The following is a 72,089-nucleotide window of genomic DNA, read 5'->3' as shown; positions in this document are numbered from 1 at the left end:
ACAACCCCAAACAGCTGGAGTCTCCCGGGACCTGGCCTCCCCCCTCTCCCCCCCACCACAGTGACTCAGCACGCTCTGGGATCTCAGAGCGCACACGCAACACAGTCCTGCTAGTGCCTCACTGCTGCCCCCTGCAATCTGGAGAGGAAGCTTGGTAACACACCCAGCCCCTCCCCCAAAGAAAGACTCCAGTTTTTTCTGTTTTTCTTTGCTATTTTGTCTTTGATTATTAGACAGAATGAGCAAGAAGCTGAAGAGGACTTTAACCCTTGACAACTTCTATACAGATAGAGAGCAGACTCTAAATCCTGAGGAGACTAAAAACAGACAGTCTCCAGGTGAATCCCCAAAGGAGATCATCTGTTCCTCAGCACAGATGAACCTCATAGAAGTAATTAAAAAGGCTCTCACAAGGGAGCTAGAAGAAAAATGGGAAAAGGAGAGGGAGGCTTGGCAAAAGAGCCTGGAGAAGTCAGTTAAAGAGAGAGTGGATAAAGAAGTAAAATCCTTGAAAAATAGGATTGGTGAACTGGAAACAGAAAATAGCTCTCTAAAAAACAAAATTGGTGAAATGGAAAAAAATTCCACAGAACAAAAGAATTCAATTGGACAATTAGAAAAAGATCTTAAAAAAGTGAGTGAAGAAAACACTTCACTGAAAATCAGAATTGAACAAGTGGAATTGAATGACTCAAGGAGACAAGAAGAATCAGTCAAGCAAATCCAAGAAAATCAAACAATGGAAAAGAATGTGAAATACCTTCTGGGGAAGACTACAGACCTGGAAAACAGATCCAGGAGAGACAATCTGAGAATCATTGGACTTCCAGAAAAGAATGATGAAAAAAAGAGCCTGGACACTATTTTCCAGGAAATTATCAAAGAGAACTGCCCAGAAGTCATAGGAACAGAGGAAAAAATAAACATTGAAAGGATTCATCGATCACCCACTGAAAGGGATCCTAAAATCAAAACACCAAGGAATATAGTGGCCAAATGTCAGAACCCTCAGAAGAAGGAAGAAATATTGCAAGCGGCTAGAAAAACCCAATTCAAGTATCAAGGAGCCACAATAAGGATCACCCAGGATCTGGCAGCATCCACATTAAAAGATCGAAGGGCCTGGAATATGATATTCCGAAAGGCTAAGGAACTTGGTATGCAACCAAAAATAACTTACCCAGCAAGAATGAGCATCTTTTTCCAGGGAAGAAGATGGACATTCAACGAAGTAAGCGAATTTCATCTATTTCTGATGAAAAAGCCAGAACTTAATAAAAAGTTTGATCTACAAATATAGAACTCAAGAGAAATCTAAAAAGGTAAAGATTAATCTTGGGAACTATATTTTGACTATATAGATGTATAAAGAGTACATGTATACCTTGTTCTAGAAATTGATGTGGAAAGGACATTGTACCAGAAAAAGGGTAAAGTGGGGATAGTACATCTCATGAAGAGGCATAGGAAACCCATTATATCTGAGAGAAAGAAGGGAGGGGGATGAATATAGTGGGTATCTTACTGCCTTCAGAATTGGATTTAAGTGAAAAATCTTAAGACATATTCAATCTATGGTGAAACTTCTCCCACCTCATTGAAAAGTGAGAAGGGAAAAGTGAAAAGGAAAGGAATAAGCTAAGTGGAAGGGAATACGGGAAATGGGAGGGAAAGGGGTAATATAGGGGGAGGAACTCTAAGGCGGGGGGAGGGATACTAAAAAGGGAGGGCTGTGAGAAGCAAGTGGTGCTCACAAGCTTAATACTGGGAAGGGGGGGAAGGGGAAAGAAGGGAGAAAAGCATAAACCGGGGTTAACAAGATGGCAAGTAATACAGAATTGGTCATTCTAACCATAAATGTGAACGGGGTAAACTCCCCCATAAAGAGGAAGCGTTTAGCAGAATGGATTAAAAGCCAGAATCCTACAATATGTTGTTTACAGGAAACACACCTGAAGCGGGGAGATACATGCAGGTTAAAGGTAAAAGGTTGGAGCAAAATCTACTATGCTTCAGGTGAAGTCAAAAAAGCAGGGGTAGCCATCCTGATCTCAGATCAAGCTAAAGCAAAAATTGATCTAATTAAAAGAGATAAGGAAGGGCACTATATCTTGCTAAAGGGCAGCATGGATAATGAAGCACTATCTATATTAAACATATATGCACCAAGTGGGGTAGCATCTAAATTCTTAAAAGAGAAACTAAGAGAGCTGCAAGAAGAAATAGACAGTAAAACTATAATAGTGGGAGATCTTAACCTTGCACTCTCAGAATTAGATAAATCAAACCACAAAATAAATAAGAAAGAAGTCAAAGAGGTAAACAGAATACTAGAAAAGTTAGATATGATAGATCTCTGGAGAAAATGTAATGGAGACAGAAAGGAATACACTTTCTTTTCAGCAGTTCATGGAACCTATACAAAAATTGACCATATATTAGGACATAAAAACCTCAAACTCAAATGTAGTAAGGCAGAAATAGTAAATGCATCCTTTTCAGACCACGATGCAATAAAAATTACATTCAACAAAAAACCAGGGGGAAATAGACCAAAAAATAATTGGAAACTAAATAATCTCATGCTAAAGAATGATTGGGTAAAACAGCAAATCATAGACATAATTAATAACTTCACACAAGAAAATGATAATAATGAGACATCATACCAAAATGTATGGGATGCAGCCAAAGCAGTAATAAGGGGAAATTTCATATCTCTAGAGGCCTATTTGTATAAAATAGAGAAAGAGAAGATCAATGAATTGGGTTTGCAACTAAAAATGCTAGAAAAGGAACAAATTAAAAACCCCCATTCAAATACTAAACTTGAAATTCTAAAAATAAAAGGAGAGATCAACAAAATTGAAAGTAAAAAAAAAAAAAACTATTGAAATGATTAATAAAACTAAGAGTTGGTTCTATGAAAAAACCAACAAAATAGACAAACCCTTAGTAAATCTGATTTAAAAAAGGAAAGAGGAAAATCAAATTGTTAGTCTTAAAAATGAAAAGGGAGAACTCACCAGTAACGAAGAGGAAATTAGAGCAATAATTAGGAGTTACTTTGCTCAACTTTATGCCAATAAATTTGACAACTTAAATGAAATAGAAAAATACCTCCAAAAATATAGCTTGCCCAAACTAACAGAGGAAGAAGTAAATATCCTAAACAGTCCCATCTCAGAAAAAGAAATAGAACAAACTATCAATCAACTCCCTAAGAAAAAATCCCCAGGACCAGATGGATTTACATGTGAATTCTACCAAACATTTAAAGAACAATTAACTCCAATGCTAAATAAACTATTTGAAAAAATAGGGATCGAAGGAGTCCTACCAAACTCCTTTTATGACACAGACATGGTACTGATACCTAAACCAGGTAGGCTGAAAACAGAGAAAGAAAATTATAGACCAATCTCCCTAATGAATATTGATGCTAAAATCTTAAATAAAATATTAGCAAAAAGATTACAGAAAATCATCCCCAGGATAATACACTATGACCAAGTAGGATTTATAGCAGGAATGCAGGGCTGGTTCAATATTAGGAAAACTATTAGCATAATTGACTATATCAATAACCAAACAAACAAAAACCATATGATCATCTCAATAGATGCAGAAAAAGCATTTGATAAAATCCAACATCCATTCCTAATAAAAACACTTGAGAGCATAGGAATAAATGGACTTTTCCTTAAAATAGTCAGGAGCATATATTTAAAACCATCAGTAAGCATCATATGCAATGGAGAAAAACTGGAACCTTTCCCAGTAAGATCTGGAGTGAAGCAAGGTTGCCCTCTATCACCATTATTATTTAATATCGTATTAGAAACACTAGCCTCGGCAATAAGAGTCGAGAAAGATATTAAAGGAATTAGAGTAGGCAATGAAGAAACCAAACTATCACTCTTTGCAGATGATATGATGGTATACCTAGAGAACCCCAGAGATTCTACTAAAAAGCTATTAGAAATAATTCATAATTTTAGCAAAGTAGCTGGCTACAAAAGAAATCCCCATAAATCCTCAGCCTTTTTATACATCTCCAACAAAACTCAACAGCAAGAGATACAAAGAGAAATTCCATTCAGAATAACTGTTGATACCATAAAATATTTGGGAATCTATCTACCAAAGGAAAGTCAGGAATTATATGAGCAAAATTATAAAAAAGTCTCCACACAAATAAATTCAGACTTAAATAATTGGAAAAATATTAAGTGCTCTTGGATCGGCCGAGCGAACATAATAAAGATGACAATACTCCCTAAATTAATCTATTTATTTAGTGCTATACCAATCAGACTTCCAAGAAAATATTTTAATGATCTAGAAAAAATAACAACAAAATTCATATGGAACAATAAAAAGTCGAGAATCTCAAGGGAATTAATGGAAAAAAAAATCAAATGAAGGTGGCCTAGCTGTACCTGATCTAAAATTATATTATAAAGCAGCAGTCACCAAAACCATTTGGTATTGGCTAAGAAATAGATTAGTGGATCAGTGGAAAAGGTTAGGTTCACAAGACAGAATAGTCAACTATAGCAATCTAGTGTTTGACAAACCCAAAGCCCCTAACTTCTGGGAAAAGAATTCATTATTTGATAAAAACTGTTGGGATAATTGGAAATTAGTATGGCAGAAATTAGGCATGGACCCACACCTAACACCATATACCAAGATAAGATCAAAATGGGTCCATAACCTAGGCATAAAGAACGAGATTATAAATAAATTAGAGGAACATAGAATAGTTTATCTCTCAGACTTGTGGAGGAGAAAAAATTTGTGACCAAAGATGAACTAGAGACCATTACTGATCACAAAATAGAAAATTTTGATTACATCAAATTAAAAAGCCTTTGTACAAACAAAACTAATGCAAACAAGATTAGAAGGGAAGCAACAAACTGGGAAAACATCTTCACAGGTAAAGGTTCTGATAAAGGCCTCATTTCTAAAATATATAGAGAACTGACTCAAATTTATAAGAAATCAAGTCATTCTCCAATTGATAAATGGTCAAAGGATATGAACAGACAATTTTCAGAGGATGAAATTGAAACTATTACCACTCATATGAAAGAGTGTTCCAAATCATTATTGATCAGAGAAATGCAAATTAAGACAACTCTGAGATACCACTACACACCTGTCAGATTGGCTAAGATGACAGGAAAAAATAATGATGAATGTTGGAGGGGATGCGGGAAAACTGGGACACTAATGCATTGTTGGTGGAGTTGTGAACGAATCCAACCATTCTAGAGAGCAATCTGGAATTATGCCCAAAAAGTTATCAAACTGTGCATACCCTTTGTTCCAGCAGTGTTTCTATTGGGCTTATATCCCAAAGAAATACTAAAGAAGGGAAAGGGTCCTGTATGTGCCAAAATGTTTGTAGCAGGCCTGTTTGTAGTGGCTAGAAACTGGAAAATGAATAGATGCCCATCAATTGGAGAATGGCTGGGTAAATTGTGGTATATGAATGTTATGGAATATTATTGTTCTGTAAGAAATGACCAGCAGGATGAATACAGAGAGGACTGGCGAGACTTACATGAACTGATGCTAAGTGAAATGAGCAGAACCAGGAGATCATTATACACTTCGACAATGATATTGTATGAGGACATATTTTGATGGAAGTGGATTTCTTTGACAAAGAGATCTAACTAAGTTTCAATTGATAAATGACGGACAAAAGCAGCTACACCCAAAGAACGAACACTGGGAAACAAATGTGAACTATCTGCATTTTAGTTTTTCTTCCTGGGTTATTTATACCTTCTGAATCCAATTCTCCCTATGCAACAAGAGAACTGTTCGGTTCTGCAAACATATATTGTATCTAGGATATACTGCAACATATCCAACATATAAAGGAGTGCTTGCCATCTAGGGGAGGGGGTGGAGGGAGGTAGGGGGGGAAAAATCGGAAAAGAAACCAGTGCAAGGAATAATGTTGTCATTACAAAGTAATCATTAAATAAAAAAAAAAATAAAATAAAAAAAGAAAATTTTTATTCACATTAAAAAAAATATCTTAAAAGTGAGATAGAAGAAAAATTGGAAAAAGAAAGGAAAACTTTATAAGAAATATTGGAAAAGGAAAAACAGAAATTATATGAAGAGAACTCCTTAAAATTAATTTTGATGAAAATGTAAAAAAATATATATATATATCTTACAAAATAGATATCAAAAGAAACCAGATCACTGAAAAATAGAATTTATAAAATGAAAAAAGCAATGAGCAAAACACCTCACTTAAAAGTTTCTTTGGCCAAATGCAAAAGGAGATTAAAAAGCTAACTGAAGAAAATAATACAATAAAAATTAGAATTGAATAAAAGGAAGTAAATGACTCAATGAGACTTCAATAATCAGTCAAATAAAACCAAAAAAAAAAAAAAAAGTAGAAGAAAATATAAAATACCTGTTTGGAAAAAACAACTGACTGGAAATTAGGTTTGGGAGAAACAATGTAAGAATACTTGAATTTCAAGAACCCCACAATAAAAAAAAAAATAGTCTAGATATCATTTTTCATGAAATCAGTAAGGAAAACTGTCCTGATTTTTTAGAACCAGAGGGTAAAATAATAAAATCGATGAATTGGAATTTCAAATTAAAAAGCTAGAAAAAGAAAAAGAAAAAAAAAAGAAAAACTCCCAACTAAATATCAAATTTGAAATACTGAAAATAAAATGGGAGATATATAAAACTGAAAGTAAGAAAACTACTGAATTAATAAACAAAAATAAATGTTGATTTTATGAGGAAAAAAAACAACAAAATAGATAAAGCTTTAGTTAATTTGTTTAGATAAAGGAAAGAAGAAAATTAAATTGTTAGTCACAAAAATGAAAAAGGAGAATTTTCACCAATAAAGAGGAAATTAACAGAAAAATTGGGAATTATTTTGCCCAATTTTATGCCAATAAATTTGACAACCTAAATGAAATGGATGACTACCTCTAAAAATATAGGTTTTCCCAGATTAAGAGAAGAGGAAATAAATTACTTAATAGTCTCATTTTAGAAAAAGAAATATAACATAGATATTAATCAATTCCCTTAGAAAAAATCTCCAGAGCCAGATGGATTTATATGTGAATTCTAACAAACATGAAAAGAACAATAAGTTCTAATAGTAGGCAAATGATTTTAAATAAACAAGGAAATAAGGAGTCCTACCAAATTCCTTTTATGACACAAATATGGTACTAATACCCAAACCAGGAGAGTGAGAACAGAGAAAGAAAATTATAGAAATATTTACCTAATGAATATTGGTGCAAAATTCTTAAATAAAATATTAGCAAAGAGATTACAGCAAATCATCCCCAGGATAATACACCATGACCAACTAGGATGGTATATCTAGGTATAATTAAGATGGTATAATTATGGTATATGAATGTTATGGAATATTGTTGTTTTGATTGAAATGATCAGAAAGATGCTTTAAGAGAAGCCTGGACATACTTACATGAACTTATGCTAAGTGAAGTAGAACCCAAAGAACATTGAACACAGCACTAACAAGATTATGTGAAGATTGATTCTGATGGATGTGGCTCTTTTCAGTAGTGAGGTGATTCAAGCCAGTTCTAGTGGTCTTTTAATAAAGAAAGTTATCTGCATCCAGAGAGATCACTGTGAGAACTGACATAATATTTTCACTTTTTTGTTGTTGTTTGCTTCCATTTTATTTCCTTTCTCTTTTATCCCCTTTTAATCTGATCTTTCTTTTGCAGTGTAATAATTATGGAAATTGTATAGAAGAATTACACATTTAACATATATTGAATTACTTGACAAGTGGGGAGGTGGGGGGAGGGAGGAAGAAAAAATTGGGGACATTAGTTCTGCAAGAGTGAATGTGAATTATCTCAGCATGTGTTATGAAATAAGCTTTATATATAAAAAACAAACAAGAGTATAAAATAAATAGAAAATCAGAAATTAGTATGACAAAAACTAGACATCAATCCACATCTAACACCCTTTATCAAAATAACATCAAAATTGGTTCATGATTTAGACAAAGAGTGACATTGTAAATTAGAAGAACAAAGAATCTGTGAAGAAGGAAGGAATGTGTGGCCAAGATGGCCTAGAATACATCATGGTTAATTTTGATGATATTAAGTTATTTTTTTTCCTACAAACAAACCACTGCATAAAAGGTTAGAAGGTAAGCAGTAATTTTTTAGCATCTAAGACTCCTGATAAAAGCCTCATTTCTAAACTATATAGATGAATACAAGCCATTCTCCAATTGATAAATGGTCAAAATATATGAATAGACAATGTTCACATGAACAAATTAAAATCATGTCTAGTCATAAGAACAAAATGCTCTAACTCACTGTTGGTCACAGAAATGCAAATTAAGACAACTCTGAGATACCACTACAAATCTCTCATATTGACTAAGATGACAGGAAAAGAAAATGATTAATATTGTAGGAAATGTGGGAAAACTGGGACACTAATACATTGTTGGGGCAGTTGTGAATTGATCTAACCATTCTGGAGCACAATGTAGAACTAATATCAAAAGGGTTATCAAACTGTGCATACCTTTAGTTCTGATGATGTCTCTACTGGGCCTATATCCCAGAGTTCATAAAAAAGAGAAGAGGATCCATATGTGCAAAATATTTATAACAACCCTTTTTGTAGTGGCTGGAAACTGGAATGGATGCCCATTAGTTTGAGAATGGCTCAATAAGTTAAGATATATGAATGTTACAGAATATTATTGTTCTAGAAGAATCAATCAGAACATGGTTTCAGAATCACCTGTAAAGACTTATATGAAATGCTGTTAAATGAAGTGAATAGAACCAAGAGAACATTGTACACAGCAACAACAAGATTATGTAATGATCATATGTAATGGAAGTGACTCTTCAATAGTGAGGTAATTTAAGTCATTTCCAATGATTTTGTGATGGAAACAATGATCTGTACTCAGAGAGAGGACTGAGTGTGGATCACAATATAGTATTTTCACTTTTTTTTTTCATCAAAATCTTTCTACTATCAACAGATATTTTGAATGGAATTTCTCTTTGTATCTCTTGCTGCTTTACTTTGTTGGTAATATATAAAAAGGCTGATGATTTATGTTGATTTATTTTGTATCCTGCAACTTTACTAAAGTCATGACTTGTTTCTAGTGGGTTCTTAGTTGATTCTCTAGGGTTTTCTAAGAATACCATCATATCATTAGTCCCAAAAAATGTTAATTTCTTCATTACCTATCCTAATTCCTTTTTTTCATCTCTTATAGTCAAAGCTAACATTTCTAATTCAATATTGATTAGTAATGGTGATAGTGGGCAACCTTGTTTAACCCCTGTTCTTATTGGGAAGAGTTCTAATTTGTCCCCATTACATATGATACTTGTTGATGCTGTTAAATAGATGGTACTGATCTTTTTAAAGTCCATTTATTCCTATACTCTCTAGTGTTTTTAATAGGAATGGGTGCTGAATTTTATCAAATGCTTTTTTCTGCATTTATTAAGATAATTATATGTTTTTAGTCAGTTTGGTTAGTGATAATGCTAACAATTATGCTAATAGTTTTCCTAATATTTAACCAGTCCTTCATTCCTGGTGTAAATCCTATTTCATCATAGTGTATTATCCTGTGGATGACTTTCTGTAATCTCTGCTAATAGTTTATTTAAAATTTTTACATCAATATTCATTAGGGAAATTAGTCAATAATTTATTTCTCTATTTTCACACTATCTGGTTTAACTATCAGTATCATATCTGTGTCATAAAAGGAACTTAGTAGGATTCCTTCATTCCCTCTCATTTCAAATAGTTTATATAATATTGGAATTAATTGTTCTTTAAATGTTTGGTGGAATTCACATTTAAAAGCATCTGACCAAGGAGGTTGTTTATTCAGGAGTTTATTAATAGTTTTTTTTTTCTATTTCTTTTTTAAAAATGGGACCATTTAAATAATTTCTTTCCTTTTCTATTAACCTGGACAATTTATATTCTTGTTGAAATATTTCCAGTTCATGTAGATTATCAAGTTTTTTGACATATAGTTAGGCAAAATAGCTCAATTATTGCTCTAATTTCCTCTTCATTGATAGAAATTTCTCCCTTTAGTTGTTAATGAATCCAACCATTCTGGAGAGAAATCTGGAATCATGCCCAAAAAGTTATCAAACTGTGCATACCCTTTGATCAGCAGTGCTACTTCTGGGCTTATATCCCAAAGGAATGCCAAAGAAGGGAAAGGGATCTGTATGTGCCAAAATGTTTGTGGCAGCCCTGTTTGTAGTGGCTAGAAACTGGAAAAATAATGGATGCCCATCAATTGGAGAATGGCTGGGTAAATTGTGGCATATGAATGTTATGGAATATTATTGTTCTGTAAGAAATGACAAGCAGGATGAATACAGAGAGGCTTGGAGAGACTTACATGAACTGATGCTAAGTGAAATGAGCAGAACCAGGAGATCATTGTGTACTTCAACAACGATACTGTATGAGGATGTATTCTGATGGAAGTGGATTTCTTTGACAAAGAGACCTAACTCAGTTTCAATTGATCAATGATGGACAGAGGCAGCTACACCCAAAGAAAGAACACTGGGAAATGAATGTAAACTATTTTCATTTTTGTTTTTCTTCCCGGCTTATTTTTATCTTCTGAATCCAATTCTCCCTGTGCAACAAGAGAACTGTTCGGTTCTGCCTACAAATATTGTATCTAGGATATACTGCAACATATTTAACTTATATAAGACTGTTTGCCATCTAGGGGAGGGGTGGAGGAAGAGAGGGGAAAAATCGGAACAGAAGTGAGTGCAAGGGATAATGTTGTAAAAAATTACCCTGGCATGGGTTCTGTCAATAAAAAGTTATTATAAAATAAAAAAAAAAAAAAGAAAAAATTCTCCCTTTTCATTTTGGAGACAAACAATTTGATTTTCTTCTTTCCTTTTCCTACTCAAATTAACTAAAATTTTATCTATTTGGCTGTTTTTTTTTCCCATAAAACCAACTCCTAGTTTTATTTATTAATTCAATAATTTTCTTACCTTCAATTCTATTAATTTCCCCTTTTATTTTCAGAATTTCAAATTGGTATTTAATTGAGGGTTTTTATTTGTTTTATTTTTAGTTTTTTTTAGTTTTGTTTTTGTTTTTGTTTTTATTTTTTGCAAATCTAATTCACTGATCTTCTCATTCTCTTTTTTATGCAATTAAGCATCTAAGAATATAAAATATCCCCTAATAATTGCTTTGGTTGCATCCCACAAATTTTGGTATGTTGTCTCATTATTGTCATTCTCTTAGATGAAATTTTTTTATTGTGTCTATGATTTGTTGTTTCACCCATTCATTTTTTATGATTAGATTATTTGTTTTTCAATTATTTTTTGGATTTTGCCCTGGCAATTTATTGCATGTGAATTATATTGTATTGTGATATGAAAAAAAATATATATGTGTTATTTCTGCCTCTCTGCAATTAACTTTAAGGTTTTTATGCCCTAATATATGGTTAGTTCTATAGGTTCCATGAACAGCCAAGAAAAAAGTATACTTCTTTCTGTCTCCATTCAATTCTTCCAAGATCTATCATACCTAATTTTTCTAAAGTTATGTTTGCCTTCTTAACTTTTTTCTTATTTATTTTTATGGTTTGATTTATCTAGTTCTGAGAGAGCAAGGTGGAGATCCCCCACTAACATAATTTTGTGTTTCTTCTTGCAGCTCTCAACTTCTCTAAGAATTTGGATACTATCCCACTTGGTGCATATATATTTAGTATTGATATTGCTTCATTATCTGTGGGACCCTTTAGCAAGATATAGTTTCCTTCCTTATCTCTTTTAGTTAGAACTATTTTTCCTTTTGTGAATCTAAGATCAGAATCAATACCCTGGCTTTTTTTAAACTTCATCTGAAACACAATAAATTCTGCTCTAGCCTTTATCTATTTATCTCTAGCCTCTTTATCTATCACTCTATTTTAAATGTGTTTATTGTAAACAGCATAGTGTGGGATTCTGGCTTTTAATCCAATCTACTATCCATTTTCATTTTATGAGAGAGTTCATCCCACTGGCCTTCATAGTTAAAATAGGTAATTCTGTATTTCCTGCAATCTTATGTACCTCATGTTATTCTTGTCTGTTTCCTTTATACCTTTCCTCCACCCCGGTATTTCGCTTCTGACTACTACCACCTTCAAACAGCCTTTCTCTTTTAGAGCCCCTCTACCTTTCTTACACATTCTCCCTTCTACTTCTGTTTTTCCTTCTTTTAATTAATTAGCCTTCTCCTTTCTTTTCCTCTTTCACCTTCCACTTCCCTATAAGGTGAGACAAATATCTTTATGAAATCCAGTATGTCTGATATCCTCTTCTTGAGCCAAATCTAATGAGAGTAAGATTCACGTAAAGTTCATCTCCTTCCCTTTCCCCCTCAGTTATAATTGGTCTCCTTTGCCTCTTCATTAGATATAATTTCTCTCATTTCACCTACAATTGCTTTTTTTTCTTTTACTAGTACAATCCCCTTTCTACTTTTAGTTTCTAGTTATCTTAATTTCTATTTATGTATTTTGAATTATCATAATAACACCTAGTTTCTAGTTATCATAATAACATCAAATTATACTCATACTCCCTAGGTATACTCATAACAGAAATATAGTTGTCAAGAGGTCTTTCTTCTTTGCACTTTTATGCGTCTCTCAATTTATATAATTGAATACCAAAAATTTTGTTTAGCTCTGGTCTTCTCATCAAAAATCAATGAAATTCATCTACATCACAGAATGTCCATCTTATTCCCTGAAAAAATAATTTTCAACTTATCAGGATAGTTTATTCTTGGCTGTAATCCAAGTTCTTTTGCTTTTAGGAATATCAGATTCTAGGCCCTTCAATTCTTTGTGGTAGAAATGCTAAGTCCTGGTTAATCTTGATTTTGGTCCTTGGTCCTTTGGTCCTTGGTATTTTAATTGTTTCGTTCTGGTTGCTTGTAATATTTTTTCTTTGAAAAATGATAATTCTGAAATTTAGCTAGTATATTCCTTAGAGTTTTCACTTTGACATCTCTTTTAGGAGATGTTTTGTGAATTCTTTCAATGGCTACTTTACCTTCTGAAGGTTCTAGGATATCAAGGCACTGTTCCTTGATCATTTCCTGATAGATGTTATCTAGGCTCTTTTTTTTTTTTATCATGGCAATAATCCTTAGATTGTCTCTCTTAGATCTATTTTTCAGGTCAGTTTCTTTTTTCCCCCCTAGGAGGCATTTCATATTTTCTTCTATTTTTTTTCATTTTTTGTTTTTGTGTTTCTTCTTTTACTGATTTTGAAGCCCTATTGAGTCATTCACTTCCATTTGTTCAATTATAATTTTTAGTGTAATGTTTTCTTCAGTTACCTTTTTTATTTTGTATTTGTATTTGTATTTGGCCAATTGAAAATGTTTTGTTCATTGCATTTTTTCCATTTCACAAATTCTGTTTTCCAAAGAATTGGTATCTTTTTCATATCTATTTTGTAAGATATTATATGCTTTTTCCATTTTGTCAAATCTATTTGTAGGGAGTTATGTTTTTTCCCATTTCATCATATTTATTTTTAAGAAGTTTTCTTTGATAATTTCTGTTTTTCTTTTATCATATCCTATTGTAGAGATCTTATCTCCTTTCCCCATTTTACTTCTAGCTCTTTTTTAAAATCCTTTTTGAAATCATCCAAGAAAACCTTGTGAAATAGGGACAAGGTCATATCTTCCTTTGGGGCTTCATCTGGAGTTGATTTGCCTTTAGTAACCTCAGGGTTTGAGGTCTGTTCTTTCTCTTCAAAAAAGTTGTCTACGGTCAGAATTATTTTTTGCTTTTTTGCTCATTTTAAGGGTTGAGATCTGCTGTTAAGGCATAGAGGTGACAGCCACTTTAGTTTGCCTTGGGGCCAGTGTTTCTGATTGACTTCCAGTGATGGATTATCACAGTCAGGTGATATGTTTCCCTGGAGCTCTGTGGCTTACAATTTGCCTTTTGTATTTGCTTTGGGGTGTTTTACACTTAATCTGCTAAACTACCTGCTTGCAACTAGGACAGAGTAGCCTGAGAGCCTTATAGAAGATTCTCTGGTGCTTGGATGCCAAACTGGTCTGTCTCCCTGCTCCAGCTCCTTGCTGTGGGCTCCATGTTCTGTGGTCTGGGGCCTGACAGACTGTGCCCCTCCTTGCCCAAATGAAACAGACCTGTTCTGAATTTCTTCCAAAGTATTTTCTGTAAATATGTTGTGCCTCAAATATTTGTGCTTCCTGTCACTCCAAAACCAGTTCAGAGACTTAATATGCTTTTGGTTTGAGAGAAGATTAAAGGAGGTCACAGAAAGCCACATCTGCTCTCTTCCATCTTGCAAATTTTCTTGATAGCATTACACTCAGTGAATAAATCTGGTATACATGTTTGTTATATTAAATTGAGAACACATCACAAGACTTTAAGCTGTGTAGTGACTCAGTATTAATCTATGAATAACACTGAAAACATTACTTTTCTTTAAAAATTATATTCCTGGATTGTTCTCTGTGTTCCATAATTCTGTGAAGCATAGAAATACCAATCTATGTTTCATTTGGATCTCTGTGAATTTTTTTTTTCATTATTACCCCTTAATTAAAGTTAATCTAAGGATGGAATAACAAAGTCTGATACCTTCCCAAATATATTGCTACATGGGATAGAAGCAAAAAACATGACTTTGGAATATGAGGATCTGTATTCAAATCATAAATCAATCAGTCATCAACTATGTAATTTTGAATACATATCTTCATCCCTCTAAGCTATGATTTTCTTGTCTATAAAATGAGGATAAATATACTATTTTTCTCTGAAATGGGGGGTTGGGATTGTAGTTGAACACTTTGAATTCTAAAACTACATAATTCTAGAGCAAGAGGCAATGTAGAGATCATTGAGAAATCATTCATAACTAGTAGCTCCTCATTTTACATCAACACACAAAGAATCTCCTGCAATAATATCAGAAGTTGATTTCCCATCAAATCTGATTGCTCAAGTTTATGTATACAAATGCCTATGAATCATGTTTGTTGAAGGGAGCTTCTGCAAAATAAATAAGATGGTGTAAAAATTAGAAAATTAAATTCAAACCTGGATTGGTTGCAAGAATTTTGTTTTTAATGCTTGTCAGCTATACATATGGAATAAGTGGTTGGGAACAGTCAATGATGCAAATTATTTGAGACATCTGGATGCATTCTACAGAGAAAATGTCTGTGCTTATGCATGCATCTTTAGCAATGAGAAATTGAAGAATACTGTGAGGCTTTACTCTGAAAATATGGAGAAAGTCACAAACTATAGATGATTACTAGGTTTAGCAGTTATTCCTGGTCCAGATACATAGTCTAGCCTTAAGCAATGCTTTGGGCTAGTGTATTTTTCATGTGAACATTTCATCCATGACTGATGTGCAGATCAGAAGCCTGTAAGAAAGCTGCCAATGGAAAATGAAAGTGAGGAATGTGGAAATGTAAAAAAGGGTTCATACCAAGAATATTGAAAAACAGTTTAAGGATGAAGGTAAAGAAAATGACTACAAAGTGATTCCTGATGCAGTGCCCGAATAGAATGTAAACATAAAGACTGTCTTCCAAAAGCAGTCTTATTGTTCATTACCTGTCAACTATTAAGAATTTGAAATAATTTCAACTAAAAAAGGATTTTCAGGGAAAAATATATATATATATATATATATATATATACACAGATTTATATAGAGATGTATGTATGTGTGTGTGTGTATAGATATAAATATATATATATAATATATGTGTGTGTATATATATATAGATAGATAGATAGATAGATAGATATAGATATAGATATAGCTTTATATATAACTGGACTGTAGTTAGTTGTCCATAACTTGTTTACAAAAAGTATATGAAAAGCATTACTAAAATATGCATTACAGAATGGAGAAAATAGCACATTTGTCAGTGAGAAGATAACAAAATGGATAACATAAATATTGGTGTAAAATGTCATCATGATAGGTATGTTCTCTAAGAAGTATATATACAGGGAAACTATAAAGTATGGAATAGATTTCTGGAGGGCCTCAGTGTCAGCCAGGGTAAGGTTAAATGAAAGTCCTTAATCTTTGGGGGAGAAGTGAAGGAGGCAGGCAAGCTGCCACATGGCTTGCCAAAGATGTATCCTGGATTCTGGAGTCCAGAGTCCCCAGCCTCTCTCCTCCTCGTCCTGCTGCCAAGTGACTCTCACGTCTCTCCCTCTGCCCTCCAATCCTTGCCTACCATTATCTTTCCATGTTATTCTAGCCAATCTGACAGGTGTGTAGTAGTATCTCAGAGTTGTCTTAATTTACAATTCTCTGACTAATAATGACTTGAAACATATTTTCATATGGCTAGAAATAGTTTCAATTTCTTCATCTGAGAATTGTCTGTTCATATACTTTGACCATTTATCAATTGGAGAATGGCTTGATTTCTTATAAGTTAGAGGCAATTCTCTATATATTTCAGAAATGAGACAATTATCAGAAACATTGACTGTAAAAATATTTTCCTAGTTTATTGCTTCCCTTCAATCTTGTCTGCATTAGTTTTGTTTGTACAAAATCTTTTCAATTTGATGTAATCAAAATTTTCTATTTTATAATCAGTAATGATCTCTAGTTATTCTTTGGTCATAAAATCCTTCCTTTTTCATAGGTCTGAAAGGTAACCTATCCTATGTTCTTCTAATTTATTTATAATCTCATTCTTCTTTATGCCTAGGTCATGAACCAATTTTGACCTTATCTTGGTGTATGATGTTAAGTGTGGGTCAATGCCTGCTTTCTGCCATACTAATTTTCAATGTTCCCAGCAGTTTTTAACAAACAGTGAATTCTTATCCCAAAAGCTGGGGTCTTTGGGTTTGTCAAACACTAGATTATTAAGGTTATTGATTGTTTTGTGCTTTGAACCTAACCTATTCCACTGATCAATTAGTCTTTTTCTTAGCCAATACCAAATGGCTTAGGTAACTGCTGCCTTATAATATAATTTTAGATCTGGTATAGCTAGGCCACCTTCATTTGATTTTTTTTTTTCATTAGTTCCCTTGAAATTCTGGACCTTTTGTTTATACATATGAAATTTGTTGTTATTTTTTATTGGTCATTAAAATAGATTTTTAGGGGTCTGATTAGTATAACCCTAAATAAATAGATTAGTTTAAGTAGTATTGTCATCTTTATTATATTTCCTTGCCCTATCCAAGAGCATTTAATATTTTTTCAATTGGATAGATGTGACTTTGTTTGTGAGGAAAGTGTTTTGTAATTTTGCTCATATAGTTTCGGATTTTCCCTTGGAAGATAGATTCCTAAATATTTTATACTACCAATACTTATTTTAAATGTAATTTCTCTTTGTAATTCTAACTGTTGGATTTTGTTAGTGATATATAAAATTGCTGATGACTTATGTGGGTTTATTTTGTATCCTGCAACTTTGCTAAAGGTGTGGATTATTTCATATATGTATGTATGTATATATATTCTGGACCTTTTGTTTATACATATGAAATTTGTTTTTATTTTTTTACATATATTACATAATTATTCTATAAATAAATATATATATATGTATATGTGTATATATATATGTGTGTGTATATATATATATATATATAGAATAGCTTTTTATAGAATCTCTGGGTTCTCTAAGTATACCATCGTATCATCAGCAAAGAGTGATAATTTGGTTTCTTCATTACCTACTCTAATTCCTTTAATTTCTTTCTCAATTCTTATTGCCAAAGCTAGGATTTCAAATACAATATTTGAATAGTAATGGTGATAATGGGCAAAGTTGTTTCACTCCTGATCTTATTGTGAATGGTTGCAGTTTGTCCCCATTACATATGATGCTTACTGATGGTTTTAAATAGATGCTACTGATTATTTTAAGGAAAATTCCAATTATTCCTATACTCTCAAGTGTTTTTAATAGGAATAGATGTTGGATTTTATCAAATGCTTTTCCTGCTTCTATTGAGATGATCATATGGTCTTTGTTAATTTGGTTATTAATATGATCAATTATACTAATAGTTTTCCTAATATTGAACCAGCCCTGCATTCCTAGGATTTATACTAGGTGTATTATCCTGGGGATGATTTTCTGTACTCCTTTTGCTAATATGTCATTTAAGATTTTAGCATCAATATTCATTAGGGAGATTTTGGTCTATAATTTTCTTTCTCTGTTTTCAACCTAGCTAGTTTAGATATCAGTACCATGTCTGTGTCATAAAAGGAATTTGGTAGGACTCCTTCATTCCCTATTTTTTCAAATAGGTTATATAGCATTGGGGCTAATTGTTCTTTAAATGTTTGGTAGAATTCACATATAAATCCATCTGGTTTTGAGAATTTTTTCTTAGGGAGTTGATTAATAGCTTATTGTATTTCTTTTTCTGAAATGGAACTATTCAAGCAATTTACTTCCTCCTCTGTTAATCTGGGAAGCCTCTATTTTTGGAGGTAGTCATCCATTTCACTTAAGTTATCAAATTTATTGGCATAAAGTTGGGCAAAGTAATTCCTTATTATTTCTCTAATTTTCTCTTCATTGGTGGAAAGTTCTCCCTTTTCATTTTTAAGACTCCTAATTTGATTTTCATCTCTCCTTTTTCTAATAAGATTTACCAAAGGCTTATCTATTTTATTGATTTTTTCATAAAACCAAATCTTAGTTTTTTTATTAGTTCTATAGTTTTTTTTTTTTTTTTTTTACTTTCAATATTATTAATTTTTCCTTTTAATTTTAGAATTTCAAGTTTAGTAATTGATTGGGGGTTTTTAATTTGGTCTTTTTCTAGCTTTTTTAGTTGCAAGCCCAATTCATTGGTCTTCTCGTTCTCTATTTTCTTCAAGTAAGCCCCTAAGGATATAAAATTTCCTCTTATTACCATGTTGGCTGCATCCCACAAATTTTTGTTATGATATGTCATTGTTGTCATTATCTTGAATGAAATTATTAAATGTGTCTATAATTTGCTGTTTCACCCAATCATTCTTTAAGATGAGATTATTTAGTTTCCAATTACTTTTTGCACTATTTACCCCTAACTTTTTGTTGAATGTAGTTTCTATTGCATCATGATCTGAAAAAGAAAGAATTTACTATTTCTGCCTTCTTGCATTTCATTTTGAGGTATTTATGCCCTAACATATGGTCAGTTTTTGTACAGGTTCCATGAACTGCTGAGAAGAAAGTATATTCCTTTTTGTCTCCATTCAGTTTTCTCCAAAGATCTATCATACCTATTTTTTCTAATATTCTATTTACCTCTTTAATTTCTTTCTTATTTGTTTTGTGGTTTGATTTATCTAATTCTGAGAGTGCAAGGTTGAGATTTCCCACTATTACAGTTTTGCTGTCTATTTCTTCTTGCAACTCTCTTAACTTCTCCTTTAGAAAGTTAGATGCTATACCACTTGGTGCTTATGTTTAGTATTGATATTGCTTCATTATCTATGCTACCCTTTAGCAAGATATAGTTTCTTTCCTTATCTCTTTTAATTAGATCAATTTTTTGCTTTTGCTTAATCTGGGATAAGGATGGCTACCCCTGCTTTTTTGACTTCACCTGAAGCATAAGAGATTCTGCTCCAGCATTTTACATTTGCTCTGTATCTTCCTGCTTTAAATGTGTTTCGTGTAAACAGCATATTGTAAGGTTCTGATTTCTGCTATCCACTTCCACTTTATAGGAGAGTTCATCCCATTCACACTTACTGTTAAAATTACTAATTCTGTATTTCCTGCCATCTTATTATCCCCAGATTATTTTTTTCTTTTACTTGCCCCCCCAACCCTCTTTCCATTTTAAATGTATGTGCCCCACTTTATACACCACTCACCCTCTTTAGGATCCCTCCCTCCCCCGTTTGAATCCCTTCCTCTTTCTTGTATCTTTCCCTTGTTATGCTTTTCCTTTTTCCTTTTCCTCTCCCCCTTTTTAATGAGGTGAGGGAAGATTTTCTGTAAAACAATTATGTCAATTATTTTCTCTTTGAGCCAACTCTGTTGAGAGTAAGATTCACATAATGTTCCTCTCTCTCTCTAAATTCTCTCAGATATAAGTTTCCTTTGCCTCTTTGTGGTATGTAGTTTCCATCTTTTTATTCCCCCTTTTCCCCTTTTCCATTTCTACTTCCCTTTTTTATATTATATCAGTAAAAATGTAGTCTTTTTGTATATCCACAACAGAAATACAATTCTCAAAAGATCCTTTTATCTTTTCTCCTTCTCTTGAGTCCTATGGCTGGAGACCAAATTTTTTTGTTTAGTTGTGTTTTGTTTTGTTTTGTTTTTTTCCTTAGAAACAAATGAAATCCATCTGTTTCATTAAGTGTCCATTTTCTTCCCTGGAAGAAAATGCTCAGCTTGGCAAGGTAGTTTATTCTTGGCTGCATTCCAAGTTCTTTTGCTTTTTGGAATACCAGATTCCAGGCCCTTCGATCCTTTAATGTGGAGGCAGCCAGATATTGAATGATCCTTATTGTGGCACCTCGGTATTTGAATTGTTTTTTGTTTGTTTGTTTGTTTGTTTGTTTTTTCCTGGCTGCTTGTAATAATTTTTCCTTAAATTGATAGTTCTGAAATTTGGCCACAATATTCCTTGGAGTTTTTATTTTAGAGTCTTTTTCAAAAGGTGTTTCATGAATTCTTTCAATGCCTATTTTATGTTCTGATTCTGTTACCTCTGGACAGTTCTCTTTGATGATTTCCTGTAAAATATATCTAGGCTCTTTTTTTCATCATAATTTTCAGAAAGTCCAATAATCCTCAGATTATATTCTCCTTGATCTATTTTCCAGGTCTGTCATTTTTCCAAGTAGATATTTTATGTTTTTTTTTTTTTTTTTTTTTTTTGTTTATTTATTTATTTATTTATTTTGGTTTTGCTTGAGTGATTCTTGCTGTCTCAATGAATCATTGGTTTTTATTCAGTTCAGATTTTTAATGAATTATTATCTTCATGAGCTTTTCAAACTTATTTTTGTACATGTCCAATTGAGTTTTTAAATGAGTTGTTTTGCTCTATGGAATTTTTTTCCATTTCATTATGTTTTTTAGTGAATTATTTTTTTTCCAATTCACAAATCCTACTTTCTTGCTAATTATTTATGTTTTCCAATTCACAAATCCTACTTTCTTCTAAATTCTTTATCTTTTCCAATTCACTGATCTTACTTTCCTGAGATTTTTTTTACCTTTTGCATTTCAAAAATTCTATTTTCCTGCACTTCCTGGGAATTTTTTTACTTTTTCCAATTCATATTTCAAGAAGTTGTTATTTTCTTGCAAAGCTTTTCTTTCCTTTCCCAAATTTTTTCTAACTCTCTGTTGAGACTTTTAGTGGTCTCTTCTAGGAGAGAGTTATTTGAAGCGGTCCAGGTAACATTACCCTTTGGGGTATTGTCTGGAGACTGGTATAAGTCTCATTGGGATTGCAAATCTGCTCTTTTTCTGTATAGAGTGATTTTAATTTTTTTTTTACTCATTTTGTAAAGCCTTTAGCATCTGCCTTCAGGACAAGGGGGTTACCAGCTTCCCCTGCAAAGCAGGGAATGATGTAAACAGGCTTCAGGCAGCAAAGTATGAAAGTGTTCTGGATAAAAGTTCCCCCTCCCCCAACTGGAAGTGATTCAGCATGGGCCAAGCTATGGAAGTTCCCAGTGGAGAACTCTGTTGTGTGGTGTGGTGACTGCCCTAAGGGTAGAGACTAAGCAGTGAAAGTGTCATACCTGAGGCCAAAGCTCCCAGTGGGGCTATGTTTATTAGCAGCTGACCAGCAAATAGCCTTGCGCAGACCAGAAGTGTCTCTGCCCCAAAGCAAGTCATCCTGTGGCAGTTCTATTGCCCCAGGCCGAGTCCCCCACTGCAGATTAGAGGCTGCCCCAGGCTGTGCCCCCCTGTCATGCAGGGTTGTAATTGCCCGAAGGAAAAGCACAGTACTGCAATTGGGGTTGCACAGTTGAGCTGTGATCTGTGATTTCACTTCCGGTTTGGGGTGGGTACAGCCAGATCCTGTTAGGTTCTGGCATTTTTTAGAGTGGCTTTGATTTCTCTGCTAATGGTCTATACAATATGTTAGCCTCTAGTTCTCTCCCTGCTTATGGTGATTTTCTCCCCAGCCCTCAGGACAAACCTTTTCTGACGAAATTCCAGATTATCTTCAGCTAGTGAGTTGTACTTCTAGTCTTTGTGGGTTTTACCAGTCAAGTGCTATTTTTGAGGCTGAATTTAATGTTGGTCATGAGGGTAGGAGAGGAACTTAGAAAGTGGCATGTGTCTTCTCCACCATCTTGGCTCAGCCTCCCATTCCCTATTTTTTCAAATACTTTATATAGCATTGGGGCTAATTGTTCTTTAAATGTTTGGTTGAATTCACATGTAAATCCATTTGGTCCTGGGGATTTTTTCTTCGCAAGTTAATTAATAGCTTGTCCTATTTCTTTTTCTGAAATGGGACTATTTAAGCAATTTACTTCCTCCTCTGTTAATCTAGGAAGTCTCTATTTTTGGAGGTAGTCATCCATTTCATTTAAGTTATCAAATTTATTGGCATAAAGTTGGGCAAAGTAACTCATCATTGCTCTTATTTCCTCTTCATTGGTGGAAAGTTCTCCCTTTTCAATTTTAAGACTAACAATTTGATTTTCCTCTTTCCTATTTCTAATCATATTTACCATATTTACCAAAGTTTTGTCTATTTTATTGTTTTTTTTAATAAAACCAACTCTTAGTTTTATTTATTACTGTAATTTTTTTTTACTTTAAATATTATTAATTTCTACTTTTAATTTTAGAATTTCATGTTTAATATTTGATTGGGGGTTTTAAATTTTCTCTTTTTCTAGCTTTTTAAGTTCCAAACTCATTTCATTGATCTTCTCTTTCTCCATTTTATTCAATTAAGCCTCTAAAGATATAAAATTTCCTCTTATTACTGCTTTGGCTGCATCCCACAAATTTTGGTGTAATTTGGTATAATAACATTGTTGTCATTATATTGAGTGAAATTATTAATTGCATCTATAATAAAAATCTATAATTGTACCCAATCATTCTTTAAGATAAGATTATTTAGTTTCCTATTATTTTGGGTATTTTACTCCTAAGTTTTGTTGAAAATCGTTTTTATTGCATCATGATCTAAAAAAGAAAGCATTTACTATTTCTGCCTTCCTGCATTTAATTTTGAGGTCTTTATGTCCTAATATATGGTCAGTTTTTGTATAGATTACATGAACTGCTGAGAAGAATGTATACTCCTTTCTGTCACCATTTAGTTTTCTCCAAAGATCTATGATACCTAGTTTTCTAATATGCTATTTACCTTTTTAATTTCTTTCTTTTTGTTTTGTGGTTTGATTTATCTAATTCTGAGAGTGTTACGTTGAGATCTCCCACTCTTATAGTTTTGCTGTCTATTTCTTCTTTTGCAACTCTCTTACCTTCTCCTTTAGGAAATTAGATGCTATACCACTTGGTATATATTTCTTTAGTATTGATATTGTTTCATTGTCTATGTTACCTTTAGCAAAATTTAATGCCCTTCCTTATCTCTTAGATAAAGATCAACTTTTACTTTTGCTTGATCTGAGATAAGGATGGCTACCCCTGCTTTTTTGACTTCACTTGAAGCATAATAGATTCTGCTCCAACCTTTTACCTTTGCTCTTTATGTATTACCCTGCTTTAAATGTATTTCCTGTAAGCAACATATTTTAGGGTTCTGACTTTTGATCCATTCTGCTATCTGCCTCCTCTTTATGGGGGAGTTCATCCCATTCACATTTATGGTTAAATTTACTAATTCTGTATTTCCTAACATCTTATTATCCCCAGATTATGCTTTTTTTGCCCCTTCCTTAACCCTTTTCCAGTATTAAACTTATGGGCTACACTTGCATCATGCAGCTCTCCTCTTTAGGATCCCCACCCCCTTTGAATCCCTTCCCCTTTCTTGTATCCTTCACTTATTACTTTTTTCCTTTTCCCTTTTCCTCTAGGACTTTTTAATGAGATAGGAGAAGTTTCTCTGTGAAACAAATATGTCAATTCTTTTCTCTTTGAGTCAACTCTAATGAGAGTAAGAATCACACAATGTTCTTCCCCCTCTCTAAATTCCTTCAGATAGGATAGGTTTCCTTTGCCTCTTCATGGGATGCAGTTTCCCTCTTTTTATCTTCCCTTTTCCTTTTTTCTGACACTATCCCCTGTCCATTTCTACTTCTCTTTTTTATGTTATATCAGTAAAATCAAATTATACACGTGGTTTTTATGTATATCCACAACAGAAATATAGTTCTCAAGAGTTCCTATTACTATTTTCTGCTTCTCTTGAGTCCTATAGTTGGAGATCAAATTTTTTATTTAGATCTATTTTTTTTTTCCTTAAAAACAAATGGAATTCCTCTGTTTCATTAAAAGTCCATCTTCTTCCATGGAAGAAAATGCTCAGCTTAGCTGGGTAGTTTTTCCTTGGCTGCATTCTAAGTTTTTTTTTTTTTTTTTCCTTTTGGAATATCAGATTCCAGGCTCTTCAATCATTTAATGTGGAGGCAATCAGATCTTGAGTGAACCTTGTTATGGCACCTCGGTATTTGAATTAACTTTTTTCTAGCTGCTTGTAATATTTTTTCCTTAGTCTGATAGTTCTGAAATTTAACCACTATATCCCTTGTGTAATGACCACACTAGCACCCAGGATGCTCCAGAATCAGCCAGAGTCACGATAAGCAAAAGTCCTTTTTATTCTTGGTCTTAGACTCAGGATTAAACAGACTGGAAGCAGAATCTCTGTGACCATCTTCTCCTTCATCTACCGCTGAGAGTCTGTCCCTGGCTTGTCTTATTCCACCCCCTAGTCTCTTTTACAATCCTCTATACACCAATCATTGAGCCAGTACAGATAGTGGAAAGGACCATTTTCCAAGCATTTGCCCATATTGTCCAATCAGTAGTTAGTGTCAAGCACTCAGCAGTTCTGACCTCAGTGCATTGAAATCAATAGTTTCAGCCCTCTCTATACCTTGGTGTTTTTATTTTAGGGTCTTTTTCAGAAGGTTTTGATGAATTCTTTCAATGCCTATTTTACTTTCTGATTCTATTACATCTGGGCAGTTCTCTTTGATGATTTCTTGTAAAACAGTATCTAGACTCTTTTTTTCATCATAATTTTCAGGAAGTCCAATAATCCTCAGATGATCACTTCTAGATCTATTTTCCAAGTCTGTTGTTTTTCTGAGTAGGTATTTAACTTTTTTTTCTAATTATTCTTTTTTTGTTTGTTTTGCTTGACTGATTCTTGATGTCTCAATAAATCATTCATTTCTATTTGTTCAGTTCTGATTTTTAATGAAGTTTTTTTTCTTTAACTTTTAAAAAATTACTTTAGTATATGTCCAATTGCGTTTTTAGATGAGTTGTTTTGCTCGATGGAATTTTTTTCCCTTTTTGCTATTTTTTTTTACTGACTTATTTTCTTTTTCCAATTCATAAATCCTATTTTCTTGGGAGTTCTTTATCTTTTCCAATTCACAAATCCTACTTTCCTGAGAGTTCTTTACCTTTTCAAATTCACAAATTCTGTTTCCCTGCAGTTCCTGGGAGTTCTTTACCTTTCCCAATTCACATTTCAGGAAGTTGTTACTCTCTTGCATTGCTTCTCTTTCCATTCCCAGTTTTTTTTTTTTTTTTTTTTTTTTTTTTTTAGCTCTCTTTTACAATTTCTTATACTTTCTTCTAGGAGAGCTTGTGTAATGGGGACCAGTTACATCCCCCTTTGCGGTTTTGTCTGGAGACTGTCTGCTAGTAGTCTCTTTGGGGTTGAAAACCTGCTCTCTTTCTGTATATAAGCTATTGATCATCCTTTTGATTTTTTTACTCATTTTTTAAAGGTTTTAGGATCTGCCTTCAGGCAAACTTCAGGTAAACTTTAGGAGTTTACCAGCTTCCTCTGCAGAGCAGGGATAGGTATATGGACAGTAGCTATCCTGCCAATGGGCTGCATAGAGCGGCCAAGCTGTGGGAATTCTCTGGGAAAAGCTGCACACTGGAAGTGACTCAGGCTTAGGTAGCACAGGTAAGCCACGGAAGTGTCCTGTTAAGAGCCCCGCTGTGAGAATTAATGACTGCCCTGGTGCTAGAGGCTGAGCAGCTAAAGTGTCACTACTCCAGCCAAAAGCCTGCTGTGGGTGTTAGCAGTTTCCCTGCCCCACACAGCACCAGAAGTGTCTCTGCCCAGGGGAGCACAGTTGTGCTGCAGAAGTGCAGGGCTGCCCTGGGCTGCACCTCCCTGCCATGCAGATTTGTGAATGCCTCTAGGGAAAGGGCGATGCTACAGTATGGCTGGTAAATTGTTGTACTTTCCATCTTCATTAATTTTACCAGTCAAGTGCTATTTTTGAGACTGAATTTAATAATTAGTATTGAGGGTATGAGAGAAGCTCAGAAAGTCACATTTGCCTTCTCTGCCATCTTGGCTCCACCCCTGAACAATCTTTTCATGTCTCAGGGATTCCAATGATTCCTGAGAGTTTTGAAGTCCTGCATCAGTCTCATTAACAATTTTTGATGTACATGAGTCAATTGCCATAACTGCCATGCTCTTTCTTGGTCAGCACAATCAGCAATGGAACCACCCAATGTTCCTTGGGTCTTCTCCTTCATTTCAAGGGTCTTCTCCATCTCTCTCCCATGGACAAGGCTAATATGGTCATTGGCACCCATCTGATTCATTCTCTATCTGTAGAGATACAAGCACACCTCTCTGAAGCAGTTAACCTATCTGGTTCCTTCTATTCACCACTTTCTAGATCTCTCCACATCACCTGGCGATTATCTAAAGATAGTGGAGCTGCTCGCACTGGACACTGCCCTTCTGGTGGGTTATAAAACCTGTCTGCTGGAGCCAGTGCATCTTTATCAAAAATCAAGTATTTAATTGTATAAAGAGTTAAATTTAGAACTTCTCTAGGGTTATCTGCGGCTCCCCCTTTCTTTTGTTTTTGGAGGAGTGTTTTGATGTCTCTGTTTCTCCTATCTACTATTGCCTGATCTTGAGGATTCAATCTATGCCAGTAGTGTGTAAAATCTGATACTGTGCACAAAAGTGTGCAAAATTTTTAGAAGTATATGAAGGTCCATTATCTGTTTTTATTACTTGTGCACATCCATAATTGCAAATGCTTGTATAAGGAATTCAAAGACCATTTGGGCTGTCTCTTTTTCTGCTGGTATTGCAAAAGTAAATTCTGAAAATGTGTCTACTACAAAATAAAAGACAGACGCCCAAGAGATTTATGATGGGTCACATCCATTTGCAAAATTTCATTGGGTCTCAAACCATGAGGGTCCTTCCGTGGAGGGAGCATAGGAGCATGGAAAGGAAGGCAAGTGGTACAGGCTTTTATTATGCCCCTAGCTTCTTCTTTTATTATCACAAATTGCAAATGTAAAACTAGAGCAGCCTGATGATGATATTTAAAATCAGATTCTTGGTTTGCCTGTAATAAAGGAGTATTGTCCAACTTGGTTAGAATGTTATCTGCCTTTGAATTACCATCAAAAATAGGACCTGGAAATCTATTATGTGAGTGGATGTGCAAGATATAAATCTTGCCTGCTTGTTTTCTCACTTGCTCTTGAAGTTCCTTAAAGAGCTGATATATGTTAGAAGCTACAAATTTTATTTGGGCTGTGGCAATTTTTTGAACCACACTTACTGAATAGGCTTAATCAGATATTGTAATTATATCCCCTGGATAATAAGTAAGAGCTAGAATGATTGCATACAATTCATTCTGCTGAGTAGACTGAAAATGAGTTCTGACTACTCTCTTTATAGTTAAGTCACTAGAGTATACAGCATGAATGTTATGTTTGGATGCATTTGTGAAGATAGTTGGTCCTTTAAGAGAAACTTTAGAAACCTTTTCTTCAAGAATCCATCTCCAATTATGTAATAGTCGGGTTACCTTTAATGGAGACCTGTGTGTAAAATTTGGAGCCATGGCCAATAAAATTTGTTACTCTGGGATGGGTTCACAACATGTATTAATTGGGACATTCATATAAGTGATATCTATTTTGTCAGATCTTATTGCAGATAATTGTACTGCTTGCTTAATGTCCTTCAATAAATTTCTAGTCACAAGCATTGGGTAAGGAGTTGTTCTGGTTGTGCTGGGAGGACTGCTGTGGGTGCCTCTTTGTAGCAAAAAATGATATTTCCAAGGGTTTTTGAGTGACTCTTTCAACCACTTGAACAAAGCCAGTTCAACTCCTCTCAAAGCCCTCTTGTGCTTTTGTAAGCTAGTGTGGTAAGTTTAAAGAACTTTCTCCTCTTAAAATGTCATATATGTCATATGATTGCCATTGATAGGTAGTCAAGCCTAACACTGGATTTATTATCCACTGGATATCTCTTTTCAGTTTCTGAAGGTCATTTAAGGTGTTTACCTTCTTTATACTTAAGCAAAGTTTTTGTAAGCACCTTAGGGTATACTTCATATCCTAAATATCGAAAAGGAGCATGTCTTTGAATTTTTCTAGAGCTATATACAATTTGTATTTCCTTAGTTTTTCTATGGTCTTTTGTAGACATGCTTCTAACATTTGCTGCTCAGGTGCACATCCCAATATATCATCCATGTAATGTAATAACATTACTTTTGGAAATGCTTTTCTTACTGGAGCAAGAGCAGCAGCGATGTACATTTGATATCTAGTAGGGCTATTTTTCATTCCCCATGGCAAAGCTGTCCATTCATATCTTTTATAAGATTCAGCTAAATTAATGCTGGACACTGAAAAGGCAAATCTTGTCATATCCTCCTTATCTAAAGGGATAGAATAGAAAACATCCTTAATTTCTATAACCCAAAGAGGCCATTTTCTAGGCAATTGAGTAAAAGATGGAAGTCCAGGCTGAAGAATTCCCATAGTTTCCATCTGTTGATTTATTTTTCTTAGATCAGTCAACATCGTCCATTTTCTAGATTTCTTTCTTACAGCAAATACAGGGGAATTCCAAGGACTTTGAGAAGGTTATAAGTGTCCTGAGTCAAGTTGCTCCTATACTGTATCTAATAAGGCCTGAATTTTATGACTAACTAAGGGCCACTATTCTATTCACACTGATGTATCAGTTTTCCATTGAATAGGAACAGGTGAGAGTGTTGGCAAGGCTTCAACAGCAACCCTGCCTAAAAGGCCAAAGTACTCATTTGTAATCCTAACTGTTGTAAAATGTCTTCTGCATAGATTAATGGGGATTTTTTCAATTATAAAAGGACACCTTAAGTGTCCATCTCAAAGGGGTAATACTAACTTTAGCTACTATTGATCCTCCTGTACCAGACATATAGGTGTCTGCCTTAATCTTTGGCCTGTGACTTGGCCGGTTGGTACCTCTAATGACTGTATTATCTACACCTGTGTCTACCAATCCTGCTAATAGTATGCCATTTATATTGATAGTGAGCGTAGGTCAGTCAGCTGTAACTGCCACAGTCCAGAATATTCCTGGATTCTGTTTCTTGGAGTCAGAATTTTGGCAACTATCAGCAGATTGCATATTAAGAGTACTGCTTGTATCAGTAAACCCGTTGCTACTACTTCTCATAGTTGATGTCACACAAAAGAAGATGTCACACAATAGAAGATGTCACACATTAGTGACTGGGATATTTTCTACACATTCCCCATTTTCCCACATTAGTGAATGGATGGACACTGTTTTGTAAGTATTCTCAGGAAGTGAAATGGTCAAGCCTACTATACCTGGAGGCAAGGAATTCATAGGCTGGGGAGGAACAGATTTCACCTCTCCAGGGGGTATCTCAGTAGTCCCAGCTGCATACAATTCTATTCTCCCAAATTGTAATCCCTTTCTCCCATCAGATTGCTTCTTGGATGATTGGTCATGTCTGAATACTGAACTTCTAAAGACTCTCTGGAGGTAGCTTGGCTGCCATCATGCCCCAAGTATTTTTTGCTTTTGCCCCTGGGGCTGGGCTCCCCATCCCATTTCCCTGAATCAATCTACATTCAGATGCCCAATGGAAGCCTCTGTTGCATTTTGGACATGGGGTTTTGGGGTCTTGTCCTCCCACCCTGTTTTCTCACTCTGTCTCTGTGCCAATACTGAGCTTTCAAATACCCTACTTTACCACATCAAAAGCATTGATGGGTCTTTCTGAAAGTTCCTTGCCAAAAGGACCCCATCTTCCCATGTTCGGATGTTGGGAAGTCTGCATCATAGCCTGGGTATAAAAGGTACTTGTGGCCACTGTGGCACAACACCTTATGATTTCCTCTAAAAGAGCATCCTTGTGTAATCTTAGTATAATTCTTCTAAAAACCTCATTAGCATTTTCTTTAGTAAGTTGTCTTATCATAATTTTTGGTGCTGCATTTTCACCAATAGTTGGTGTGACAGCTGTCTGCAAAGGTCCCATAAAATTAGCAGAGAGTTCATTTGGACCTTCTATTTTTGTGAAGGCTTCTCTTCTATCTTGTTTGCCTGGAAGAAAGCCCCAGGCTTTGATAGTAGCAGAAGCAATTTGCTCATATGCTGCTTTGGGTAATTAATCTGTGCTGAAGTATCTGCATAAGAACCTACCCCTGTTAGTTGCTCACAGGTGGTTGGGGTATTAACTCCAGTTTGATTATTTCACTGGGCTTGTATCCTACAGAGTTTACTATATTCAGAAAGCCACAGCAAGTTTTGTCCAGGTTCTAAGCAATTCATTGCTGTAGATTTCCAGTAACTAGGGGTTATAAATTTACATGCCAAACTCTGTAATAACATCTTAACATAAGATGATGGAGACATGTAAAGAATGTAAGCCTTTTTTAGGTCTTTGATAATTTCTAGATTAAAAAGGAGTGTATCGTCTTCTTTTTTGACCTGAAAAGTTAAGCTATTCAATCACAGGACACATTTCTATTCTCAAATCAGCTATATCCTGCCCTTCCTCTTTGAACTTAAGTAGTAGTCTTTTACAATGGAGTCGTAGGAGTGGACTGGTTGCTGGGGGGAGGTGTTGATGATGTCATTGCCCCTCCCACTCCTTTTTCCCCTCCACCCAGGAAGGGTGATGGGGGAGGGTCAAGAGTCTGCTTGGGTGTAAGCAGAGTTGAAGTTGGGCTGTCAGAGTGAGAATCATCACACCCTTTAAGTTCACTTAACTCCCCATGCCTTTTGGTGATATTTTCGTTACCCTCTCCCTTCTCTTCCTCTTTATTCACAAGCTTCCTTGTTTGACTGTTCTTTTTAGAACTTTTCTTTTTTACAGAACTTGGGGGATTCTTTAAGGTCAATTGTGTTATGTTTTATATGTAGAATGTTTCCTTAGAAATTGAATTAGGGCCGTTATCATTGTAATATTCACATAGTTGATCTCCTACTAGTTTCCAATTATCTGCCTCTTTTTTTTTCTTCTTTGAAAAACCAAGGGGACATGAATTCTAATGCTTCCAAGAGTCCACCAATTAGTTCTCAAGTTATAAGCAATCTTGCTTCTTTATTCGTCTAAGTATGTTTTCTATAGGGCTCCTTCAGGTTGGGAGTGGGGGGCAGGGTGGGAGTGGGGGAAAATCTTTTCCTAATACCTGCCCCATTTCAACTAGAAAAGGAATAATAGTTTATTCCTTAAGGAAGTAAGTTCCCTATTTGTCTATTTTAATGCTCACCCTATTTCCTGATCACAGGGAATTTTTCATTGAAATTAGTGTACTTGGTCCATGTTGGGTGTCAAATGTAAACTACAGGCTAGCTCCCTGGAGGGCCTCAAGGTCAGTCAGAGTCTGGATAAATCAAAGTCCTTGGTCTTTAGGGGGAGAAGTGAAAGAGGAAGGCAAGCTGCCACATGGCTTGCCAAATATGTATCCTGAATTCTGGAGTGAAGAGTCCAGAGTCTCCAGCCTCTCTCCTTTTCATCCTGCCACCAAGTGACTTTCACTTCTCTCCCTCCACCCTCCAATCCTTGCCTACCATTATCTTACTACCAAACATTCAGTAAGCACCAATGTTGAGGAGATCCATCATCCAAATATATGCTAACAGAACCATTGTTTCACATTAAATAGGTAGCCTTAAATGCTCTCTTATCTGATTCAGAGTTTCAGCCCTTTACAGGAAACAGAAAAGAATACCACAGAATATTATAATATGACTGGTTAATGACCTGTACCACAGAAAGAACAGATCTTGTCACATAGTAGGTACTTAATAAATGTATGTTGACTAACTGACACACTGACAATTCAAGTGACTTTCCAAAATATCAAATTTCAAAGATCCATACTCATTAATTAAAAATTAAAATAGGCATTAGGGATGGATATGCATAAGTCATGATTGCAAAGTCATGAAGTTCTCAGCCAAGCTCTCCCAAATTCCTTTCTAGGTAACTAAAATTTTCCGAAATAAACTTATGGAATTGTAGAAACAACAACATGTTGAGTGAAACAGTATTTTCATCCAAAGACAATGAAAGGGGGTTGACAGCAAAGATCTATGTTACTGGAGCAGTCATGAGGACAGCATATTGTAAGCTTCTCTGGAGCACTAATAATAGATTTTAGAAGCAGATTCATAGCCAGCAGCAGCAGCAATTTTGGGAGCTCTCAGTTCACAGATGGTTCTTGATAAACCCAAAGCCCCAAACTTTTTGGATAATGACTCATTATTTTACAAATATTGCTGAGACATCTGGAAAGTTATTTGGCAGAGGCCAACATCTCATACCATGTACCAAGATAAGATCAAAATGAGTTCATCATTTAAATGTAAAGTGTTATATCATAAACAAATTAGGAGATCAAGGAATATTTTACTTTTTGGATTTATGGACAAGGCATGAATTTAGGGAGAGAGAGAGAGAGAGAGAGAGAGAGAGAGAGAGAGAGAGAGAGAGTATAACGCAAGGTAAAATTGATAATTTTTGACTATTGAATTTAAGTTTTTGCACAAACAAAACCAGTGCAAACAAAATTACAAGGAAAACAGAAGGCTGGGACAGAATCTTTATAGTAAATGTCTCTGATATAGTAAATGCCTCAAATATATAGAGAACTGAGTCAAAGTTAAATGAATGCAAACCATTACCCAATTCATTAATGGCCAAATGAACAGGCAATTTTCAGATGTAGAAGTAAAAGTTATCTCAAGACATATGGAGAAGCTCTCGAAATCAGTTTTGATTAGAAAAATGAAAATTAAAACTCTGAGGTATATGTATCTCACATCTACCAGATTGACTAAAATGATTGAACAGGGTTTATCTTGGAGGGAGTGTGGAAAAATTGGAACTATTGATAGCTTTTACTTCTTAAATCTATGTCTTTTGATCATTTCTCATTTGGGAATGGCTTGTATATTTATTTCCAGATTATTTTCTTTATAGCATTCTTTGTGTTCCATGCAAGATCTTTCTCTATTCCCAGCCCTTTCCAAAATTCATTTTTGGAAGGACTTTTGATAGTAATATTTTTCCCAGTTACATGTCAAGACAATTTTATCATTTATTTTTACAAGATTTTAAGGTTCAAATTTTTTATTCCTCTTTATAAATGGTAGACAATTTGATATAAATTACCTATGTGGTATAATGTAATCTTATTTCCATATTATTCACCATTGCAGAGGAAGAAATAGATGAGAATAAAAAACACAAAAAGTTAAAAAAAAATCAGTGGAAAAATATGCTTTGATCTGTTCTTTATCTACATATGAACATTGTTTGATTGTTTTTTCCTTTGGGAGTCTTTTGTACTTGTTTTAGGTCAATGTCTTGATGAGAAAAGCTGAGTCAGAGTTGATCACTGCCCAATATTGCTTATACTGTGCACACCATTTTCCTGATTCTTCTCACTTCACTTGCATCACTCTCCAAGTCTTTCAAGCTTTTTCTGAGATCTGCCTGTTAATCATTTTTATTACACATTAGTATTCCATTACATTAATGTAACAGAACTTACTCAACTATTCCCCAATTGATAGATATCCCTTCCATTTCCAATATTTTTCCAACATGAAAAATGTTGCAATATTTTTAGCACATATAGATCTTTTCACTTTTCCATGCTATCTTTGGAATACAGAACTGTATCCAAATTAGTTGGAATAGTTCTGTATTATTGCTGGATGAAATGATATGAACAGTTTGGGTATGGTCTTTGAGCATAGTCTCAGATAAATTTCCAGAATAGTTAGATCAGTTCACAACTCCACTAAAAGTTTTTCCAAATACTCTCCATCACTTCTCATATTCCTTTACTTTTGTTTTGTTCCGGTCATATTAGCCAATTTGATAGATTATGGGGTTGTACCTCAGAGCTTTTTAATTTGCATTTCTGTAATTAAAAGTGATAGCACTTTTTTATATGCCTAGAAATAACTTTTTTTTCATCTAAATTTGCCTGCTCGTATCCTTTGACCATTTACCAATTGGCAAATAGTTTGTATTATAAATTTGATTCAGTCCTGAATATGTTGAAGAAATGAGACGTAATTGGAGATACCTGCTGTAAAGATTGATTCCCAACTTTCTGTTTTCCTTCTAATCTTTATTACATTGAATTTGTTTGTGGAAAAGCTTTTTTTTCATTTTGTTATCATTTAAATTGTTTATTTTAGATTTTATAATGCTTTCTATGTCTTGTTTAGTCATGAATTCTTTTCTCCATAAATCTTACAGATAAATAATTCCACTTGTGGTATCATCCTTTCATTATTTATGTTTAAATCATAAATGAGAAAGAGAGAGAGAGAGAGAGAGAGAGAGAGAGAGAGAGAGAGAGAGAGAGAGAGAGAGTTTTAAAAGTATGCTTCAATCTACATTCAGATTACATCAGTACTTTCTCAGGAGATGGACAGAATTTTTCATCCATAAATGCTTTGAAATTGTCTTAAATCATTGGATAACTTAGAATAGCTAATACTTTCATTGTTGATCATCAGAAAATTTTACTGTTGCTATATACAATATTCTCCTGGTTGCTCTCTTCATTTTGCATCAAATCGTGTAAGTCTTTTCAGCTTTTTTCTAAAAGCATCCTGTTCATCATTTCTTATTGCCCAATATTATTCTTTCACAATAATGCCACGCCTTATTCAGCTATTCCCCAATGTGACAGATTTTCCATTAATTTCAAAATATTTGCCACACAAAAAGAGCAGCTAAAAATATTCTTTACATATATATATATATATATGTATATACATATATATACGTATGTGTGTGTGTGTGTGTATATCTATCTATCTATCTATCTATCTATCTATCTATATATATATATATATATATATATATATATATATATATATATGCTTTTGTTTTTCTTTTATGTTTTTGGAATACACAGAGGTAGTATTGTTGGGTCAAAGCATATCCTGCAACTCTTTCAGGATAATCAGAATGGCTGGGTAAGCTCACAAATACACTAACAATTTTTCAATATTTCTTCCAATTTGGTATTTTTTTTCTGTAATATTAGCCAATAGATTGAAATGTTTATCTTAGAGTTGTTTTAATTTGCAATTCTCTATTCAATAGTGATGTGGAACTTTTTTTTTCTTGTCTTGAAAATTGTCTGATCACCATCTATTTATCAATTATAGAACCACTTATATTTGACTCAGTTTTCTATATATTTGAGAAATGAGGCCTTTTTCAAAGCAACTTGTTTTACACTTTTTAGAAATCATTATGACTATTGAGTATTTCTGTGTATCCTATTTTTCCTGTTTTTCCTTTTCTCTCTGTTTTTATGCTGACACTATTCGAAAGTATTTTGCTTCTGAATCCACTTTCCTTGCTATTGACACCCCTCTTTTTAGTATCTCATACTCTCTTATTTCCCTCAGAAAGAAGACAGATTTCTATACACACATGTGTGCATATGTTATTTGCCCTTTGAGACAATCTCAATGAGAATTAGGTTAAAATTGTATCTGCTACCCTCCCACCTCCCCTTTCACCAAAAAAAAAAAAAAAAAAAAAAGAAAAGAAAAGAAAAGAATGAAAGAAAAAAAACAAACAAACTTCTTTTATGACTCTTTGAGATGATTTGTGAGATCATTTACTCTATTTTACTTCTTCAAGGTTATTCCACTTTCATACATGAATTTTATTTTTTTAGATGTCATAGTCAGCCTGTCCCCTCTGTTTATATACACTCCTTTTATTTGTCCTAATAATGATACAGTTCTTAGTAATTGCAAGTAAGATGTAGGGATAGAAAAAAAGTAACATTATTGAATGCCTTATGAATTTTCTTTCCAGCTTAGTCTTTTTTGTTTTCCTTAAGTCTTGAATTTTAAAGTAAAAATTTATTTTTACTTTTCAGCAAGAATGTTTGAATGTCTTCAATTTCATTACATAAAATTTTCCTCTGCAAGATTACATTCAATTTTGCTGGATAGATGATTTTTGTTTGTACTCTTAGTTCCTTTGTTAAACAGAATATAATATTTCAAGCTCTTCAATATTTTAAAATATAAACTTTTGGATTTTCTGTGTTCCTGATTGTGACTCAAAGATATTTAAATTTTTCCTTCTGACCCATTACAATATTTTTTTCATTGACTAGGTTATTCTGGAATTTGATATTCCTTGGGGTTTTCACGTGGGGATCTCTTTCATAAAGTGATTATTGAATTATTTCAATTTCTATTTTATCCTCAATATCTAGTTTATCCTCTAATTATAGAATACTGGGATAGTTTTTGTGTGTAAATATTTCTTGAAAAATGATATCTAGGCTCCTTTGTTGATCATGGCTTTAAGATAGTCCCATACATCTTAAATTAATAGATATTTTTTTATTAAAGCTTTTTATTTACAAAGCATATGCATGGAAAATTTTTTCAACATTGAGCCCTGCATAACTCCCTGCTGCAAATTTTCCTGTTCTTCCTCCCATCCACTCTCCCACCTGACAGGCAGTCCAATACATGCCAAATATGCAGAAATACATGCCAGATCCAATTCATATTCAATATTCAAACAGCCATACAGTTGCAAAAGAAAAATCAAATCAAGAAGGAAGAAAAAAAAATGAAAAAAAAAAAAAAAAGAAACAATATGCAAGCAAATAATAACAGAGAGAGTGCTGTGTTCCACCTTCTGTTCCCATGGTTTTCTCTGGGTGTAGATGGTTCTCTTCATCACTACACAAGTGGAACTGGTCCAAAACTAGATAATTTATTTTTCAGGTCAGTTGATTTTTTTTTGTTTGTTTTTTCCCCAGAAAAATATTTCACCCTTTCTTCTTTTTTTATTATTTTGATTGTTTGCCTAGAATCATTAACTTCCACTAGTCCAATTCTACTGTTTAAGGAATAATTTTCTTCAGTGAAATTTCATAACTCTTTTTCTTTTCATTTGGCAAATTCTAATTTTTAAGGAGTTCTTTTGTTTAGTGAATTTTTGTGCTTCTTTTACCATTTGGCCTATTCTATTTTTTAAGATATAAACTGTTTATAAGTTTTGTGTGTATGTGTATCTTGTGCTTCCTTTACCAAGATAGTGATTTTTTTTTCACGTTTTTTACCATTACTCTTAATTTTCCCCCAATATTTCTTCTACCTCTCATTTTGTTTTTAAAATTCTTTTTGGGTTTCTAAGATTACTTTTGCATCTTCTAGAAGTGTCTTTAGTGTCTTTGTTTTGAGGTCTTGTATATAGGTGCCTTGACTTTGTTGTCTTCTTCTGAATGTGTATTTGAACCATTTTTTTTTCTCCATATTGACTTTCTATGGACAATTTTTGTTTGTTGTTTGTGATTTTTTCAGCCTATTTCTTTATTATAATTTTATTTTAAAGATGGGCTTTACTTTCAAGATTGAAGATAAGACTGTCAGAAGCTTCACATTTTTAATTCTGCTGTTTTCAGACTAATTTCTGGGGGACTACACGTTTTCAGTTATTCCAAAGTGGTATGATTTAAGCAGAGGTGTGTTCAGTGATCTCCTACTTTGTGTCCGTATCAGTAACCAGGTAACTGAAATGAAATTTAACAACCTTAAATGTGGATTAAAACTTTCATTCATACCTTAATATTAGCTGTTGTATCCCATGAAAGTGTGGTTAAGCAAAGTGTAATGAGTTACTATGGGTGTCTCTGATGTTAAGTAATCTTTCCAATCTAGAAGTATGATCAGGATCCTTACTCCTCTGTGGTAATTTACTATATAATCAATTAGCTCTCCTCATTTCCCTGGGACAGACCTGGAAACGTGTATAGACAATGATACTTAGTCCTGCAACAATGTCAGTAATGGGTCCCATGTAATCTCCTTCTGACCAGTTGGCTAACTCACTATTATTTATGGACTGATATCTCTAGAAACCACAGCTAATTATTTAGTCATTCCCAATGCCAGCTCTTGGTTTCTTGAATCATGACCTGCACTGGACTGGGCTTCACTATCACCCCAATAAGAAAGACCTTTTTTTTTCCTGATCTCCTAAGTTATCTTGGACTGGATTTTTTTTTACCCTCTTCTTGTGTTAGTTCTGCCACTCCAAAATGCATTTTGATGTTTTATTTGAAAAATGTTTAGAGGAAATTTGGGAGAGCTCAGGCCAGCCCTGCCTTTACTCAATCATCTAGGTCCTATCCACTAATGTTATATAAATCTTAACTATTGATATTTTTGCTAAATGTTATGTGTATTTTCTTCCATTCACCAAAGAGGTTTCTAGGACTTTTTATCTCCCCTTTACCCTTATAAGTAAACTTGCATTCCCTGCTTTTTTTTAGTGGATCAACCAATCTACTTCTTTAAGAAAACTGAAGTTATTCAACATGAATCATTACAACTTTTACTATTCTACAACTCTCAGAATCATCATTCTATTTTTTCCTCTATAAGAAAATTAAAATGATGACAAATAAAATAAATAAAACTTATGTTTTAATTATAATGGGGTATCAAGAGGATATAACAACGAAGAACCATCTGAAAAGTCAAATCATCACTTAGGGATACAGGGGATAGGGATATCTTTAGTTTATCACACATCAACAAAACCTACATAGGTCTTACAGAGGGTCATTATCTTATCTAATTTCTCAAATAAGGATAGGATTATAGACAGTAGGATTATAGTATAGACAATATAGACAGACAATATAAGATTATATCACACATCAAGATGACCTACAAAGGCAATACAGAGAGTCATGATCTTTATCTAATTTCACAGAATTAAAATATGGGCTTGCATCATTCTTGTTATTCAGTCATATCTGATTCCTCATGACTGCGTTTGGGGTGTACTTGGCAAAGATATTAAAATTAATTGACATTTCCTTCTCCATTCATTTGTAAGAAGAATAAACTAAGGTAAACAGAGTTAAGTAACTTACTTAATGTCATATGGCTAATATGTGTCTGAGACCAGACTGGAATTCAGTAATATGAAGTTTACTCCCTCTACGACTAGCACATAATCCACTGAACTACCTAGCTAATAAAGTATTATTCTAACCTTTTAGCCAGTAGGAGATTTTCATCCATTTATTTTTCTGTACCTATGTAATTTGGACAAATTTAAATCCTGAAGAGCCCTACACCTGAGAGTGTGAGTTCCCACTCCTCACACACTTTGACTTCCTAAATTCTAATCCCAGAGTCCTGGGAACTTAGGGAAGAAGAAAATGAATTTTAACTGTGGTCCCCTACAGTTGCCCTCATCAAAACTAAAAATAAAAATATAAAAAGATTCTTAGTACAATCTGTAATTCACATGTTATGTGAATATATATATACACATATACAAAATGTCATGCAAAAGATTTGCAATGTATATAAGGAAAAATACAAAATAAATATAATTATGAATGTAATGTGCTAGAAGCTGTTGTTTATCAGAGTAATTAATCAGATAGACATTTTAAATAATGACACTCAGAGCAAGCTTCATGTAAGTGGCCATCCTCTTCAAAAATATTGGAATCACATATGAAAGGGTGTTCCAAATCACTATTGATCAGAGAAATGTAAATTAAGATGTGTGATGCAAGGAGAAAACAGGCCATCACCTGCTCCATTTGACTTTCAGCAAACAGTTGAAAATATTTCTAATAGTATTCACAACTGGAAAGAAAATATAGATTGAGGGAAGCAATTCCTTTCTTTTAGTTAGCCATATAATAATTTACTTTTGTAATTTTACAGTCAGGGAGAGAACTCTTTAAAATCTTAAAATACAAATTTTTAAACCATGAGTTACACATGGTTAGAAGGAGCCCCTAAACACTCATATGTTTGATGGGAACCAGAAATAGAACATCTGAGGTTATAGAATGGTTAAAGAATGGCCCTTTCAATCAATATGACATTGTTGTATGTTATAAAAGGAATGGTTTATGTGAATCCAGAAGGGAAAGCAGTAATTATTCCTAAAAGCCAGCATAGGTTTGTAATCAGTAATTAGAGACTAATCTTATTTCCTTGATCTTCAATACAATTGGATTAGTAGAGCAATATCTCTATTTCTGCTTCTTTCCCTAACATTATTATATGAATTGTCATATTAGTGAAAAATTGTCTAATCTTTCTATGCTTGTAGGGAAGATAAGAGAAACAAGGATTGTATGATAATATAATTAGGTGGAAAAAGAACTGATTGCAAGAATGGAGCAAAAGAAGAGCTTTGTGGTATTTAATATATGAAACAGTTAACTTAAGCATATTTTATAAACACCATGGTTGCACGTTTATATAATTCTTCAATGTTGGCAAAGTGATTTTCTTACAACTCTGTGAAGTAGATAGCAAACATAACATTATTCTCAACCCAGAGATGAGGAAATTGAAGATCAGAAAGTTTTAAGTACTTATTCAAGGTCACATAATCAATAAAATGTCAAAGATAAATTTCAAAGCCAGATCCTTCCATAGTCCCTTTTCAAAGTTCTTTCATCTTTCTTATTATTTCTCTCTGTTATGAGTTCAAATGTTGGAGTTCTTGTTCTTCTCAAAGCACAGGGCTTAGAGGCTTAGAGCCCTTCGGATGTCTCCAAATCCAAAGGTTCTGTCCTTCAGCCTCTGCCTCTGCTTTCTTCAGCCTCCAACCAACACAGAGATGGAATGTCTCTCTTGACTCCTTCTGGGGAGCCCAGCCACCAACTACAGTGGTGTGAGATGAAGATGAATCTGGTTGTCCACTGAACTCTCCACTCATAGCGTTATCCTCTGAAAACTTGTCTGCCACCAGCCAGCCAAGAGGAAAAAATGTATTCTGCCAGAGAGCCCTCATCGCTGGCCTTTTATCTGACTCTTCTGAGAGAATGGGATTATGGGTTTTCTCCCATAGTGTTCTCTGGCCCAACGAGCTTTAAGGGAGGTGTGGACTCCCTTGAAGTTAGAAAGTGTACTTTGTGAAACTAGCATACTTGTGAACTCCAATGAGTAAAGGTGTGAACACAAGCCTTGTATTAATTAGTTCTACTTAGTACCTTGTTTCAGGTTCTGGCCAAAATCTTCTTGTAAGATTAGATCAACTCTAATTAGTTAGCAGTTAGTAAGGATTCCAAAATCTCTCTATTGTCAAATTTGAAAGTTGTTAAAAATTGGTGGAACCAAAATGATGGAGAGCACATACATGTCTATCTAAGCTCTCCCTTACCTTCAGACTACTTTTTTTTTTTAATGAATTGGCCTCAGAATTAGTGCTTGACTTTCAAAATCCATGGATATGGGGAACACAATACATTACCAACAGAAGATAATCCCAAAATTTGCCCAAAAAAAAAAAAAAAAAAAAAAAGGTCTGTATTTTACTCGTGGGTGGGCATGGCTAGGCCAGGAGCAGCATCAGGCAAGTTGGCAGTGAGAGCATGAAAGGCAGCTCATGCTGAGCAGCCTGGAAGGGGGGGGGGGGCGGGAAGGATGGGTGGTCTCAGCCAGCAGAATATTTGGGGAGGAGAATTTTTCCACATTGTAGGCTACTTTGCTCTGGCATCAAGCCAGTAGATCAGCAGAGAAGCTATAAACACAGGGGATAACGATTATAACCCCAAAATGCTAGAGTCTCTCTGGATCTGGCCACACCCACCCAGCACCAGGATGGACCAGCATGATCTCAGCATGCAACCACTGATCCCAGCACAGGCATTGCTGTCCTACTAGTGCTTCACTGCTACTTGCTGTTGTCTATAGAGGAAGCGTGGTCACATGACACTGCCCAAAAGCACACTGCAGTTTTTTTTTTGTTTGTTTGTTTGTTTGTTTTGTTTTTGCTTTTGCTTTTTTTTGTCAAAATGAATAAAAAGGCAAATTGGGCTCTAACTATAGATAACTTCTATACTAAAAAAGAGCAGACTTCAAAATCTGAGGAAACTAAAAGCAGATTGTTACCAGATGAAATCCCAAATGGCGATATAACCTGGTCACCATCACATTAGGTTTTCATAGAAAAACAAAATGAAAAAAGCTCTTAAAAGAGAGCTAGAAGAAAAATGAAGAAAGTAAAGGGAAGCTTTGCAAAAGGATCTGGATAAGTCATGTTACTTATTTAAAGATAGAGTGGATAAAGAAAACAAATCTGTGGAGGAAGGAATTTGTGACCCAAGAAGAACTAGAGATTATAAATAAAAATTAATAAATTAAAAATCAATTAATTAAATTTAAAATAAATTTAAAATAATTTTTAAATTAATAAATTAAAATATATATATATATACATATATATATATATATATATATATATATATCAAGTTAAAGTTTTTGTACAAACAAAATAAATGTACACAAGAATAGAAGGGAAGCAATAAGCTGGGAAGACATTTTTATAGTTAAAAGTGCTGATAAAGGCCTCATTTCCAAAATATATAGTTGACTCTAATTTATAAGAAATCAATCCATTCTCCAATTGATAAATAGTGAAAGGATATGAACAGAAAATTTTCAGATGAAGAAATGGAAACTATTTCTAATCATATGAAAAGATGCTCCAAATCATTATTGATCAGAGAAATGCATCAAACTGTGCATATCTTTTGATCCAGCAGTGTTACTTCTGGGCTTATATCCCAAAAAGATCTTAAATAAGGGAAAGGGACCTATATATGCAAAAATGTTTATGGCAGCCCTTTTTGTAGTGGCTAGAAATTAGAAATTGAATGGATGCCCATCAATTGGAGATGGCAGAATAAGTTGTAGTATATGAATGTTATGGAATATTATTGTTCTGTAGGACAATGTAGCAGGATGATTTCAGAAAGGCCTGGAGAGACTTTCATGAGCTGATGCTGAGTGAAATGACCAGAACCAGGAGATCATTATCTAGTTTGTTGTTTTTTTTTTTTTTCATAGAACCAACTATTAGTTTTATTTATTAATTCAATAACCTTTTTGCTTTCAATTTTCTTAATCTCTCCTTTTATTTTTAACATTTCAACTTTATTGTTTGGATGTTTTTAATTTTTTCTTTTTCTAGCTTTTTTAGTTGAAAGCCTAATTTATTAATTTTCTCTTTCTCTATTTTATGCAAGTAGATATAAAATTTCCTCTTATTACCATTTCGTCTGCATCCCACAAATTTTGCTATGTCGTCTCATTATTGTCATTCTCTTGGGTGTAATTATTAATTATGCCTATGATTTGCTGTTTCACCCAATCATTCTTTAGGATGAGATTATTTAGTTTCCAGTTACTTTTTGGTCTATTTTCCCCTGACTTTTCATTGAATGCAATTTTTATTGCATCGTGATATGAAAAAGATACATTTATTATTTCTGCCAACAGAAAATCAGAAACTATGTGAGCAAAACTACAAAACACTTTTCACACAAATAAAGTCAGATCTAACCAGTGGGGAAAATATTAAATGCTGTTGGATAGGTGAGCAAATATAATAAAGATGGCAATACTACCTAAACTAATCTATTTATTTAGCACTATACCAATCAGACTTTCAAAAACTATTTTAATGACCTAGAAAAAATAACAACAAAGTTCATATGGAAAAACAAAAGATCAAGAATTTCAAGGGAATTTATGGGAAAAAAAATCAAATGAAGGTGGCCGAGCTGTACTAGATCTAAAATTATATTATAAAGCAGCAGTTACCAAAACCATTTGGGATTGGCTAAGAAATAGACTAGATAGGTTAGGTTCAAAGGAAAAACAGTCAATAATTTTAATAATCTAGTGTTTGACAAACCCAAGGACCCCAGCTTTTGGGATAAGAACCCACTGTTTGACAAAAATTGCTGGGAAAATTGGAAACTAGTATGGCAGAAACTAGGCATTGACCCACACTTAACAACATAAACCAATATAAGGTCAAAATGGGTTCATGACCTAGGTATAAAGAATGAGATTATAAATAAATTAGAAGAACATAGCATAGTTTACCTCTCAGACCTGTGGAAGAGGAAGGAATTTATTACCAAAGAAGAACTAGAGATCATTATTGATCACAAAATAGAAAAATTTGATATAATCAAATTGAAATGTTTTTGTACAAACAAAACTAATGCAGACAAGATTAGAAGGGAAGCAATAAACTGGGAAAACATTTTTACAGTTAATGTTTATGATAAAGGCCTCATTTCCAAAATATATAGATAATTGACTGTAATTTATAAGAAATCAAGCCATTCTCCAATTGATAAATGGTAAACAGATATGAATAGACAATTCTCAGATGAAGAAATTGAAACCATTTCTAGACATTTGAAAAGATGCTCCAAGTCATTATTAATCAGAGAAATGCAAATTAAGACAACTCTGAGATACCACTACACACATGTCAGATTGGCTAGAATGACAGGAAAAGATAATGTGGAATGTTGGAGGGGATGTGGAAAAATTGGGACACTGATACATTGTTGGTGGAATTGTGAATACATCCAGCCATTCTGGAGAACGATTTGGAACTATGCTCAAAAAGTTATCAAACTATACATATCCTTTGGTCCTGCAGTGTTATTACTGAGCTTATATCCCAAAGAAATACTAAAGAAGGGAAAGGGACCTGTATGTGCCAAAATGTTTGTGGCAGCCCTCTTTGTAGTGTCCAGAAACTGGAAACTGAGTGGATGCCCATCAATTGGAGAATGGCTGAATAAGTTGTGGTATATGAATATTATGGAATATTATTATTCGGTAAAAAATGACCAACAGGATGATTTCAGAAAGGCCTAGAGAGACATACATGAACTGATGCTGAGTGAAATGAGCAAGACCAGGAGATCATTATGTACTTCAACAACAATATTCTATGATGATCAATTCTAATATACATGGCCCTCTTCAACAATGAAATGAACCAAATCAGTTCCAATAGAGCAGTAGATGCAGCTACACGCAGCAAAAAACTCTGGGAGATGACTATGAACCACTACATAGAATTCCCAATCCCTCTATTTTTGTCTGCCTGCATTTTTGATTTCCTTCACAGGTTAATTGTACACTATTTCAAAGTCTGATTCTTTTTGTACAGCAAAATAACTGTATGGACATGTATACATATATTGTATTTAACTTATACTTTAATATATTTAACATGTATTGGTCAACCTGCCATTTGGGGGAGGGGATGGGAGAAGGAGGGAAAAAGTTGGAACAAAGGTTTTGCAATTGTCAATGATGAAAAATTGCCTATGCATATATCTTGTAAATAAAAAGCTATAATAAAAAAAAGAAGAAGAAAAGAAAGAAAGTCTCTTATTTCATTGAATCTCCATCTTCTTTCCTGAAAGCTGATGCCAAATCTAGCTGGGTAGTCAATTCTTGGTTTTAACCCAGGTCCTTTGTCTTCTGGAATTTGGTATTGTAGGCCTTCTTATCCTTTATTGTAGAAACTGCCAAATCCTGGGTAATCCTGAATGTTTCTCTTTGATATTTGAATTGTGTTTGTCTGGCAGCTTGCAGTATTTTTCCCTTGAAGTTTTAGTTTTGGAATTTCATAACTATGTTTCTTGGAATTTTCCTTGTAGGATCTCTTTGTAAAGGTGATGGATTCTTTCAATGAGAATTTCTCCCTCTGTTTGAGGGCAGTTTTCTTTAATGATCTCTTGAAGAATGCCATCGAGGCTCGTGGGTGTTGTTTTTTTTTTTTTTTTTTTTCGGTCATGGGTTTGAGATAGGCCAATAATTTTTAAATTAGCTCTTTTGGATCTATTTTTCCAGTTGGCTATTTTGTTAATAAGGTATTTTCAATTTAATGAGGTATTGTTCAATTTTTCCATTCTTTTTTGTTTGTTTAATTAATTCTTGCTGTGTCAAAAATTCAATCATTTTCATTTGCACTGTTTTGGTTTTTAATATATGATTTTCTTCAATTATCTTTTATATCTCTTTTTTTCCATTTGATTCATTCTACTGTTTAAAGAATTGTTTTCTTCAGACAATTTTTCCTTACTTTTCAAACTGTTTACTCTCTCATGAATACTTCTCATTTCTTTTCTCTTTTTTTCTTCTGTCTCTCTTATTTGTCTTTTGAAGTCTTTTGTATGAGCATTTACAAGAAGCCTCTTTAGGCTTGAGACCAATTTGTATAGTGCTTTGTGATTTCTACTGTGTACATTCTGTCCTCATCTGATTTTGTCTTTTGTTCTGCTCTATCAATATAGTAGATGTCTATGGTCAATATTCTTTTGTTTCTTGTTCATTTTCTTTTGATATTTCCTTTTTTTTTTTTAACTCTTATGATAGAGTTCTCTTCCTAGAATAATGGTGATGTTGTCTCAAATTTCTTATGCAGCTCTAAGTCTTGGCTTTTAGCACAAGGGCCCCTTGTGTTTGCAGAGGATAGTTTTGCCTGCTTAGTTCAGGAAACAACCTGGTATCCCAGAGTTTACCTTCTGAGCTGGTACAGGAAGCTGCCTCAATGATTTGATGCTCTACTGAACCAAGACTGAGGGACTTAGTTCCTCATTTGCTGTGATTAAGAGCCTCTCATCAGCTTTCCCAGAATCTATATGATTTTGGCTGAACATCCTTTTCACCTCAATGAAAATGATCTTCCTTGAAGTTTTTTTAGTCTATTTTGAGCTGGAGTGTGATTTCATTCTGTTAGACTGATCAAAAGCTTGTTTTCATATGGTTTTCTAGGGAAATTGGGAAAGCTTGAGCAGCTTCCTGAATTTATTGCAACATCTTAGCCTCACCCTCTGACTTTGACACAGTTCTTTATGTATTTTAGAAATGAGACCTTTATCAGAAATACTGGTTGAATTTTTTTTTTTGATCATGGCTTTCAGGTACTTAAATACTTTTTAGATTATTTCTCCTATATTTATTTTCCAAATCTATTGTTTTTCAGTGAGGTATTTTACATTTTCTTCTATTTTTTTTTATTATTGACTGATTCTTGATATCTTATTCAGTCATTTTTTTCTCAATTGTTATCCTTTTGCTAAAAAGGAGGAATCAATATAAAGGTAGCTCTACATAATTAAATCTGGAAAAAAAAAAAGTTAGTTGTTTTACCCTTTAACAGGACTGGTTTCTCTGCCTTTCAGAATTCCTGTAAAAAAATCAGAATTCAGTTTTGAGAAAGAACTTATAATAAATGCAGATATTTTTAATGAGTTTTGCAATTTGTCAGCCATGATAATCTTTCATTAACCAGAGCTAATCTATAAACTGCTGAGAGAAAGTTTTATCTTCTAAATTCTGTGCTACAAGGCCTCAAAAGCACAAAAGACAAGGAATCAGAGTCAGGTGACATAGTATCCATAAATGTGACAGTGAAAAAAAAGTGACTCTTCACTGTAAGCATTTTGCCCTTTACATATCTGCATTCCTCCTACTTCATGCTTTGATGTGTTTCATGAAGCTATTGCTATGTCCTTTCAATTAAAAAAGGTCTTCCCAGAACTCTGTGTCTAGATATCTATTGACTCCTGATTTCAATGTGATACATTTTCACTTTATAGTAAATGTCAGTTTATATTATCTCAGATGTTCTTATGACATAATGTGACTTGAATCTATGCAAATAGCTTCTTCTCAGATGTGTCTGATTAACTGAGGGGGAGGGGAAGGAAAGAAGCACTGTTAATTAGTTCTGGGATAATCAGTGAGAAATCACACTTGATTATATACTGTAAATTCTCTTCTCAAAGCTGAACTACCAAATTTCCTGCCACAGAGGTTCTGGGATGTAGAGAAAACAGTCCCTTTAAAAAGCTACACTAACATCTTTTTTTTTTTTTTTTTTTTTTTTTGTAAAAATCACTTCAATTCCCTCCTTACAGCTTCTTTAAATCAAACTCCCCTTTTTCACATTTCACAGTTTTTCAGACAGCTAGTGATCTTGCTTGGCATTTTAAGTGGAAGACCAACCAGGCTAAGCACAAATATTCTATGTTACTAAAGATACAAAATCGTCCATCTCAGAGTAAATACACAGGTGCCAGGAGACTTTAATATGACTTGATTGGGAAATGTCACAAATATAGACATTGATTAATGAGATATTGTCAACTAGTGGGGAAAGTGACAATTAGATGACTTAGCTTGCTGAATGTTGTGTATAGGAAACTGGAAATTTGTCATACTAGATAGAAAAGAAATCTCTAAAAATATTAGTCTAATAATGTTTATGTTGAGAATAAATTGTAATATTTCTTTGTACTTCAAGCTATCAATCTATGTATGACTATTACTTTAAACTTTGTTTCATACTTAAATAGCATAGCTTCCTTTTTATTTTTAGCTACTATCTATCATCTATATATATGCACATGTGTATACATATATGTACATATAGGCATATATATACTAAGAGAATAAATATAAAATAATTGAATACGAGGGAGTATTTAGGCTACAAGTATTAAAAAGAAAGAAAATTTTGGAATGCAATATCCAAATAGCAAATGATATAAATTTACAAACATGAATCATTATGAAAATTGTTCATAAAGATCTGAAGAAAGATAGCAAACTTCATCTGAATTAAAAGTGTAAGAGTGTCAAGGGCAAGTTTTTTTTTTTTTTTTTTAAGTAGAAAGGAATGAAGTCAAGCATACTAGATTTTAAACTATGATCAAAATAGCAGTCATCAAGATTATTTAGTACTGCTTAATTTTTGAAAATTGATTCCCAGATAAGATAATTTACATAAGATGCAGAATCAAACAAAGAGAAGAACCATATTTAATAAGCCCTAAGTTCTAATTATTCAGGTAAGTACTTAATATTCAACAAAAACTACTGAGAAGTGATGGTGAGAAGTATCCATAGCTAAATGCCATCTAAATCTATTTCAAAATCACCTGTTATATATGAAAGTATCAATTCTAAGTAAGAAAGTGAGGGGGAAATCATCACAAGGAATTTTTCAAATTCAGAACAACTTAGGAAGATAGAGAAGTCTCTGGACAGTGGTATGAGGAACTGCCAGGAGCATAGTGCAACAATGGAAGTAGCACTGGGGTGTGGCAACTGTTGCAGGAATAGCATAAGAAGAATTGAATACATGTATAGAAAACAATCTGAGAATATGACTATTTTAACATCAGGAATAGGAATAAGTGCCATTTATCAACTTTGTCATCAGTTACACAGTTCTTGATCATAGTTCAAGGAGAGGAGCTGCTGCAGTCACAAAGGAATAAAAGTCCTATTTCTGTAAAGACCAGAGCATAAACTACATGGCATTTAACAGATTTCTTCCCAGATCACATAAATCCAAAACACTAAAAACTTACAAATTCTCAGATTGAGATGTGAAAGTGGCAGAAGGCCATAAAACGCATAAACTCAAGTCAATTATGTTCCCACTCCCATGGTGAGCAGAGCCTAATGCTGAAAAAAAATCCAAAGTTAAGAAATAAGCTGAAAAAAATGAACAAACCACAATAAAAAAGAACAAGAAAATTAAAAAATGTCATGGTATTTATGAAGTTAAAGACAAATTTGTGAGAAAAAATGCAAGGAAAAAATTATTTCAAACATCTACATATAACGCCTTAAAGTCCAACAATAATTTATAGGACAGTTAAAGAAATGGATAAAAGGAGACAATTTTAAAAAATCAAATAGGAGCCAAAAGAAGAAATTGAGCAAAAATGATAACTAAAGAAAATATTAAAGGAAAATCAGTAGCATTGTAAAAGAGGTACAACACATGCTAATGAAAACAATTGGCCAGAGGCTAAAAGATATAACATTTCTGAAGAAAATAACTCCTTAAAAATACAAATTGGTAAAGTGAAAGCTAAATAACTATGAGATATCAAAAAAAAAAAAAAAAAACAATAAAACAAATTCAAAAGTCTAAAAAGTACAGCATTATAAAGGGCAAAAACTTTGGAGAAATATACTTAAGGCTCAGTATGATCAGTAGAATTAAGATAACAATTCTCTAGTTTACATGTTCTTAGTATTTAGTATAGTTCTACAAGTTGACACCTAAGATGATGTACTTATTATAGAGTATTTAAGAGCTAAGAGATCTGAAAAAAACACAAGCTGGAAGATAAAGACCTTCATGGTGACTGTCCTATCTCCTTCATGTCTCCACTGAGATGGAGAGAGATTCCATCTTGGATCACCATAGTGGTGGCTCTCCTGCCTCCTGAACTTAGAGAGAAGTCTTCACAAGCCTCTGGTGGCTCTCCTGCCTCCTGCATTCCTCCACTGAAAGCAAGACCCATTCTGGAGGACCTTCAGAACGCTAGCCCAGCCTCAGCCAAGAAGATAATAACAGACTGTGAAGTAGATAAAAGGACTTTATTCCTATCTATTCTTGTGGTGATTATTCTGCTGAGATAAAGGCTGGTCCAGAGACCTCCAGAAAGCTAACCAGAACACTACGCAAGACAATATAAAATAACTCTAAGAAAATAATAACTGACCTGGAAAATAAATTATGCAGAGATAATTTAAGAATTAATGGACTGCCTGAAAGTCATCATCAAAGAATGAATCTAGATACCATATTTCAAGAAAATATAAAGGAAAACTGTCCCGATATCTTAGAATGTAGAGCAAAATAGAATTTTAAAGAATCCCCCATTCACTTCCTAAAAGAAATCCCAAGGTGAAAATCCCCAAAAATATCTAGATCAAAGTTACAGAGCCCCTAAGTAAAGGAGAAAATATTACAACCAGCTAAAAAGAAATGTTTCAAATAACAAGAGGCCACAGCCAGACCCCACTGTATTTAGTAGCTATCACTACAAAGAAATGGAAAATTTTACTTCAAAGTAAAATAGATCTGGGATTATTAAATTATCAAATTATCAAACCTAGCCATCAAAACGGTGGATAATCCTATTGGGAGAATGACGTGGATAATAGAGAAATTTCGATAGTTTCATATTTTAAAAATTTTGACCTGAATAGTCATTCAATTGACATTTAAACACAATATATAACAAAAACATAAAAGGGTAGACTTAGATGAAAAATATTAAGGAAATTCTTTTATATGAATATGACCAATATGACCCCTAGGAATGTTATCATCACCAGGAGAGTTGAAGAAAACCTGCTTATTCAAATGACATGGTTGTTAATCTGTTATGTTAGGATAATCTTAAAAGAAGAACAAAAGAATAAAAAAAGGGATGCAATGAAAACTTTAAAAATAGCATTCTTTTTAAAACCACTAAAACAGGAATAAATTGAGTTTTTGATTTTTTTAAATACATTATTTTAACATTCATTGTTTTTTTAAAAAGAATTCCAAATTATGTCAGTCCATTCAATCACTCCCCTACCCAAAGAAAAGGCAAAAACTATTTTCTCAATTATAGATGTGAAGTCATGAAAAAATATATTTCTATATTAGCCATACAACAACTACATTTACCCCTTTGTAGTTTTGGTATATAGTATATAGATCAAATGTTGCTCTATGCCTAGTTTCCACCAAGTTTTGAACATTGGTATGTTTTTGTTTGTTTATTTTGTTTTGTTTTGTTTTGCTCTGGAAATCTGGATTATCAAAGATTTTTTTTTTTTAATGATAAGGAATATGTATCTAAAAATGAAAAGAAATGTTATCTATATTGGAGATAAGTCTTTTTTGATATAATTAGGTAAGCAAGGTTTTCAGTTATCATAACTGTGATTCAATATTGTACTAGATGCACTATGTATAACAATAAGAGAAGAAAAAGAAATTTAAGGAATAAGAGAATGAGAACAAAAATTTAATTTTTTGAGAGGATAGTTTACTTGGGAAATTTGAGAATGTGAACTTAAAAAAAGATTTGTATCAATTAGCAAGTTCAATAAAGTTGCAGAATATTAATAAATCCACAAATCCTCAGAATCTATATCTATTACTAACAAAGTAAGTAAGAACAGATAGAGAAATTGTGTTGTTTTCAGTTTCATTCATGTCTAACTGGGATCCTGTTTGGTGGTTTTTGGCAAAGTCATTGGACTAGTTTGCAATTTTCTGCTCCAATTAATTTTGCATAGGAGGAAAGGCAAATAGGGTTGATTGACTTGTTGAGGGTCATACAAGTAGTAAATATTTGATTCAAATTTGTAGTTATGAAAATGAATCTTCCTGACTTCAGACTTCACATTTGGCCATCTAGACACCCCATTAAATAATTGTAGGCTATAAAATATTCAGAATTCTATGTGCCAAGACACATATAGGACTGTGTAGATATAAATGAAATAACTGAAGAATTATCATTTCTTCATGGAGAGGCACAGTCTATGTAATCTAAATAGCAATAGCATCTAAGTTAATTTACTTATTCAGTGCCATACTATTTAAACTTCCATAGAATTACTTTATTAAGCTAGGGGAAAAAAAAGTCAAAATTCATCTTGAAGGGAAAAGTTCAAGTTTATCATGGGGAACAATAAATAAAAATGTGAAAAAAAGATGTCTTAATAGTACTAGATATCAAAATATATTAACAAATAGTAATCAAATAATATTTGCTGGATAAAACATAAAACATAAAAACCAATAATACAGATTAGATTCACAAGAAAAGAACACAATTACAGCATTTGATAAATTCAGAGATGCTAGGAACTGGAATTCTAATTAAAACTGGAAAGTATTCTGGCAGAAACTAAACATAAACTGACATCTCATATGGTACACCATCATAAACTAAAATTTGTTGTCTTTCTATTTCATTTCTATTTATTAGAAATAAATATATTTATTTCTAAAATAAACTTATGGGAGAATGGGAAAAAATTATCTCTCTGATCTAAGGACAGGGGAAGAGTTCATGGCCAAACAAAAGATTAAGTTCATAAGAAATAAATTTGATAATTTGGATAATATCAAATTTGAATTTTTTTTTCACAAACAGAAACAATACTGACAAAATTAGAAGAAAAACACAATTGGATAAACATTTTACAGCCAACTTCTGTGATAAAGATCTAATTTTTCAAATATATAGATAACAGAGCCAAATTTATAAAAATAAGAACAATTCTCCATTTGACAAATGATCAAGAAATATCAATTGACAGTTTGGAAAGGAAAATATCAAAAGTCATCTATATTTATTAGAAAAAATACACTAAATCATTAATAATTAGAATAATGCAAATTAAAACACTCCTAGAGTATCTCCTCACACAAGCTGTACGCAGTGTTAAGGGAGGACTAGGACCTTTATTGTGAGAATTTTCTGAGCCCTTCTTAAGGCATTCATGCACCTTTGGTGTCCACTTGTCACTAAACTTTCAGATTTGGTACTAAGAAGCTATAGCATTTCCAAAAGCCTCACTCCAGTAAAACCACTCAGTAGATGGTCAGGTTGAGAGTAACCTAAATGCCTGGAATTTATTGATGATTGGGGGGGGGGGGTGTTAAAACATCTTCCAGCAAAATGGGTAGGTAAAAATAATTTGTTCCAACAACCATGAAGGCATCTGAAGCAGATGCTATGCAATATTTAGAGCTGAGTCATCCATCAAAGATGCCAAGATTATCCACTGCCATAACCAGATAGTTTGACATTTGGTATACCATTGAACTTTGATGACTCTGGAAGAGATAATGCAGTTGACAATGATGTGCAATTGTGCCTGAATTAAATCTAATTTGTGGGCAAGTGAAGACATTGTCCATGATATCATTGGTTCCCTTTGAAAACAAAGGACAGATTAAAACCACCTTATATTCATAAGATTGAGAAATAGATAAACATGTTGGACAGATGAATATTATCAAAAGTTTTGTTGTTCATTTTTTGTTGCTGTTGGCATTGGGTATTTCTTTTTTTTTCCCTCCAAGACAATCAAGATTAAGTGACTTGCCCAAAGTCACAAAGCTAGTAAATATTTGAGTCCAAATTTAAAATTAGGTCCTTCTGACTTCAGGGTTAGTGCTTTATTCACTGAACGATTTACCTGCTAACTTCAGGTAGAATATTATAATACTGTATAAGTCTATGTTTCTATTTCCATTTTAATTAAAACCACTTTGGTTGTTTATATTATTTTTTTATTGTTTTTTATATTACAAAAACTTCAATTTTGAACAACTGTGAAAGATTTAGTAACTGATCAATATAAAAATCTATCAACATTTGAAAAGATTAAAAATGAAAAATGCTATTTATCTTGACATGGAAAATTGAGAGAATGGGATTGAAGCATATTCTTTTGTTACTTTTTTTTTTTTTTAGAACATGGATAACTCAGAAACCTTTTTTATTGAAGTGACATTTCAAGAAAAGAAGAAGGAGGCTAGTGATAGTGATGCCTCCTCAAGGAAGTAAAGAAAAACCTGTCAATTAAACATTTAAAAGAATACATACTATGGAACTATATATAGTTTAAAGATATTGATCATATATTTTAAAAATATTTTATGTTAGATATTGTGTTTCTTTGAATTTGAAAAAATGGTTATGCTTGTTTATATTTGCCAAGTTAAGAATAACAAATATATATATATATATATATATATATATATATATATATATATATGCAAATACCTAAATTTAAAGTAGCTACTTGACATTTTTATTGTTTTTTCCTAAATTACATATAAAAACAATTTTACCTCTAATTTTAATTTTCTCCCTCTCTCTATCTTGTACATCCTCAATGATAAGATGATTGATTTACTATAGATTACACATGCACTGTCATGAAAAACTTATTAGTCACATTTATAAAAGAAAAGGACAAAAGACCCAAAAAATAAAGATTTTTAAGGTTCTTTTGATCTGCATTTGGACATTATCAGTTCTTTTTCTGGTGATATGGGATATTTTATCATGAGTTCTTCAGAATTGTCTAAGATCATTATGTTGCTGGAGAATAGTTTAGTCATTAACAATACACTATTGTTCTTAGGTATACAATATTCTCCTGACTCTGCTTCTTTCACTTTGTATTACCATATGTAAGTCTTTCTAGTTGTTTTCTAAGAACATCCTGCTTATCATTTCTTATAGAATACTAAAATCCCCTCACAAACACAACTTGTTCAGTCATTTGCCATTTGATGGGTATTTCTTCACCACTAAAAGAGTTGTAATATATATTTGTGTGCACACAGATCATTTTCCTTATTGTTTTTTTTTTTTTTTTTTTTTTTTAATTTTTGTGATACAGACCTAATAGTGGTATAGCTGGTCAAAGGAAATGGAAAGTGGGGATATTTCCAAATTGATCTCCAAAATGATTGCTTCAATTCACAACTCTGTCAATAAAGCATTAGCACCTCAAATTTATCACATTTCCATTTCTCATTTTTCATTTTGTAATATAAGCTAATCTGATAGAAGTGGGGTAAACCCCAGAATTGTTTTAATTTGCATTTCTATAATTACTGATTTAGAGAAATTTTATATGACTATAGTTCCCTTTGATTACTTCATCTGAAAATTGCCTGTTCATATTCTTTGAACCTTTAGTAATTGGAGAATTAGGCCTTATTTTTATAAATAGGTCTCAATTATAATTTTTTTTTGATATCATGCTGTTATATTCAACTCAGTTATGTTCTCTCTCTCTCCCTCTCTCCCTCTCTCATATATATATACTCCTTCTAATGAGGAAAATCTTAGGAGTCATGAGTATTATCTTCCCACATAGGAATGTAAAGAGTTTAAAATTATCAAATCCCTCATAACTTCTCTTTCCTGTTCACCTTGTTATGTCTCTTTTGAAGCTTGTATTTGTTAGCCAAATTTTCTATGCAATTCTAGTCTTTTCATAGGAAATCTTCATTTGCTATTCCATTGAATGACTTTTTCTGAATAGATTATTCTTGCTTGCAATCATAATTCTTTGACCTTCAGGAATGTCATGTTCTAAATCATCAAATCCCATTGATCCTTTAATGTAAGAGCTACTAAATCTCACTGTGGCTCTATGATATTTTAATTGTTTCATTCTGGCTGCTTATAGTATTTTCTCCTTGACCTGAAAGTTTTGCAATTTGGCTATAAGATTTTGGGAGTTTGTATTTAGGGATCTCTTTATGGAGATGATTGTTGACTATTTCAATTTCCATTTCACCTACTGGTTTAGAATATTATGACTAGTTTCATTGATATTTTTTTCCTGAGGCAATTGAGGTCAAGTGGCTTGCCTAGGTTCACACAGCTAAGAAGTGTTAAGTGTCTGAGGTCACATTTGAACTCAAATCCTTCTGACTTCAGGGCTAGTGCTCTCTCAAGGCTACATCACCTAGCTGCTCCTCATTAATAAATTCTTAAAAGTAGATCTCTGGATTTATCTAGTATTTTCAAATGATCCAATGATTCCTAAATTATCTCTCTTCAAACCAGTCATTTTTCTCATGAGAAATTTCACATTTTCTTCTATTTTCACTTTTTTTATATTGTTTGATTATTTCTTGATGTCTAATGGAGTCATTGATTTCATTTCTTTAATTCTAATTTTTATGGAATTATTTTCTTTGGTAAGCTTTTGTATCTCCCCTTTTTGCATCTGGCTCTTTCTCCTATTTAAGGAATTTTTTTGTCAGTTAACTTTTTACATTTTTTTCCACTATGCCAATTATGATTTTTAAGAGTAGTGATTGGTAGATTTTTGTCTCTCTTTTTTCCAATTGGCCTATTTCACTTTTTGAGGTTTTATTTTCTTCAGTATTTTTTTTTTGCCTCCTTTAACAAAACATTGACACTTTTTTCCCATGATTTTCTTGGATTGATGTCATATTCTCCTAATTTTCTTTTCCTTCTTTTATCCATTTTAAAAAAATGCTTTTAGAACTCTTTAAGGTATTGCTTTTGGAATTGAGATCAATTTATATTTTTCTTTGCCATTTCAAATATATTGGCTTTGCTGTCTTATGAATTTTATTTTGATCTTGCTTGTCACTATAGCAAGTTTTACAGCCATGTTTATTTTTGTTTTTATTTTTTTTGTTGTTTTTTGTTGTTTGTTTATTCTCCAGCCTATTTATGTACATTTAACTCTGTGTTAAAGTGGAACTCTATTCCTGGGATGGAAGAGGCACTCTCCCAAGCTTTAGGCCTTTCTAACTGCTGTTCTCAGAGCTAGTTCTGGAGTATCTAAGGTTTCAGTTCTTTTAAGGTACTACAATCTAAGGAAAAATGTGGTCACTACTATCTGTTCTCTGGTCTTTGAGCCACTACAAGATCAATTGCAACTCCTATATGACACTTTAAGGGGAGACACTGCTTTAAATTCACCACGCCAGCTTACAAAAGAAGCTCGAGAGGCTTTGAGAGAAGTTGAACTGGCTTTATCCAATGTGGTTGAAAGAGTAACTCAAAAATGCTTGGAAATATCAGTTTTTGCTATGAAAGAGGCACCCACAGCAGTCCTTCATCAAGGAGACAGTGTGATACAGTGGGTGAACACCAGAACAAACCTTTACTCTTTACCCAGTGCTTGTGGCTAGAATTTTATTAAAGGCCATTAAGCGAGCAGTACAATTATCTGGGACAAGACCTGACAAGATATACACCTTTTACATGAATACACAAATTAATGTATGCTGTGAGACCACCCCAGAGTGGCAAATTTTATTGGCCATGGCTCCAAATTTTGCACATGTGTCTCCATTAAAGATAACCAGACTATTGCATAATGGGCAATGGATTTTTGAGGAGAAGGTTTCTAAGGTTCCTCTTAAAAATATTTTTGACAGACGCAGCCAAACAAAATATTTGTGCTGTATACTCTCATGATTTAACCATAAAAAGAGTAGTCAGAACTCCTTTTCAGTCCACTCTGCAGAACAAATTATATGCGATCATGCTAGCTCTCACTTATTATCCAGGAGACATAAATATAATATTTGATTTAGCCTATTCAGTAGGTGTGGTACAAAGATTTGCCACAGCCCAAATAAAATTTGCCGCTTCTAATACATATCAACTCTTTAAGGAACTTCAGGAACAAGTGAGAAAGCATCTAGGAAAGATTTATATCTTGCATGTCCACTCACATAGTGGACTTTCAGGTCCTATTTTTGATGGAAATTCAAATGCAGATAGCCTTTTAACTATGTTAGCCAGTATGCTTTTATTTCAAGAAGCTCAAGAATCCCATTCTAAATACCATCAGGCTGCTCGAGCTTTGCATTTACAATTTGGGATAACAAAAGGGGAAGCTAGGAGCATAGTAAAAAGCTGTACAGCTTGCCTTCCTTTCCACCCTCCTACGTTCCCCCCAGGAAAGAACCCTCGTGATTTGAGACCCAATGAAATCTGGCAAATGGATGTGACCCATTATAAATCTTTTGATCATCTGTCTTTTATCCACATTGTAGTAGACACCTTTTCAGGATTCATGTTTGCAATAACAGCAGCAAAAGAGACAGCCCAAGTGGTCACTGAATACCTCATTTAAGCATTCACAATTATGGGTGTGCCACAAGAAATAAAAACAGATAATGGACCTGTATATACCTCCAAACATTTTGAACACTTTTGTGCACAGTATAAGATTTTACACATTACTGGCATACCCTTTAATCCTGAAGGTCAGGCAGTCGTAGAAAGAAGAAACAGGAACATTAAGACACTCCTCCAAAAACAAAAGAAAGGGGGAACCACAGGTAACCCTAGAGAACTTCTAAATTTATTTCTCTATAGCATTAATTTTTAAATTTTTGATAAAGATGCACTGGCTCGAGCAGACAGGTTTTATAACCCTTTAGAAGAACAGTGTCCAGTGTGAGCAGCTCCACTATCTTTAGATAATTGCCAGGTGATATGGAGAGATCCAGAAAGTAGTGAATAGAAGGGACCAGATAGGCTAACTGCTTGGGGGAGAGGATTTGCTTATATCTCTACAGGTAGAGAAGGAATCAGATGGGTACCAATGAGCCACATTCTTCTCATCCATCACAGAGAGATGGAGCAGACCCTTGAAAAGAAGGAGAAGACCCAAGAAATATCGGGTGGTTCTGTTGTTGACTGTGCTCTCCATTGAAAGAGCATGGCTGACAATTAGACTGTTAAAAAAAACTTTAAAATCTTTAGCTCTCAGTTCCTGAAAAACCAGCAACAATTATTGGATTCCCTGAGATGAAAAAGAAAGAGAAAAACTTCAAAACAAAGGAGATTTAAGAAACATCTGAAACTGAGAGAGCATGGCTGACAACAAGACTGTTAAAAGAACGTTTAAAAATCTTCAGGAATCATTGGATTTCCTAACACAAGATGAGAGTGTTTTAGCTCTTGAAAAACCAGCAAGAATCATCGGATTCCTTGAGATGAAAAATTGTTTGTTTGTTTGCTTTTTGTTGTTGTTGTTGTTGTTTTTATTTATACTAACTTTATTGACAGAACCCATGCCAGGGTAATTTTTTTACATTTTCCCTTGTACTCGCTTCTGTTCCAATTTTTCCCCTCCCTCCCTCCACCCCCTCCCCCAGATGGCAAGCAGTCCTATATATGTTAAATATGTTACAGTATATCCTAGATACAATATGTGTTTGAAGACCTGAACAGTTCTCTTGTTGCACAGGGAAAATTGGATTCAGAAGGTAAAAATAACCTGTGAAGAAAAACAAAAATGCAAATAGTTTACATTAATTTCCCAATATTCTTTCTTTGGGTGTAGCTGCTTCTGTCCATCACTGATCAATTGAAACAGAGTTAGGTCTCTTTGTCAAAGAAATCCACTTCCATCAGAATACATCCTCATACAATATCGTTGTTGAAGTGTGTAATGATCTCCTGGTTCTGCTCATTTCACTTAGCATCAGTTCATGTAAGTCTCTCCAAGCCTCTCTGTATTCATCCTGCTGGTCATTTCTTACAAAACAATAATGTTCCATAACATTCATATACCACAATTTATCCAGCCACTCTCCAATTGATGGGCATCCATTCAATTTCCAGTTTCTAGCCACTACAAACAGGGCTGCCACAAATATTTTGGCACATACAGGTCCTTTCCCTTCTTTAGTATATCTTTGGGATATAAGCCCAATAGAAACACTGCTGGATCAAAGGGTATGCACAATTTGATAACTTTTGGGCATAATTCCAGATTGCTCTCCAGAATGGTTGGATTTATTCACAACTCCACCAACAATGCATCAGTGTCCCAGTTTTCCCGCATTCCCTCCAACATTCATCATTATTTTTTTCCTGTCACCTTAGCCAATCTGACAGGTGTGTAGTGGTATTTCAGAGTTGTCTTAATTTGAATTTCTCTGATCAATAATGATTTGGAACACTCTTTCATATGAGTGGTAATAGTTTCAATTTCATCATCTGAAAATTGTCTTCATATCCTTTGACCATTTATCAATTGCAGAATGGCTTGATTTCTTATAAATTTGAGTCAGTTCTCTATATATTTTGGAAATGAGGTCTTTATCAAAACCTTTAACTGTGAAGATGTTTTCCCAGTTTGTTGCTTCCCTTCTAATCTTGTTTGCATTAGTTTTGTTTGTACAAAGGGTTTTTTTAAATTTGATATAATCAAAATTTTCTGTTTTGTGATCAGTAATGGTCTCTAGTTCATCTTTGGTCACAAATTTCTTTCTCTTCCACAAGTCTGAGAGATAAACTATCCTATGTTCCTCTAATTTATTTATAATCTCGTTCTTTATGCCTAGGTCATAGACCCATTTTGATCTTATCTTGGTACACGGTGTTAAGTGTGGGTCCATGCCTAATTTCTGCCATACTAATTTCCAGTTATCCCAGCAGTTTTTATCAAATAATGAATTCTCATCCCAAAAGTTAGGATCTTTGGGTCTGTCAAACATTAGATTGCTATAGTTGACTATTCTGTCTTGTGAACCTAACCTTTTCCACTGATCAACTAATCTATTTCTTAGCCAATACCAAATGGTTTTGGTGACTGCTGCTTTATAATATAATTTTAGATCCGATACAGCTAGGCCCCTTCATTTGATTTTTTTTTTCATTAATTCCCTTGAGATTCTCGACTTTTTATTGTTGTTATTTTTTCTAGATCATTAAAATATTTTCTTGGAAGTCTGATTGATATAGCACTAAATAAATAGATTAGTTTAGAGAGTATTGTCATCTTTATTATAGTCACTCGGCCTATCCAAGAGCACTTAATATTTTTCCAGTTATTTAAGTCTGACTTTATTTGTGTGGAAACTTTTTTTGTAATTTTGCTCATATAATTCCTGACTTTCCTTTGGTAGATAGATTCCCAAAAATTTTATGCTGTCAACAGTTATTTTGAATGAAATTTCTCTTTGTATCTCTTGCTGTTGGATTTTGTTGGTGATGTATAAAAATGCTGAGGATTTATGGGGATTCATTTTGTATCCCACTACTTTGCTAAAGTTATGAATTATTTCTAATAGCTTTTTAGTAGAATCTCTGGGGTTCTCTAGGTATACCATCATATCATCTGCAAAGAGTGATAGTTTGCTTTCCTCAATGCCTACTCTAATTCTTTTAATCTCTTTCTCGACTCTTATTGCAGAGGCTAGTGTTTCTAATACAATATTGAATAATAATGGTGATAGTGGGCAACCTTGCTTCACTCCAGATCTTATTGGGAAAGGTTCCACTTTTTCCCTATTGCATATGATGCTTACTGACAGTTTTAAATATATGCTCATGACTATTTTAAGGAAAAGTCCCACTTATTCCTATGCTCTCAAGTGTTTTTATTAGGAATGGATGTTGGATTTTATCAAATGCTTTTTCTGCATCTATTGAAATGATCATATGGTTTGCTTGGTTATTGATATAGTTGATTATGCTAATAGTTTTCCTAATATTGAACCAGCCCTGCATTCCTGCTATAAATCCTACTTGGTCAAAATGTATTATCCTGGGGATGATTTTCTGTAATCTTTTTGCTAATATTTTATTTAAGATTTTATTATCAATATCCATTAGGTATATTGGTCTATAATTTTCTTTCTCTGTTTTCAACCTACCTAGTTTAGGTATCAGTACCATGTCTGTGTCGTAAAAGGAGTTTGCTAGGACTCATTCAATCCCTATTTTTTCAAATAGTTTATTTAGCATTGGAGTTATTTGTTCTTTAAATGTTTGGTAGAATTCACATGTAAATCCATCTGGTCCTGGGGATTTTTTCTTAGGGAGTTGGTTAATAGCTTGTTCTATTTCTTTTTCTGAGATGGGACTGTTTAGGATATTTACTTCTTCCTCTGTTGGTTTGGGAAAGCTATATTTTTGGAGGTATTCTTCTATTTCATTTAAGTTGTCGAATTTATTGGCATAAAGTTGGGCAAAGTAACTCCTAATTATTGCTCTAATTTCCTCTTTGTTAGTGGCGAGTTGTCTCTTTTCACTTTTAAGACTAACAATTTGATTTTCCTCTTTTCTTTTTTTAATCAGATTTACTAAGGATTTGTCTATTTTGTTGGTTTTTTCATAGAACCAACTCTTAGTTTTATTAATTAATTCAATAGTTTTTTTTTGTTTTACTTTCAATTTTATTGATCTCTCCTTTTATTTTTAGAATTTCAAGTTTAGTGTTTGACTCGGGGTTTTAATTTGTTCCTTTTCTAGCATTTTTAGTTGCAAGCCCAATTCATCGACCTTCTCTTTCTCTATTTTGTACAAATAGGCTTCTAGAGATATGAAATTTCCCCTTATTACCACTTTGGCTGCATCCCATACATTTTGGTATGATGTCTCATTATTATAATTTTCTTGGGTGAAGTTATTAATTATGTCTATTATTTGCTGTTTGAGGTTTTTATGTCTACTATACGGTCAATTTTTATATAGGTCTCATGAACTACTGAAAAGAAAGTGTACTCCTTTCTGTCTCCATTACATTTTCTCCAAAGATCTATCATATCTAATTTTTCTAGTATTCTATTTACCTCTTTGACTTCTTCCTTATTTATTTTGTGGTTTGATTTATCTAATTCTGAGAGTGTGAGGTTGAGATCTCCCACTATTATAGTTTTGCTGTCTATTTCTTCTTGCAGCTCTCTCAATTTCTCTTTTAAGAATTTAGATGCTACACCACTTGGTGCATATATGTTTAATATTGATATTGCTTCATTATCCATGCTACCCTTTAGCAAGATATAGAGCCCTTCCTTATCTTTTTTAATTGAGTAAATTTTTGCTTTAGCTTGATCTGAGATCAGGATGGCTACCCCTGGTTTTTTGACTTCACCTGAAGCATAGTAGATTTTGCTCCAACCTTTTACCTTTAACCTGCATGTATCTCCCTGCTTCAGGTGTGTTTCCTGTAAACAACATATTGTAGGATTCTGGCTTTTAATCCATTCTGCTAACCGCTTCCTCTTTATGGGGGAGTTTACCTCATTCACATTTATGGTTAAAATGACCAATTCTGTATTATTTGCCATCTTGTTAACCCCGGTTTATGCTTTTCTCCCTTCTTTCCCCCTTACCCTCCTTCCCAGTATTAAGCTTGTGAGCACCACTTGCTTCTCACAGCCTTCCCTTTTTAATATCTCTCCCCCCTGCCTTAGAGTTCCTCTCCCTATCTTGCCCCTTTCCCTCCTAGTTTCCATATTCCCTTCCGCTTAGCTTATTCCTTCCCTTTTCACTTTTCCCTTCTCACTTTTCAATGAGGTGGGAGAAGTTTCACCATAAATTGAATATGTCTAAAATTTTTCTCTTAAAGCTAATTCTGAAGGCAGTAAGATACACTATACTCATTCCCCTCCATCCTTTCTCTCAAATATAATAGGTTTCCTTTGCCTCTTCATGAGATGTAGTACCCCCACTTTGCCCTTTTTCTGGTACAATTCCCTTTCAACACCTAGTTTCTAGAACAAGGTATACATGTATTCTTTATACATCTTTATAGCAGAAATATAGTTCCCAAGTTTTATTTTTACCTTTTTAATTTTCTCTTGAGTTCTATATTTATAGATCAAACTTTTTGTTAAGTTCTGTTTTTTTTCATCAAAAATAGGTGAAATTCGCTTATTTCATTGAACATCTATCTTCTTCCCTGGAAAAAGATGCTCATTCTACCTGGGTAAGTTATTTTTGGTTGCATACTAAGTTCCTTAGCTTTTCAGGAATATCATATTCCAGGCCCTTCAATCCTTTAATGTGGATGCTGCTAGATCCTGGGTGATCCTTATTGTGGCTCCTCTATATTTGAATTGGGTTTTTTCTAGCTGCTTGCAGTATTTTTTCCTTCATCTGAGGGCTCTGGCATTTGTCCACTATATTTTTCTTGGTGTTTTGATTTTAGGATCCCTTTCAGTAGGTGATCGATGAATTCTTTCAATGTCTATTTTACCCTCTGTTTTTATGACTTCTGGGCAGTTCTTTTTGATAATTTCCTGGAAAATAGTGTCCAGGCTCTTTTTTTCATCATATTTTTCTGGGAGTCCAATAATTCTGAGATTGTCTCTCCTGGATCTATTTTCCAGGTCTGTTGTTTTCCCAAGAAGGTATTTCACATTCTTTTCCATTGTTTGGTTTTGTTGTTGTTGTTGTTGTTGTTTTGTTTTGTTTTGTTTCGTTTTTCTGATTCTTCTTGTCTCCTCAAGTCATGCAATTACATTTGTTCGATTCTGATTTTCAGTGAAGTATTTTCTTCACTCATTTTTTAATATCCTTTTCTAATTGTCGAATTGAGTTCTTTTGTTCTATGGAATTTTTTTTTCCATTTCGCCAATTTTATTTTTTAGAGAGTTATTTTCTGTTTCCAGTTCGCTAATCCTATTTTTCAAGGATTTGATTTCTTTATCCATTCTGTCTTTAAATGAGTTGGATAACTTCTCCAGACTTTCTTGCCAAGCGTCCCTCTCCTTTTCCCATTTTTCTTCTAGCTCCCTTGTGAGAGCCTTTTTAATTACTTCTATGAGATTCATCTGTGCTGAGGAACAGATGATCTCCTCCTTTGGGGATTCACCTGAAGACGGTCTGGTTTTAGTCTCCTCAGGGTTTAGAGTCTGCTCTCTATCCATATAGAAGCTATCAAGGGTTAAGGTCCTTTTCAATTTTTTGCTCATTTTGTCAGAGAAGAATCAAAGACAAACTAGCAAAGAAAAAAAAAAGAAAAAACTCCTAAATGGAGTCTGCTTTTTTGGGGGGAGGGGCTGGGTGGTGTTACCGAGCTTCCTCTACAGACTGTGGGGGCAACAACAAGGCACTAGTAGGACTGTGCTGCGCCTGTGCTCTGAGATTCTGAGAGCGTGCTGAGATACTGTGGGGGAGGGGTGGCCGGTCCCAAGAGACTCCAGCTGTTTGGGTTTGTATTCTTTGCCCCCTGGTGTTTTTAGCTTCTCTGCTGGGCTACTTGACTTACTGCCAGAGCAAAGTATCCAATCCTGTAGGAATGCTCTCCCTGCAGAGACGGCTGAGATCATACCCCACCCTGCTCTGGTCTGCTCAGCTGTGAGCTGCCTGCCGGGAGATGCTGCTGCCTGCCCTCAGCCTTTCCCAGATCTAAAACCTTCCCTGCCCTGGAGCAAAAACAAACCCTTCCTGGAGAATTTCAAGGATGTCTTCTCTTGGTAATTATTTGTGGGGTTTTTTTCAGTCAAGCATTAATTCAGAGGCTTGTAATGAAATGGATTCTGAGAGAAAACTCAGAGCTTACACAGCTGTGTGCCTCCTCTCCCAAGACGAAAAATTGTGGATGAGACTATTGCAGTACTTCAGAGCTTACAGAAACTATTGGATTCCTGGCACATGAACTAATGGACAATGGATTCCTTTTGGACTATTTCTAGAACTGATGGACATGTGTAAATTCTCAGGTTGATTCATGTTATTTGTTACATTACTACTAGCCTGTGTTATATTGCTATGTGCTTATGTATTTTATGTAATTGCATGAATCATTGGATTTCTTGAGATGAAAAATTGTTGATGAGACTATTGAAATACTTAAATTTTCATGTTGATTCATGTTATTTGTTACATTACTACTAGCCTGTGTTATATTGCTGTGTGCTTATGTAAATTATGTATAATGTTTCCCGTATTGATGGATTTATGTATACCATGTATATCTTTTTTAAGTTCTGGTCCATATTGATGGATTTATGTGTATCTGTTTCAAGTGAGCCCCTTCAGAAAACCACTAATCTGATTTGATTTCCTATTTCCTGTGGTGTTTTTATCTCCCTTCCTGAGATGTCAGGGAGGGCATGACTACCTTCTTTTTATGGTATTTTCATTCCTTTTTTGAGCAATCAGGAAGGCATGATCACCTTTTTTGCAGGGTTCTCACCTCTTTGAGAAATCAGGGAGGTCATGACCACCCTATGTTCTAAAACAAAAGAAAGTGGGAGATGTTGGAATCTTTACAAACTGTTAAGTCATTAGAGATCGAGACAATAATTATCTACTTTAGCATAGTTCAGTATGATTGATCTAATCCTATAAGGAGATGTTATGGGCCAGAAGAAACAAGATACTAAGTAGAACTAATTAATACAATGTTTGTGTTCACACATTTACTCATTGGAGTTCACAAGTATGGGAGATTCACAAAGTAAACTTTGTAACTTTGTGAATTCACACCAGAGTCAACCTTTGGGAAATCATATATAAAGAGGCTCTTAGCTTCGGGTGAGTTAGTTACTTTGGGTTAAAGAGAATTCAGCTGAATTACATGGGGAGTGGAGCTGAATTTAGATTGAGAGGGGAGCATCAAGTGAGTTCAGCCAAAAGTCCTCTCTGAGTGAGGAGTTTTACTTTGGAACATTGACTGGGGTAGGAGAGGAATATTCTGGGAAATTGAGAGCCAGAAGCCCTCTCTCAGAGGCAAGACAGATTCAACTTGGTGCTGGCTCTGGAGGCTGAAGAAAGCAGAGGCAGAAGCAAAGGACAAAGCTGCAAGAGCTCTTAGAACCAAGCAGAGAGATAGGCTTCTAAGAAAAAGTAACGGGGCTATACTGGAAGGAGAAAATAAACATTTGCATTTTATCAGCTGGCTGCATTTTGAAGTGATTATTACTTTCAACTGAAACTAAGGCTACCTCCAGAAAACCTCCTTGAGAAACCTGCTCTCCCTCAGAGAAAATCCATTATATATTTTAAAGAACAAAAAGAACTCCACACAAGTGATGGAGGGAAAGTTCTGCCATCTCCCTACAACTCAAAATCTGTTAGCAGCAAAACTGCTGATTGCATTCCCAAACAAAACATGTGTGGATTTACTAGAAAAATTGCAAAAGGAGTTCCAATTTAGATTTAGAGAGCTTCATCTCTATGAACAAGACATACAACTTTTCTGTAACCCATTTTCTATTGACATTGAAAGTGTGGATACAATTTACCAAATGGAACTGGCTGAACTGCAGAATTGTGACCCTCTGAAAGACCCATTCAAGTCAAGCAGCCTTCATAATTTCTATGCATTTCTTCCCTCTGAGACATATCCTCATCTCAGGAACCATGCACTCAAATGGCAACCATCTTTGACAGCACTTATGTCTGTGAATAGACTTTTTTTAGAATGAAACATTTGAAATTTCCAATCAGATCAAGACTAACGGATGCACATTTGCATCTAGCATTGACAAATATGGAACTAGACATTGACCATCTCATTAGCCAAAAGCAGGGTCGTCGTTCCCTTTGAAATACTGGTAAGTTTGTTGATTTAACTTTACTTCATTTTAAATATTGCATTTGTTCCCATTTTGTTTCTTCACTTCAAAATAAGATATATGCAGCGTGCGTAGGAATTTGTTCGTAGTTTTTGTTTTTACTATAGTCCGGTCCTCCAACAGTCTGAGGAACAGTGAACTGGCCCCCTATTTAAAACATTTCAGGACCCTAGCTTAATCCCAAAGGATTACATCTATAACAAGGGAAGTTAGTTGAAATAGAAGAATTTCAGGCAATATCATACTCTCCCTACTTCCACTCCTGCTTTGATATCCTTTCTCTCATCCCCGATATATGCCCCCAGTGGAAGGACGATTAGCATTTGCACAAGGTGGTAAATTACTTAATTACAGCCCTATATAAAGTGACTGACTAAATGATCACATTTGAAATCTCCCATGTGCAATATGTTAGCTGTACACATTAGAGTGTCATGTGCTCCCAGAACTGCTGAATTTGCTATTTATGATATACAGCATAAGCAAGATTCAGTAGTTACTCTGATAATTTAAATCAATGAATAATAGCTAATAAAGCATTCTTATGGACGCTTTCAGGCATCATACCCTTTCTTTGTGTTTTAGCATCATACCTGTTCTTTGCACTAATGATATTTTCCCTTTATAACTAAGTGATAGCCAAGGTTTTAACAGTTTTTTTCCCCTTCAGTTTCTTCTCCTAATTGAATTTTGATTATTTTGTCTCAGACTTTTGCTTCTATCATCATAAGTTAGCCAGCATCCAGCTTTCTCCCACAATCTTATATAAAATGATCTAAATTATAAATTTCTTATTTAGATATATCTATATGATGTTATAGATGAATTTAATGTGTAGTTAAAATATAACAAATTCTCATCTTAACTTATTGTTCCTATTCTTTGTGTATGAAAATGCTAGTGCTTGCTGATGACTTGAATTAGTTTTTTAAAAAATATACAAAATAATCAAACCATTGAACTGGGTTCAGGAGATAAATTATATTAGGGAGATGAAACATGTACACAACTATAGTAAAAATAAAAATAGAAGGAGGAGACAGAGAGAGAGAAAGAAAGAGAGGGAAAAAGAGAAAGAAAGAGAGCATTAGCAACTAAGGGGTGGTTGGATGGATGAAAGATAAAGAAAACCTTTTTGGAAGAGAGAAAATTTAAATTGAGTTCAGAAGAAAAATGAAATTCCGATTAACTGACATAGGAAAGGATGGGATTACAAAGATGAAGGTAATGATGATTATCCCACTTATAGAGGTGAGAATTTTTCTCTATCAAATGAACATGGTATAAATGTGAATTGCAATTACTGATTTTGACAACTAATTTGGAGTCAGATTAGGGATGCAACACTCAGATTTTATCATGACCTCATTAAGAATCAGATACTCTAAACTACTATATCATATACATATACTGAAATAATAAAATATGTCAATTTTTATAAAATATTTTAACTATGCTATTTCATTCAACAATAGGGGAAAAGAAGAAGAAAATACATTAAGCATGTAATGAGACAATTTTGAAACAAACCCATGGGAAAATATAGCTAAAGTTAAGTCTTTTATTTGAAGTATAGAGAAAAATTTCCAAGGACTCTGTTAAATAATATCACTGAAACAAAAAAATCACAAGATATGCCTCCCTTTGAAACATATAGTTCAATATTGGAGGCTATTGAGATTTTATACACACACACACACACACACACACACATACATACATATATATATAATTTTTTTTAATAGAAATAATGAAAACATTTATCTTATAAAGGACAGTGAAGCATACTCTTGTGGAAGTGGCATGGAGGGCAACCAATTTTTTTTTTAATCCACATGTCTTTTGGTTATTTGTAAATCACCTAGCTATTTGGAAAGTAGATAAAGTGCTGTTCCGGGAGTCAGTAAAATTTGAGTTCAAATTGAGTTGTGTGATTCTGAGCAAGAAACTGAACTTCTGATTGTCTTAGTTTTCTCACTACAAGGAAGGAAACACACATTTTATTAAGCAGCTATCATGTCCTTGAAATGCTACTAAACAATTACAAAAAACTATTTCATTTGGTTCTTTAACAAACAAACAAACAAAAAAACACTGAGAATTAGTTGCTATTATTAGCCCCATTTTTCAGTTAAGAAAACTGAATTAGACAGAGGTTAAGTGACTAGTCCAGCCACATAATTAGTGTCAGAACAAAGATTTAAACCTTGATCTTCCTGACTCCAGGATCAGTGCTCTATTCATAGACCACCTGGGAATGAAAAGAATAACTTTCAAAAAAGTAAAACTTTTCCAAAAAAAAAAAAAAAGAACATTCTTCCTTCTAAGAGAGATATTTGGTCAGAGATTAGATTACCAGTTATCTAAAATGATAAAGATAATCCTCACTGAGAAATGGTTAGGAAAAAATGATGCCTAAAAGTTCTAACTTTAAAACTTTGTGATTCAATTTTTTTGGCATAAAAATATAATGGCCACATAGAACTCAGGCTTTAAAGGAAAAGGAAAACACACTGAATATTATTTTTGAAATTTTGTTAAAATTTCTGATATTATCCAAATATGATGAGTATTTTTAAAATATATTAGTATGTCCTGGCTGATTATATAATCTATCTAATAATATTATTACTATAAAAGCTAGCATTTATATAGTACCTACTATATACTAGAAACTATGCTAATCATTTTAAAAATAATTTGACTTGGTACTCCCAATAAACCTAGGAGTTAGGTGCAATTATTTTTTTCCATTTTATATATGAAGATACAAATAGGGGTCATGTAACTAGGCTCAAACAGTAAATATCAAAGGTCAAATTCCAATTCCTGATTCCAGGCTCAGTACTTTAACCTCCATAACACTTCACTCCCTAATTAAAATTATATCCTCAAATAGAATTTATCATGTAGCTTATATGATGCTAAAGTTTAATTTATATATATATATATATATATATATATATTATATATATATATATATATATATATATATATATATATTATCACCATGAGATAAGGGACATTGTGATATATCCTTGTATAGGGTCATCTTTTCAGTAAAGAAGTCATGGATTAAAATCCTGTCACCAACAGATACTAGCTACAAAGCCACAAGCAAATAATATCAAGTCTCAGTGTTCCTAGTGATTAAGATACAAGTCTATTGTTGGCCTACACTGGCAAAGATAAAGGAAGTTTTAGCATATTAACTCTTCCCCACACCAATCAAAACATAATGACAACAAAACTAATTTTAAAAAAAACAAAATTACCCTAAACTATCTTTTACACAGTCAATTGAGGAAGTGCCTGGATTGTATATGCAAGTGACCTTTTCAAGACTCATTCAGCAATCACCAGTGACCTTTCAAATCTCCTACAATATACAAACAACTTACATACCTTTGCTATTAAATGTGAAGTTGAAAGACCTTGACCAACATTCTTTACTTAAGTATTTCAAAAAACTAAATGGGATGCAGTTTATTAAAGTTGTTATTCTAGTGATGAAGATATGTATTTTTGATACCTCTTCATAATGACTTCACACTCTCTTCAGGTATATATGTGTGTTTGTATGTCTTGTATTTATACATGTATATATTTGTGTACATACTGCAGATGTGTACATTTATATACATATATGTGAACCTTACTCCCTTTTACACACACATACACATATGCACTTATGTTTATATGTATATGAGTAAAGTTACTATAGAAAAGATATACAAAACATCTTTAGTTTCAAAAACACACATGCAAACATAGATGGGCTTGTATATGTATATGCATACTTATATGTGTATATACATCTAATACATATAAAATGAATAAATTGTGTGTGTATACATTTTATCTTGAGTAATGTGATAAAACTGTGCTCTCTTTTTATTATCATGCAGAGAAACAAACAGCAGAGGTGTCAAACTATGATAAATTTAATGT

Source organism: Antechinus flavipes, chromosome 3, assembly GCF_016432865.1.
Source record: "Antechinus flavipes isolate AdamAnt ecotype Samford, QLD, Australia chromosome 3, AdamAnt_v2, whole genome shotgun sequence".
In the NCBI taxonomy this organism is placed as follows: domain Eukaryota; kingdom Metazoa; phylum Chordata; class Mammalia; order Dasyuromorphia; family Dasyuridae; genus Antechinus; species Antechinus flavipes.
The sequence above is the reverse complement of the archived record's forward strand: the minus strand, read 5'-3'. Positions refer to the sequence as shown.